The sequence below is a fragment of the Cherax quadricarinatus genome, chromosome 37 (genome assembly GCF_038502225.1).
Source record: "Cherax quadricarinatus isolate ZL_2023a chromosome 37, ASM3850222v1, whole genome shotgun sequence".
Taxonomy (NCBI): Eukaryota; Metazoa; Arthropoda; class Malacostraca; order Decapoda; family Parastacidae; genus Cherax; species Cherax quadricarinatus.
Window position 1 is genome coordinate 8,824,944 of NC_091328.1, and position 72,089 is coordinate 8,897,032.

The window sequence follows — 72,089 nt, forward strand, 5'->3', positions numbered from 1 at the left end:
GTTTCATCCCCCGTGGTGAAACATTGTATTAATAAAGGTTTCCTTGCCTTTAGCATCCTCTTACCATGTATTCAAGTTGATGCCGAGACAGATCACTGGATCCTGGAGTAACAGAACAATACCAAATATTCTCGTGCATGGAAAAGATAGACGATTACAGACTCTACCAAAGAAAACTCCAGAACAAGGTACAATAATATAATAGTACATACTTAACCTCCCATTCCCCAGGCGTTATAAGACCACATTAACATTTCCCCTTGCATAGACACAGGAAGAACAAGGAAGATAGGAGTTGGGAGCAACTCACCAGAGTCTTCATGATGGTGTCGAGCGGACCAGTGTTGTGAAGCCAACTTTGCCCGCCTCATTTATATACCCACACAGCCTCTCCCAATGCCTCAACAAGCACGCGAGACCAATCTCAAAAATGTAACAAAAAAATCTATATTTGCTTACTTCTGTGCCCGTCTCTCGTGCCCACAGTCTTCTTAACACAACCCGTACCGTATTCAGTAAATTTATTATTTTCCAAAGGATTGTATCATTAATTTACCGGTAGGAAAGAGGCAAGTAAAAATTTTTAAAACAGAAAAGAGACAACAAGAGGGGCTGTAACAAGTTCCCCCGTTGCTTGCCGGATGATCTGCAAGGTTTGCCAGCCACCACAACGAGAACCGCTGGCAACAGCAGCCAGTAAAGTCGATAATTACACTGTTGGAGGTCGTAACTCCGCCCTAGCGACCCATGGACCGTTGGGAGCGAGAGCCAGGTTATCATGGGTCCTGAAGTTCTTGCAACACCTGCACGAACACCCGCGTCCTTGTCTCCCTCAGGAAGAACAACTGCAACTCTCTAATTATCCCCAAAGTTAATTAGGTTTGTTGGTTAATTAGGTTTAAAGTCGATCTACTACACTAGGAGGTCATTAAGGCTGCACGCAACTGTTTCACCAAAAAACAAGAATACTTTAAACTCTAAAATTGGGATTAAAGTCTTAGCATATATACAGTGAGAGACATACACCTCGGTGTGTATATATTGTGTCTTAATTAATTATCTTTAATTCAGTTCATCTTGTCATCTAATTAATCGAGTTAATTATCTTAATTTTAATTATCTGTAATATTTTTTTCAATCTCAATTTCCTTTTTAATGATCGTTAAAGTTACTTAATCTTCTAAATTTTCTTTAAATAAACTAATAATATTAATTATCTTTAAGTCAATTATTTGTTTTCTAATCAAAGAAGAAAAAGGCACAATACCGTGACTGGAACAACACACAAATAATCCACACATAGGAGAGAGAAACTTACCACGACTTTTCTCTCTGACTTGTACCATTGACTAGTCACACTAACACACCTACTATTACCACTACTACTACCACTACTACTTCCACTACCAGCATTACCTCTACCACTGCCTCTCCACCTCTTTCTTCGTCTGTCCCGTCCCAGTCCTCGCGTCTATATACTAACTCCCTTAGCTTCGTGTGTTAGTGTGACTAGTCAATAGTCAATAAGAACATAAGAACATAAGAAAGAAGGAACACTGCAACAGGCCTACTGACCCATGCGGAGCAGGTCCATGTCCCCCCCCGGATTAGCCCAATGACCCACTCAGTCTGGTCACCTCCACTCAAGGAAGGAGCACGGCACCAGACCCAGCAGCACAAGCTAGTCAGGTCCAACTCACACCTATTTTTAAAGCTACACGACGTTTTAGCCTGAATAACTGTACTCGGGAGTTTGTTCCACTCATCCACAACTCTATTACCAAACCAGTGCTTTCCTATATCCTTTCTGGATCTGAATTTTTCCAACTTGAAGCCATTGCTGCGAGTCCTGTCTTGGCTGGAAATTTTCAGCACGCTATTTACATCCCCTTTATTTATTCCTGTTTTCCATTTATACACCTCGATCATATCCCCCTTTTGAGAGAGTGCAGATTCAAAAATAGTGTGTCAGTGGTCAATAGTGTCTTCGTGTGTTGGTGTGACTAGTCAATAATAATAATAATTATTATTATTATTATCATCATCATCATTATCATCATCATATGCTTCTAATTTGTCCTTGTGTTATTACTGAGTTATCGTATGTTATTATCAGTGTGTTATCGCCCGTGCGTAACGAACATGGGTTATCGTGAACTACGCTCACCTCCTCTTCCTCAGATCTGACCTTGGGAGGGTGGGGGAGGTCACCAAGGTGGCACCTTTGACTTGAGATACCCATACTCTACGCTGGTCTTGCCTTGACCTACGCTCACGCCCCGACGTCACAACCCACCCTCACGCTCACGCCCTGACGTCACAACCCACGCTCACGCTCACGCCCTGACGTCACAACCCACGCTCACGCCCTGACATCACAACCCACCCTCACGCTCACGCCCTGACGTCACAACCCACCCTCACGCTCACGCCCCGACGTCACAACCCACCCTCACGCTCACGCCCTGACGTCACAACCCACCCTAACGCCAGTGAAGGAGAGGCGTGACATCCGCATATTTACGGAGGGGCGGGTACGAGGACATTACAGGAGGGGTGGAAAAAAAGTGGTAATGATGAAGGAGGGGGTAAGGGAGGGGGTGATGGATGGGTTGATGAAGAAGGGGGTGAGGGAGGGGGAGGAGTAATGCGTGAGGGCAGCTCGTCCTGGTGAAAAGTAGAAATTGGCATAAGTGACAACTAGAAAAAATAAATAGCGCATTAATTTTTTTTTTGCATATGGTTATTTGCAAAACAAATGTATGGTGGTTAGGTAAGAAGTTAGGTTAGGTTAAGCCAGGTATATATGATGGTCAGGTTAGGCTATGTGGTGTTGGGTTATGTTAAATTAACACATACACACACACACACACACACATAGGAAGTATTCAGTCATAGAGTTGTCAGGAAGTGGAATAGCCTAGCAAGTGATGTAGTGGAGGCAGGAACCATACATAGCTTTAAGACGAGGTATGACAAAGCTCAGGGAGCAGAGAGAGAGAGAGAGGACCTAGTAGCGATCAGTGAAGAGGCGGGGCCAGGAGTTGAGTGTCGACCCCTGCAACCACAATTACGTGAGTACACACATACATATATACATATACATACATATATATATATATATATATATATATATATATATATATATATATATATATATATATATATATATATATATATATATATGCAAAATATCGCGAACAAGCGATGCAAGATGCCAAATAACCACGGGGGGAGTTGAAAGATAGCTCTTGGCCTTTCGTGTTGCAGTCAACACATCATCAGGAGCTTACAATGTTGCAGGAAAGAAGATAAAATCCGAGAAAACGCGCTCAGAGTGAGCGGTTTTGCCGAAAGAGAATTATTTTATGGCTGGCGTACAAAACCGTCAGACAGATGAACAACGCGCAGCACCTGGGTATCTTTACTAATTACTGAGAATCACTGATGGAAGACCAGATGGGATAATTTGGGTGATCAGGGGATTAGGTAATTTGAAGGACTGAAATCCTCATATCAAGACTGGGGGACTGACTGCCTCTAGTTGACTCATACGGATCTAGCCCTTGCTACGAATCTAATAATAATGATAATAATAATAATAATAATAATAATAATAATAATAATAATAATAATAATAATAATAATAATAATAATAATAGCAATAATACTAATACAAGAGCCGAATAATGAGAATATTGATGATCATAGTGAACTTCATGACGTTGGTGAATATTTGAGAAAAAGGAGTCTTTCTTGGCATTAGTAACCCAGAGAGTTAATAACTTAAGAAAGTCAAGCAGTGTGCGTGGCTTATCATCGGTGTTGTTTTCAGGTCCCCTCTTAAGACACGGCCCACAACGGTTGACTGACTTCCAGGTGTCTATTTACTGTCAGGTGAAGAGGGGCAATAGTTGTTTGGAGGCTTGCTCACATGTCTCTCCCCATCCGGGATTCGACCCGGGTTCTTTCGATTATGAGCCAAGCACTCCACCAGTGAGCTACCAGCTACCTCCTTCCCTTCCCAACACTTCCCGGAACTTTCTCACGGGGTTGGGTAAGGTCCTTGGACCTATGCATATCAGGTAGATCCCACGCAACCTGAGGACCTGTTTCTCGCCTGATCGTTTTTGTCACAGCGCGTTTAAAATAATTATGATGATGTTAAGTTTGAGGTCTGTTAAGGTAACCATTAACAAGCGCCCGTCACATAGACTAGGCGAGTATAAACTTGCTTTCAAGCGATGAAGATAGTCATGTGACTTCTTTTTGGTGAAGATCAATCCGTCTTGTTGCCTGGCTGACATGGGATCAACCCATCTTTGTGCATGACTGGATTAGAATCAAACCGTTTCTCTGCATGACTTGGGAGAATCCTGCAGTATCCGTCATGACTCGTTTCTTACATATATATATATATATCTATATCTATATATATATATATATATATATATATATATATATATATATATATATATATATATATATATATATATATATATATATATATATATATATACGTCGTGCCGAATAGGCAGAACTTGCGATCTTGGCTTAAACAGCAACGCTTATCTTGCCATATAGGACAAGTGAAAATTTGTGTATGCAATCATTTCGCCAAAATCATTCTGAACCTAACGAAAAAAATATATTTCACTGTGTTTGTTTAGTATTAAATTATTGTAAACAAATCTAAAATATATTTAGTTGGGTTAGGCTAAAATAAATTGTTCTTGTTATAATAAGGTTAGGTAAGTTTTCTAAGATTCTTTTGGAGCAAAACTGAATTTTTTTAAAATAACATTAATGAAAAAAATATATCTTTAAATGTATAAGAGAAAATTTTAGAAAGGACTTAATTTTAAATGAGTTCTTGGTAACTGACCAGTTTTACATATTCGGCACGACATATATATATATATATATATATATATATATATATATATATATATATATATATATATATATATATATATGCAGGACAAGCCACGGGATGGGGGGGGGGTGGAAATCTTTAGCTCAAGTACTTTCACACTCTTCAGTGCGTCGTCAGGAGCTAGCCCCTTACTCAGCAACCTATATATGGAATTCTATGAGACTAGACTTCTTAAAGACATTCTCCCAGATGAAGCTAGTTGGTTCAGATATGTAGATGATGTTCTCTGCCTGTGGCCTAATGATCACAACATTGATGAGTTTCTTCCCAGACTCAGTGACTTAGTACCTTCCATTAAGTTCACTACAGAACATGAAATAAATAACACTTTGCCGTTCCTAGATGTTTTAATCCATCGTGTTGATAGGAAATTAAAATTCACAGTTTACAGGAAGTCAACCAATGTGTCGTCATACATTCACTACTATTCCAATCACGAAACCAGGGTAAAAAGGAGTGTGTTCCTCACAATGTTTCTGAGAGTATTGCGCATCTGCAGTCCAGAGTACCTAGAGGACGAAATCAGCAAGATATTCAACATAGCCACAAAACTAAGATATCCTAAGGATTTTGTCGAGAAGGCACTAATGTCAGCAAAAAAGACTTTCTACAGGACTGAACCTAGAGAAGTGATGGCCAGGAAAAATGTACTTGTTTTACCATACAGTGAGAATCTGGCTTGCCTGCGTGAGGCATTAAAAAAGATAAATTTAAACCTTGCTTTCAAAAACACGGGGACAGTGAAACAAAGGCTGATTAAAAACACATCTTTCAACAAAGTTGATGGTGTTTACAAGGTCCCATGTACTCAGTGTCCTCTCTCATATATCGGTCAAACAGGTAAATCTCTGGAAACCAGAATTGCCCAGCATAAATACTCAGTCAGGACTGGGCAGGAGTCGAACGCTATCTTTAACCACGTTAGTGCATGTAATCACCCACTGGGGTAGGATGCTGCCTAGATTATAGTACCAAACAGTTCTGTCATGGAAAGAAACATAACTGAATCTTCCCTCTTGAAACATGAAAGGAATACAGTATACAACTCAAATTATGGGTTATACAAGCTAGATAATTATTTAGTAGAGTCACTGTACACAATCTTAAACAACAATGCTATGCAAAATCACAAGATTGTTCATTATGCCAGGTGGGTTGATGGATTGGTGACGCCCGTCCAGTGTCTACGTACCAAAACTTCACGCCACGTCAGTTTTGATGGTTATATAACACCTGTAGCTGTTCATGTACCATACAGTGACAAGCACACAAGATAACGTTAGGAAAGGTTAAAGGGTATTAGTAGAATTTACATTATAGAAATATTATCTGACAGGCATAGAAGTCCCCATGTATGGCATATTAACAGCCACTGAGAAAATAGTAGACAATATGTAGGAAGAGATACTTCTGAGTACATGGGTAGAACATTCCAGTACCTCAGAGCAGGACATTTAAGCGGACAAAGAACACATTGTATTTCTTTCTTTCATTGTTTGAAAAGGTCACACAGAATAATAGCTATCCATGTCTACAGTATCTAACGAGAAACTTATTTTCTCAAAATATGTGACCTGTTATAAACGATTAGGAAAAGCTTGGGGTTGGCTTTTTATATCTTATAATTTCCTACTTGACATCTCAGAAACCCTCCTACCCCATATGGGTAGTGGAGGATGATGGTAGGGTGGGGTTGGCACCGACCACTAACCCAGTCTAAGGGTAACTGTGGCCGGTGACACCTACGCTACTCTGAGACCTCTCTCCCTGCTTTGGTTGCTCCCTTGCAACATTGCACAGCTCCTGATGTCGCAATGAAGAGTGTGAAAGTACTTGAGCTAAAGATTTCCACCCCCCGTGGCTTGTCCTGCATAGTTAAGATCGCCCGTCTGCAATTGTTTGCATATATATATATATATATATATATATATATATATATATATATATATATCACACCGGCCGATTCCCACCAAGGCAGGGTGGCCCGAAAAAGAAAAAACTTTCACCATCATTCACTCCATCACTGTCTTGCCAGAAGGGTGCTTTACACTACAGTTTTTAAACTGCAACATTAACACCCCTCCTTCAGAGTGCAGGCACTGTACTTCCCATCTCCAGGACTCAAGTCCGGCCTGCCGGTTTCCCTGAATCCCTTCATAAATGTTACTTGTATCATATATATATATGGCAGTGAAGGCACCACACTCAGGAGATTTCCCGTTAGCTGTTCCCAATTCCTCCCTGGGCACCCGTCTCGACCCACAGGCCATTCGGATTGGTGTTGTTCTTCGCCTAGCCGCCCCCATCCTCACCGAACATAGGTGTATTTGCGGCAGGGCGACAGCTGATCAATTCGGACTTCATGGTCTTGTGTATCACACACAGCAGAAGGGAAGTATGCCAGACATGAGGAGGTCAATGACATCATAAAGAGAAGCCTCGCCACAGCCTGTTGCCCAGCTCAACGGGAACCCCAAGTACAGAGGTCTGATGGAAGTCAAAAGCGTCCTGATGGAGCCACTATGCTACCCTGGAAGGATGGAAAGCAGATTGCCTGGGACTACACCTGTGTTGCTACATTGGCAGACACCTACTTGCCATACTCCGTAGTGGAAGGGGGTGGAGCTGCCAGCCACAGGGAGACCCAGAAGATCCGAAAATATGAAGACCTTCCCCCTTGCTATAACTTCATTCCAATAGGGTCGGAGACCCTTGGAGCATGGGGCAAGTGTGCTCTAAAGTTCCTCAAAGAGCTGGGTGAAAAGCTTATCATAGAAACCAAGGACCACAGGGCGACCAGCTTTCTCTTTCAGAGACTCAGTGTTGCGATCCAGAGAGGAAATGCCTGCAGCATTCTGGGCACGCGGCCCACCGCAGGGGAGCTGGACGAAGTATTCGAGATGTAGCTCTGAGTTACCTATATTGTTTTACTTTCTGTTGTATTTTTGTGAATGTTTGGCCAGTGTATTTTTGTCTTTAAATAAAACATACTTGAAATATAGGGGGTGGTAGGAGAAAATTGTCAAACAGCTACAGGGAAAACCTTGAGTTTTCCCTGAAGCAAGTTTATTCACACACGGAGGGCCCGGGTTCGATTCCCGGCGGGTGGAGACATTTCGACACGTTTCCTTACACCTGTTGTCCTGTTCACCTAGCAGCAAATAGGTACCTGGGTGTTAGTCGACTGGTGTGGGTCGCATCCTGGGGGACAAGATTAAGGACCCCAATGGAAATAAGTTAGACAGTCCTCGATGACGCACTGACTTTCTTGGGTTATCCTGGGTGGCTAACCCTCCGGGGTTAAAAATCCGAACGAAATCTTATCTTATCTCTTATCTTATTCTTTTCTCTGAGGATGAGGGTCCCTATGACAGTTCTAGAGGTGGTACCTCCCTATATTATATATATATATATATATATATATATATATATATATATATATATATATATATATATATATATATATATATATATATATAAGAGAGGATAGCTCCGATTCCCTGGACCAAGAACCCTTTACAAGAGTACTTTCCACCCTCCCAATGTTGAAGTTGAGTGTGGATATACCGGCCACGGACGTTCACTGAAACTTTTCAAGATCAAGGCTCTGCAGTGGGAAAGAGGCAACAGGGATAGACAAGTTGTTGTCGTCCCTTAACCCAGGACAGATCCAAAGTAGGGCAGGCTGCATCCCTATGCACGTTCATCAGCAGATGCACATGAGTGTGTATGTGTATGTGTGTACTCACCTAGTTGAAGTTGCAGGGATCGATTCATAGCTCCTGGCCCCGCCTCTTCACGGGTCGCTACTGGGTCACTCTCCTCGCACCGTGAGCTTTATCATACCTCTGCTTAAAGCTATGAATGGATCCTGCCTCCACTACATCGCTTCCCAAACTATTCCACTTCCTGATCACTCTGTGACTGAGGAAATATTTCAGTCACAGTTTGTGTGTGTGTGTGTACTCACCTATTTGTGGTTGCAGGGGTCGATTCATAGCTCCTGGCCCCGCCTCTTCACTGGTTGCTACTGGGTCCTCTCTCTCCCTGCTCCATGAGCTTTATCAAACCTCGTCTTAAAACTATGTATTGTTCCCGCCTCCACTACGTCACTTTCTAGGCTATTCCACTGCCTGACAACTCTATGACTGAAGAAATACTTCCTAACATCCCTTTGACTCATCTGAGTCTTCAACCTCCAATTTTGACGACCCCTTGTTTCTATGTCCCATCTTTGGAACATCCTGTCTTTGTCCACCTTGTCTAATCCGCGCAGTATTTTATATGTCGTTATCGTGTCTCCCTTGACCCTCCTGTCCTCCAGTGTCGTGTGTGTAAAGTAAAATGACACAAGTGCAACTAATGTGACATTTTATTGTGGCAACGTTTCGCTCTCCAGGAGCTTTATCAAGCCATTACAAACAATACATGGACACAGAGGGTATATAAAGGCTCAGAGTGAGGTGAATACTAGTGAGGTACCATTTCGATGTTCACTAGTGGTAGTAGTAGTAGTAGTTGTATTAGTAGTAGTAGTAGTAGTAGTAGTAGTAGTAGTAGTAGTGACAAAAGTAATACAATATGGTAGAGCAATTAATTCGTACATGAGTAAAAGCTATTACTTGGGTAACATAAAAATAGGTTGGACAAATATAGACTGGAAAGAGGCAGCTTGCTTCAGTGTTCACTCTCTGCCTCTTTCAGTCTATATTTGTCCAACCTATTTTTATGTTACCCAAGTAATAGCTTTTACTCATGTACGAATTAATTGCTCTACCATATTGTATTACTTTTGTCACTACTACTACTACTACTACCACTAGTGAACATCGAAATGGTACCTCACTAGTATTGCACCTCACTCTGAACCTTTATATACCCTCTGTGTCCATGTATTGTTTGTAATGGCTTGATAAAGCTCCTGGAGAGCGAAACGTTGCCACAATAAAATATCACATTAGTTGCACTTGTGTCCTTTTACTTTACATGTTGTCGGTAATTCTACCAACTTTATTACAGTGTCGCGTGTGTGTGTGTGTGTGTGTACTCATGTAATATTTCTCTGTTTAAAACGGAGAACTGATTTGCAATTATATGTCAGGGGATGTTATTCTTGGCAGGGTGTTCATGGTTGCAGGGTATACACAAGGTATACACAAATATACATAGGGTATGCACAAGTATACACAGGGTATATACAGGAAAACATCCGTGTAGGAGTCGGCCGCAGGTTGCACAAGACGTTTTGAAAGACTCGAGAAATTATTTCGAGATCAAGGTCGTGATGGCTTGTTCGAGCCGCACCCATGACCAGTGATGGAGGTCACCTGACCACAGCATCACCAGCACCACCACAACATCACCGCTACAGCCACAGTCTGAGTATCACCACTACTACCACCATTCATTTTCATCATTATCCTATCCATTTTCCTTTCCTCTCACCTGTCTCTCTCATGCACTTACAATATCTTCTCTACCCTTTCTTATCCCAGTATCACCCCTGTCAATAATGCTGTCATTATGCCCTCCGGCCCAGACGAGCATAAACTGTGTTACCAGAGAAATAGATGCAACATCTTTTGGGCTTAATGTTCAGTCTGATGCTTGCTCTGCTTATGCCACTTGTATAATGGTGTCATTAATGCAGTTCCCCCAGTCTCATGCGTCTCCCTCCCTCAGACTAAAGGACGCCAAAGAGAAATCCCTCCACAAAACCTTACTCTTACTCTCTTCCTCAATTTCTCTAGGACCTTACAATGGTTCCCTGTTCCGTAACACACAGAACAGGGAACCCCTGCAGCACCCTCCGCCTCACTCAAAAGGGAACAGTCATCAACAAGCAGCAAGGATGGGAGAAAAACTAACTCAGGTTAACGCAACTCTAAGTCTGAAGAGGCTTTAGATTGCAAGTTATGTAAATTCATTATTGACATGGAAGTTGATGCCACAGTATTTTGCCTATTCAGCACATTTCTATGCATATTCAAGTATGTATGTGCAAACGCCAGTATAGACCCCGCATCTGTACAAACACAAAGCGTAACACGAGAAAATTCAGGATGTACAGAGGTAAACATACAGCCAGATGTAGGACCTGTGAGAGTTATTAAGCAAGATCACTGACAAGATCCCCAGGTTCAAGGGCAAAAAAAAAAAAAAGAACTGAGGACAATCTTGATATGGTATCATTCACTAAGGTAGGTAAGACACATGGGCAACAGTTGGGCAACTTTATTCCGCAACGTTTCGCCTACACAGTAGGCTTCTTCAGTCGAGTACAGAAAGTAGGCAGGAGCAGTAGAGATGTGAAGACGATGTAATCAGTCCATCACCCTTAAAGTCGTAGATTTGAACAGAACTCTTCTCCAGACTGAGGGACTGACAACCTCAAATCTACTACTTTAAGGGTGGTGGACTGATTACATCGTCTTCGTGTCTCTACTGCTCCTGCCTACTTTCTTTACTCGACTGAAGAAGCCTCCTGTGTAGGCGAAACGTTTCGGAATAAAGTTGCCTGACTGTTGCCCATGTGTCTTACCTACCATCCTGTCGGTATTGTATACCATTTTGATACTCACTCATCATTCACTAAGCTTAAACTCTCATGAGTAATGACAGATTGTGTCTTCCCTAATGGACATCAGACACTGAACATAAACAAAAGACGAGGTAAGATTTGAGGAGTGGTTCTGCTGGTCAGAAGACAATAAACATTTGAAATAATGGACATTTAGAATATAGAGAAATTCACAGAGTCTGTAACGTTCACATCAACACACAGGGAACTCAAAATCACAGTGATATATAACGCGCACCAAAGAACAGTAGACTCAGAAAAGATAATTATGGCAACAGCAGATCCACGATAAATATCATAGAGGACAAATATCTCTCAGCAGGATGCGAACCCGCACACTGTGCATACCGCGTACTTTGATACAGAGTGTAGAGGTTTGAATCCTGCTGTGTACTGAGAGATAATGTTTGTAAATAATTTCTTCCGTTTGCGAATTGTTAATTAAGGATCACAGAGGACATATTAAGGAGAGAAACTAGGGCAGTCTCATTATTACTGATTCTCTTTGACTTCGACCATCAAAAGACTACAAGAAAAAATCGACTGAAAACAACTGAGACTTCCCATGGAAAGACAGAAACAAGACAGAGACAGAAACTTATGGGTGGCAACTATTGATAAATTTCCTGAGCTCATAGAGAGAGAGAGAGAGAGAGAGAGAGAGAGAGAGAGAGAGAGAGAGACGAGCCGGCCAGATTAATTTTGTATTCTCCCCAAGTGACTCAGACCCTGAATGGATCTACGACAAAATACTTCTCAAGGCTAATGATCACTAAAAGCCGATCACTTTACAGAGACGAGACTCAAACAAGGAGGAAGAGACAGACCAGGAAGCTAAAATATAAAATGATTACGGCCGAGAGAAAGAGATACTTTTTATGTGGGACTTATTGCTAAATAGTCGGGCCACTGACACATTAGGAACTACTTGACACAAAATTCCCGAGAAGCAGCTGAGAGCTGTATTCCGGCTCAGACAGAAACAGATGAAAATAGACAAACAGGCTGTGATTTAATCATAGCTGAGCAGAAGCAAAATCTAGAAGCAAATGAGTATGGAAAAACAAAGTACATTGCTCACAGGACCACAACAAATATGTAACATGGTAGAAGAGTTAGGAACGAGTATGTCAACTTAGCAAGAGTTAGGAACGAGTATGTCAACTTAGCAAGAGTTAGGAACGAGTATGTCAACTTAGCAAGAGTTAGGAACGAGTATGTCAACTTAGCAAGAGTTAGGAACGAGTATGTCAACTTAGCAAGAGTTAGGAACGAGTATGTCAACTTAGCAAGAGTTAGGAACGAGTATGTCAACTTAGCAAGAGTTAGGAACGAGTATGTCAACTCAGCAAGAGTTAGGAACGAGTATGTCAACTTAGCAAGAGTTAGGAACGAGTATGTCAACTTAGCAAGAGTTAGGAACGAGTATGTCAACTTAGCAAGAGTTAGGAACGAGTATGTCAACTTAGCAAGAGTTAGGAACGAGTATGTCAACTTAGCAAGAGTTAGGAACGAGTATGTCAACTTAGCAAGAGTTAGGAACGAGTATGTCAACTTAGCAAGAGTTAGGAACGAGTATGTCAACTTAGCAAGAGTTAGGAACGAGTATGTCAACTTAGCAAGAGTTAGGAACGAGTATGTCAACTTAGCAAGAGTTAGGAACGAGTATGTCAACTTAGCAAGAGTTAGGAACGAGTATGTCAACTTAGCAAGAGTTAGGAACGAGTATGTCAACTCAGCAAGAGTTAGGAACGAGTATGTCAACTTAGCAAGAGTTAGGAACGAGTATGTCAACTTAGCAAGAGTTAGGAACGAGTATGTCAACTTAGCAAGAGTTAGGAACGAGTATGTCAACTTAGCAAGAGTTAGGAACGAGTATGTCAACTTAGCAAGAGTTAGGAACGAGTATGTCAACTTAGCAAGAGTTAGGAACGAGTATGTCAACTTAGCAAGAGTTAGGAACGAGTATGTCAACTTATCAAGAGTTAGGAACGAGTATGTCAACTTAGCAAGAGTTAGGAACGAGTATGTCAACTTAGCAAGAGTTAGGAACGAGTATGTCAACTTAGCAAGAGTTAGGAACGAGTATGTCAACTTAGCAAGAGTTAGGAACGAGTATGTCAACTTAGCAAGAGTTAGGAACGGTATGTCAACTTAGCAAGAGTTAGGAACGAGTATGTCAACTTAGCAAGAGTTAGGAACGGTATGTCAACTTAGCAAGAATTAGGAACGAGTATGTCAACTTAGCAAGAGTTAGGAACGAGTATGTCAACTTAGCAAGAGTTAGGAACGGTATGTCAACTTAGCAAGAGTTAGGAACGGTATGTCAACTCAGCAAGAGTTAGGAACGAGTATGTCAACTCAGCAAGAGTTAAGAACGGTATGTCAACTCAGCAAGAGTTAAGAACGGTATGTCAACTTAGCAAGATTTAGGAACGGTATGTCAACTCAGCAAGAGTTAGGAACGAGTATGTCAACTCAGCAAGAGTTAGGAACGAGTATGTCAACTTAGCAAGAGTTAAGAACGGTATGTCAACTCAGTAAGAGTTAGGAACGATTATGTCAACTCAGCAAGAGTTAGGAACGATTATGTCAACTTAGCAAGAGTTAGGAACGAGTATGTCAACTCAGTAAGACTTAAGAATGAGTATTTCAACTCAGTAAGAGTTAGGAACGATTATGTCAACTCAGCAGCCATAAATAAGACTAATGTTCAACTTCACCAGGAGAAAAACAGGAGTAAACGATCAGGTGGTAAGACTTAAGAGGGATGAGGTTATACTCATGAGAAAATAATGAAGAGGAAATGTGAAGAATTAAACAGAGCACAGATAACCGGCACATAAGAAAATGAAACTTATGACGGCGTTTCGGTCCAATTAGGACCATTAACTAGTAACACAGAAGTTCGAAGAGAAGGGAGCCAGTATATATACGAGAAAGAAGAGTCGGGGTCGGGAGAACGAGAGGAGGGAGTAGTAGAATGTTAGAAACAGTGGTAGATTTAGTGCTGGCTATATGTGTATTGTTCCAGTCACGGCACTGCGCCTGTGCTGAAGAACAGGAGATCAGTGTTAAAGTTGTGTTGGGAACATAGCAATAACATGGGGAGAATTACGGATGCATGAGAGAGCTTGACACATCAAATGGTGTCACTCAACAAGATAGATATCATCAGCATTATTATTTTTATTATTATTATTATTATTATTATTATTATTATTATTATTATTATTATTATTATTATTATTATTATTATTATTATTATTATTATTATAAATATATTCATAGCGAAGCAGTAAAAATGTAGTTGTTAGGTAAGACACATATGCAACTGTTGCATATGTGTCTTACCTAACAACCTGTCGGTATTTTATACCATTTTAATGTTCAAAAATGTAGTTGTCATTCTGTGCATGGGGAATGGGAAGTAACCAGTTTTGATTCAGATATGAAGAGGATCTCTCCAGTTCCTAAAATCAAGAACTATTTCCAGACCTTCCAATACCCTTTTCCAGTATAGTATCCCTGGCAAGAATGCGTTCTAAGGGATGGAGAATATCACAGGGAGGCGATTGGCTTAACATCTGTAGTGACGAGAGATTACCCGGTATACCAGCTTTGCATATTAAAGGACTTTCTGCATGCACACCTAAATGTCATTCACCCTTGTATAAACATTGTATCATGCTTAAATAAAGAATCTTTAACCTTAAAATTTAGAGTTGACAAATATACTGCCTCACTGACAACCAAGCAGAAATCAGGTAGTCTTCTGAGACGGCCAAAAGGTGCTCAACACTCTGCCTCAAGAAATTTATACATGAATTAAAGGCACAAAGAAAAGTAATGGTTCAAGTGCCTGAAAGGCAGAAAACAGTCATGGGGATATGTGAAGCACTGGGCTGCACAAAATTGAAAGGATGAGTTCCCAAGGATCAGTCCTGGGATCACTACTATTTCGTATAAATGTAAATGATCTGTTTAAGTGAATGATCTCTAACACACAAGTGATGCAAAGGTTATGAGGCTAGCAAAAGAAAGGGCAGGAAGCTTCGAACGGATTGTAAGAATGGTCCAACAAGTGCTTACTCAATGCAGCAATGTAGTAAAGATGGAAGAAGAGGAGAACCAGGTGAACAACTGCGTGTGGAAGAAATACAGAGTTCATAGAGCCACGTCAAACGAAGCAGGAAAGCCATGAACTAATATATGAGGATAAGAAAGGTAGCTGGAAAAACATTACAAAAATTATAAAATATTTAAAAAACAAATTACAGTTACTTCTCAGCCACGTAAGACTACGACTGTTGAAGGTGCAAATGAGAGTGAACAAGAAGGGAGGGGTGCTAACGGAGGATGACAGAGAAGCAATGAGGTTAACAGAATATTCAAGGTCTTCACAGAAGAAAACGAGAAGTCTCCTGAAGACAGGGAAGTCAGGAAAGACTAACAGGAGTTTAAACAAATCCTCGCAACAAAGGAAGAGGCCACGAACCAGCAAAGAAGAGTGTCATAACGAAAACACTGAAATCCGACCATTTATTTCCACAATTCCTGAGAAAACGACCAGAATCAAAGAGCGACATATTAGCACGAGGGACTGAGTCTTATGTGTCTGTGTTGCTGACAACATAACACTAATAGGAAGGCTAGAAACAAGAAGCGACAGAAATAGACTCCAGGAAAACATGGATAGGTTGCCGAGGACGTAAAAAAAAAAAGTGGCTGCTAGATTTAAATCCAAATAAATGGAAGATCATGCGAATTAAAAACAATGACTGTAGACTCGACACAAAGTATAATACAGCAGGTAAAAAGCTGCGAAAAGCAGTGAACGAAGAGTATCTGGGTTTAATATCATGACAAACATACCAACGAAGATACACATACACTGTGTAACTTCAACTTCAGCGACATATCAAAGGCAACCAGATCACAGAACACCATTCATCGACTTGATAAAAAAAACTTTATTAATTTTAACACCACATACGAGTATGTTGGTCATGATATATATATATATGGACTGACATGGCCTTGCTTCACAGAGAATTTTATTCCTACTGTTGCTAGCTCCTGACGACGCTCGAGAGGGCGAAACATCTTGAGCACACACAGATACACACACACACAAACACACACACACACACACACACACACACACACACACACACACACACACACACACACACACACACACACACACACACACACACACCTAGCTAAGAATCGACCCCTGCAACAACAAATAGGTGAGTACAAATAGGTGAGTACACACACACACATACACACACACACACACACACACACACACACACACACACACACATATATATATATATATATATATATATATATATATATATATATATATATATATATATATATATATATATATATATATATATATATATATATACAGGGCCAGGAGCTGAGTCTCGACCCCAGCAACCACAATTAGGTGAGTACAGAGGGCATGATAAGGCTCACGGAGCAGGGAAAGTGACCTAATAGCGACCAGTAAAGAGGCGGGGCCAGGAGCTATGAATCGACCCCTGCAACCATAACTACGTGAGTACACGAACAGTGTGTTTGTTTGGTTTACAAAAGATTGAAACAAAAAAAATATATTCTGGGATAAACCAGTGAAAATGCCTCCTTTGTTGTTAATAGAAAACCTTTATTCAAGTCACAAATTCTGAACTTTAAAACTTGGTTTAGTCCTGATCTTTGATTCTAAATCATAAGTGACGTCAGTGGCGGATAATAAACACATTTCAATAATCAATACAGCGCAGCACATGTATAGTTGACGCAGAACAAACTTCATTACAACTGTCACATCAGATGTCATCCTCAGCACTGTACTCTTTATATGTGGAGGAAATGTCGCGCTGTCAACAAGTATGAAAATATGACACGGTCTTTCATCCTGTCAACGTTTCGCTCTGTGTGAGTCATCATCAAGCTTTGACTTAATAAAGGTCTACGGAGAGTGAAACGTTGTTCGGATAAACCCTTGTTTTACAACCTGTCTTTTTGCTTTTATATCATGCAGATGAAGACAGCAATATCAAAACATATAAATAAAAAAAAAAAACCTTCGCTGTATGAATGGACTATGTAAGGCTAAATTCCTCTGTTGGATCGAGATGATTGAAACGCAACCACAAACATGAACCATTCGCAAACTAGAATCGTTTTCTTGTTTATTTTCGGTCGTCATCAACGTCCAAGTGGTCGCTCTCAATGGCCAAGTAAGGAGAGGCGACCACGTCGTCCTCGTCACTCAGTCTTGCATAGGCAGTGGCTACAAGTGAGTCGCTATCATCGCTGTCGTCGTCTTCGGCGTCCGTCTTGATGAATGTAGGTGTGAGTATGGAAGCTCTCTGGTACACAGAGCTGGAGGCCACTGGGGCGGAGTACTGGGTGGCAGGAATGACGTTACTGACAGCTGGTATGGCGTAATGGGCGGCAGGAACAGCATACTGGGTGGCAGGGACGGCGTACTGGGTGGCAGGGATGATGTTCGAAGAGGCAGGGACGGAATAATGCAAGGGAGTGGCTACACTTCTGACCACTGGAACAGCAGCATACTGATGCGTGTAGGTGAGACCAGTAGCCAGGGGCTGTACAATGGAAGAAGAGGTAAGCAGGGGAAGATGGTATGGGTACATGACCTTGGTGTCGGCAGCAGCCACACCCACCACCACGAGCAGTACAACCTGAAGACACGGAACAAACTGTTAGTTTCTTAGTAACGCCACATTTCATCTATATACAAAAACCAAGACCGCTTTTCCATCGAAGATATTTACACTAGCAACCATATGTTCTATAAAATATCTTAAATAAATTATATAATTGTAAATCAGAAAAAATAGCAATGAAACAGGTTATATACACCAAGAATTGTGTATATCTCTGTGTATATACACTGACAGTTTGTATTAATCCCTATCTTAAGTAAGTAAGTGCTATTGATTGTTAATGCGCAGGTAATATTAAGCCTTAATGACCCTCGTGCAGACGATACATTTTTAATCTCTAAGTTAATTATAAAAAAACTAACTATAAAACATACTGTAAAATAATTAAACTAAAAAAAAAAACGATATTTTGTAAAACATTTAATCGAGAAACATTTCTGGAGTAAAACATCAAAGTCTGAAAATATTTCAGAGATGTAGCAATACTGCAAGATAATGTATATCCAACATTAGGCAATGTCAATGATCAATCTTGACTATCATGCAAATCATACTGCAACATTTTCTTCAAAGATATTCGTATACATCCCAAGGTGATGCCTTAAACTACTCAGCTACAGATGCCTCACAACGTTAGGTAGCCTGGTTACAAGCCAAGTTCATTCCTAACTCCGGGCACACCAGTGACCCTCAGTCACAATGAAATAATTCGTATACATATTGTATAAATGTATATTTCCTTCTTCCCTTTATTTCTACCTGTATCTGCGCTCATTTCTCTCCACCTCAGTTATCATCTACTGTTTACCTTCCTTGACCACCACCTAGGTCTTCACTCTTCTGAGTCATCTGCCATTACTGATCACCTTATGCAAAGCTTTAAGAATAGGTATGACAGGGCTCACAATGCCAGTTACAATGTAGTTCAAGGAGCTGAGAATCGACCCCTCAACTAGATTAGTGTAAATAGGTAAGCACGAGCACACAAATTTAAGTATAAACAAGTGATTACATAAACACACACCTTAATTATATATATATATATATATATATATATATATATATATATATATATATATATATATATATATATATATATATATATATATATATATATATATATATGCAATAAGATCACAGTAAACAGGTGATTTCAGAATATGCAAAACAACCACTCTGAAAGAGTAGAGAAATTCCAAGCGCTTTCGTGACTACTCACATTATCATAGCTCCTTGATAATGTGAGTAGTCACGAAAGAGCTTGGAATTTCTCTACTCTTTCAGAGTGGTTGTTCTGCATATATTGTATATATATATATATATATATATATATATATATATATATATATATATATATATATATATATATATATATATATAATGATATTCAAACAGTTCAGGGAGAAATTTCAAACTTTTTTCCTCAAAGTTATATTATTTACTTGGTTGCTAGAGGAAAATCCAATCTATATATGATAGTTTAAATGCTGTAGACGGGACACTGCAACTTGCTCTTAGAGTTAAAAAAAATGTAATCAAATTGGCTATCTAATACATATGGACACACTCACCGCGACCTTCATCCTGGACTCTTCAAAGACAGACGAAGTATAAAATTCGACCAACGTCCCTTATATATATCGCCTTCCATCCCCCCATCCTTTTGCTAAACCTCTTCCCCCATCTCCCCCTCTTCCTAGACTACTTCCTCCCCTTGGCAGATACTCTCTTTCCTCCCCCTCCATCCCCATCCCTGCTACCTCATCTTCATCCCCTCTTCACCCCCACCCACTACAATCACCCCCTCATTCAGTAGACTCAATCCTCCTGGCCAACCCAGAATCATGCTTTCAACCGCTGGCTTGACCACCACGCTACCCAAAACTAGTTTTTATGCAGCCTTCATTCTAGAGCTCTACTTGAGTCGTGATGCATTGCTATCCTTAACTAGGGGGAATAGTGGGACTATACATTGTGGATTCAAATGACGTACTGCCGACACGACTGATGAGAAGATACACTCTACAGAAAAAAAAGAACTTTTAATGAAACAACAACGAAACTCTACACAGAGCGAAACGTCGTCCCAGCAAAATCTTCTGCAACCTGTGTCATTTTTTACCATGAAACTCCTCAGCTGGGAAAACAACCAACAGCAGGAGACTTATAATAGAAAACAAGACAAGAGTTATTATATAATGTTGTAGAAGAGGCACAGCCTAAGCTGAGAGACTTCAGCGGGACAACGAGGATATCAAGTATTTCAGTAAAGGTTCATCAGCTATGGAACCCTTAAAGACTTCGTTCCAGCAGAGCTGGAGCCATCGCTCCTGGTACCTCCACGGAGGGAAAGAGACAGGCTGATGAATCAGCAAGGACAGACCTAGTGGGTTTCATTCACTATTTTCTCCCTAGTGTGTTATCCCTAACTCACTCCTCTCACACTGCCTCCACCAGTGTGTTCCTCTGACTACCCTTACACTGCCTCCACCAGTGTGTTCTTCTGACTACCCTTCACACTGCCTCCACCAGTGTTCCTCTGACTACCCTTACACTGCCTCCACCAGTGTTGTTCTTTAGTACCCTTCACACTGCCTCCATCAGAGTGTTCCACTTACTTCTCTCACTACTCCATCACTGTGTTTAATCGTTACCTTAATCTTAAAAGGTTTCCTTTTTTTTTTTGTTTCTTTGGTTCATTCGTGTGTTCAATAACTATGTGTGATCCTTCAGTCTTGATCCACCTCGCCATTCCTAGAATTAATTTGTTTATTCCTCTAAGTAGCTTGTCCATTCTTTTAAGTAGCTTGTCCATTCTTTTAAGTAGCTTGTCCATTCTTTTAAGTAGCTTGTCCATTCTTTTAAGTAGCTTGTCCATTCTTTTAAGTAGCTTGTCCATTCTTTTAAGTAGCTTGTCCATTCTTTTAAGTAGCTTGTCCATTCTTTTAAGTAGCTTGTCCATTCTTTTAAGTAGCTTGTCCATTCTTTTAAGTAGCTTGTCCATTCTTCTAAGCAGCTTGTCCATTCTTTTAAGTAGCTTATCCATTCTTTTAAGTAGCCTGTCCATTCTTTTAAGTAGCTTATCCATTCTTTTAAGTAGCTTATCCATTCTTTTAAGTAGCTTATCCATTCTTTTAAGTAGCTTATCCATTCTTTTAAGTAGCTTATCCATTCTTTTAAGTAGCTTGTCCATTCTTTTAAGTAGCTTATCCATTCTTTTAAGTAGCTTATCCATTCTTTTAAGTAGCTTATCCATTCTTTTAAGTAGCTTGTCCATTCTTTTAAGTAGCTTGTCCATTCTTTTAAGTAGCTTGTCCATTCTTTTAAGTAGCTTGTCCATTCTTTTAAGTAGCTTATCCATTCTTTTAAGTAGCTTGTCCATTCTTTTAAGTAGCTTGTCCATTCTTTTAAGTAGCTTGTCCATTCTTTTAAGTAGCTTGTTCGTTCCTCTAAGTAGCTTGTTCATTCTTCTAAATTTATTTTCTCCATACCGCTGAGTGTTTCGTATGTAATTTATGCACACGCAATTGTGCATGTATATATCATGCATTTTAGTTTCAATGAAGGACAAAATGATATGAAGAATCACATGTGTAAAGGCACTATATATGTAAGTCATTGATTCTTCATTCTCTTGTCAGGTTTGTTGCTAAGCGGTACTGAAACCCAGTCAAGGAGAGACATTTGATCCGCGAAGAATTTAATCATATCCTGGCGAACCTAGGCTAATATTTCCACACACACACACACACAAACCTAAGAACAGCATTCCGACATCTTAATAAGGAATCTTTCAAGACCCTGTACACCGTGTACGTTAGGCCCATATTGGAGTATGCAGCGCCAGTTTGGAACCCTCCCCTAGCCAAGCACGTAAGGAAACTAGAGAAAGTGCAAAGGTTTGTAACGAGACTAGCCCCGGAGCTAAGGGGTATATCCTACGAGGAGAGGCTAAGGGAGATCGATCTGACGACACTGGAAGACAGAAGAGATAGGGGGGATATGATAACGACATATAAAATACTGAGGAATCGACAAGGTGGACAGAGACAGGATGTTTCAGAGATGGGACACAGCAACCAGGGGTCACAGTTGGAAGTTGAAGACTCAGATGAACCACAGGGATGTTAGGAAGTATTTCTTCAGTCACAGAGTTGTCAGGAAGTGGAATAGTTTGGGTAGCGATGTAGTGGAGGCAGGATCCATACATAGCTTTAAGACGAGGTATAATGAAGCTCACGGAACGGGAAGAGTGACCTAGTAGCGGCCAGTGAAGAGGCGGGGCCAGGAGCTGTGAATCGAACCCTGCAACCACAACTAGGTGAGTACACACACACACACACACACCACTCCTCTTCCCTGACCAGCAAAAAAAAAAAAAAAATGGAAGACGCTCCCTAAGTAGAGGGGAAATACCCTAGTCTGGTATCCTCGGTCCTCCTCTTGAGTTTCCAAGGTCGCGTCAGGCCGCAAGGGAAGACCTTGAGAAGTGCCACCAGTGATACTCAGATACCAGTAAAATATTCACAACAAATCGTATATTGCATATCTTTTCTGTCCTCTAAGTGATTCTGTTAATTGGGTTACAATTTATCCAGAGTGCATATATTCTTAGTCTCATATTTACGTTTGAAATCTCATGTCAAGACTTTCGAAATACTACACTAAACGCTGGTTCATATACTTTGTGTGTTCAAGAACAAAGGATCACTGTGTACTGATAGTACATTGCTCCTGCGTGTGGTGTTCCTGTAGTGTGCCTATGTTTGTACTTAGGTATATCATCATGTCTTGTAACGAAGAATTAAACATTTTGCAACATTTGGAGATCTTTATTTCGGAATTTCTCCACAAAGAAGATTCCCAAGTGTTGCAAAAGTCTAATTCTTCAACTTGCCGGTTCTCTACACCATATACATCACGTCATGTAGCGTCGTGATAACAAATGAAATGAACGAAGGTGGAGGAGACGAGTGTTGTGGAGACGAGTGTTGTGGAGATGGGTGTGGTCGGCCTCGCCCTACACCTGTTACCAACAGTCACATCCCTGCTTGACCAGCTCATGACTGCTCGCTAGGGAAGGTTCACGATTTGTCTTTGTCCCTCACAACAGCCATTTATATTCATTTATTCTTGCTTAACTCTTCCTTTGTTTCTTTCCAGTTTCCACAGTATCTTATTCGTCTGTCTTGTTATTTTTCCTTTATGCCTTGCTCTCGTTTGTATTTAAGACTAACATCATATTTAACTTACCTACCTGTATAAATCTATCTACATTTATCTTTAATTTGAAGTGGCTCGTACATATCATAGGTCATTTTGATGTCTCTTACGTGGTCGTCATCTCAAGAAAAACATTTTGATGTCCCTTACGTGGTCGTCATCTCAAGAAAAACATTTTGATGTCCCTTACGTGGTCGTCATCTCAAGAAAAACACAGTACATGAGTGAAGAGACACAGGCAAGTACTTTCATGATTTACAAAAGTAAAAATATCTGAACACAATAATTCTAAAAATTCTTGAAAAGAGGTTTATCGAACTATTTTTAAGATACTCAGGAAGACTGTGGGCAAAGAGATTACTCTCTCTCTCTCTCTCTCTCTCTCTCTCTCTCTCACACACACACACACACACACACACACAGTAGACCTAGTAGCAGCCAGTGAAGAGCTATAACTCGACTCCTGCAACCTCAGTTGAGTACAATTAGGTGAGCACACCCACACTGACTGGCCAGGAGCTATAACTCGACCCATACAACCACAATTAGGTGAGTACACCCACCCACACACAGTATTATGAAAGAAAAATAAATACAAATTCTGAAAAGTTGAAAGTGATAAAAATGTTTATTGCTGCCGTGAACAACTTTACAGAATGGAAAGGATTGGACAATAACTTTTTTATAGACTATATAAATACTAATGACACCCAGGATATATAAACTGGGAGGTGCATGTCTCTGTATATATACTGAGAGTTTAGTTACTCAAGAGTCCCACTAATATGTACTACAGTATAGTGGCCTGGTGGCTTAAGGTCTCACTTTACATGGCGAGAGTCTGGGTTCGATTCCCAGCCTGGGTAGAAACATTGGGCGTGTTTCTTTACACCTGTTGTCTATGTTCACCCATCACTAAATGGGTAGCTGGGTGTTAGTCGACTGGTGTGGGTCACACTCTGGGACAAGGACCCAATATGCCCGAAATGCTCAACATAACAAGCGGCTTTCTATATAGTAGTATGTCACTTATGTCAGCTAGACCTGTATACCTTGTACATGTACTTGTAGAAATAGATATTATTATAAGAGTTCCAATAGGATGTACCACACAATAATCGGTGAACGTTCTTTGCTTCAAGATTTAAGTAAGCTCCAGGAACTTCAGCCATAGTTATTATAGTATATGTAACTTTTTCTTTTTTAACGAAGTATATATTGTATACACCCTGAGAGTTATTTTATACCGTATATAACGGATTAAAAAATTTCTTGACCTGAAGTGTCCAGGAGATGAGGAACGTTAATGACCCTCGTGTAGTCTCAAGGATTTAACACGTAGGGTGCGAGGTTGTGCATACACAGAGATGTGTAAGTTTAATTAGGTACAGGTACACAAAAATACAGTTAATCTTTAAAGCCTGGGAGCTTGAAAGATAACCTGGAGGCTTGAAAAAGAACCTGGAGGCTTGAAAAAGAACCTGGAGGCTTGGAAAAGAACCTGGAGGCTTGAAAAAGAACCTGGAGGCTTGAAAAAGAACCTGGAGGCTTGAAAAAGAACCTGGAGGCTTGAAAAAGGACCTGCAGCTTGAAAAGAACTGGAGGCTAGAACCTGATTGGAAAAGAACCTGGAGGCTTGAAAAAGTCAGTGAGGCTTATGGAGGCTTTTGAAGGACTCATAACCCGATCAGTACTTATTATTATTATTATTATTATTATTATTATTATTATTATTATTATTGTTGTTGTTGTTGTTGCTGTTGTGTCTCAGTGTATACAGACCGACTCTTTACTTGGGATTAAAGTAGTTTTGACTGTTGATGAACAGGTGACGAGCAGCCTTCATGATCCTCGTGTAGTCCACAAGATTTTAAACCTAATAACCCAATCATCATACATTTTATTAGGCCAATTCAAACAGGAGCAGTTCCATTAGAATTGACTGAAACTTGTAAATGGTCGAAAATATATAATATTGAGATATAAATTTCTATGTAATTTAAAATTCTTTTACTGCATATTGGTTTATGACTTGTGGTGAGGGAAGGTGAGGTAGGGATGAGGTGAGTGAAGGTAAGGTAGGGGTGAGGTGAAGGAAGGTGAGGTAGGGCTGGCAGGGGTGAATTGAGGGAGAGAGAGGTGGGACTGGTAGGGGTGAAGTGAGGTAGGTGAGGGAAGGTGAGGCAGGGGTAAGGTGAGGGGGTAAAGTAGGGCTGGCATGGGCGAGGTGAGGGAGGATGAGGTAGAGGTGGCAGGGGCCAGGTCAGGCTGCTCTGCCTCAAGCAAGAATTCCTGTTTGTTTCAAGGTCACAATAAGCAAAACACACACATACACACACACACACACACACACACACATACACACACATACACACACATACACACACGCGCGCGCGCGCGCGCAAAGAAGACCGCAGACACAGTATAATCTAGGTGGCCAAAGACTGCGAACCTCACTCAAGGAAGATCTGGGGGTGAGTATAACACCGAGCACATCTCCTGAGGCGCACATCAATCAGATAACTGCTGCAGCGTACGGGCGTCTGGAAAATCTAAGGATAGCGTTCCGATACCTCAGTAACGAATCGTTCAAGACTCTGTACACCATTTACGTCAGGCCCATACTGGAGTATGCAGCACCAGTTTGGAATCCACACCTGGTCAAGCACGTCAAGAAATTGGAAAAAGTGCAAAGGTTTGCAACAAGACTAGTCCCAGAGCTAAGGGGATTGTCCTACGAAGAAAGGTTGAGGGAAATCGGCCTGACGACACTGGAGAACAGGAAGGTCAGGGGAGACATGATAACGACATATACTGCGCGGAATAGACAAGGTGGACAGAGACAGGATGTTCCAGAGATGGGACACAGACACAAGAGGTCACAATTGGAAGTTGAAGACTCAGATGAATCAAAGGGATGTTAGGAAGTATTTCTTCAGTCATAGAGTTGTCAGGCAGTGGAATAGCCTAGAAAGTGACGTAGTGGAGGCGGGAACCATACATAGTTTTAAGACGAGGTTTGATAAAGCTCATGGAACAGGGAGAGAGAGGACCTAGTAGCAATCAGTGAAGATGCGAGGCCAGGAGCTATGAATCGATCCCTGCAACCACAAATAGATGAGTACAAATAGGTGAGTATGCACACATACTTGATAAAGCTCATGGAGCAGAAAGAATGACCTAGTAGCGACCAGCGAAGAGGCGGGGCCAGGAGCTGTGAATCGACCCCTGCAACAACAACTAGGTGGCTACACACACTAGTAATTACCATTTGGCTGCTGATAACGAAAAAGTGTTCAGACTTGTAGTGAGTAATGCATACAATGCAAAATATTCACTATTACCATAGTATAAAGTATATATATATATATATATATATATATATATATATATATATATATATATATATATATATATATATATATATATATATAATAAATACCGACAAGTTGGTTTAGAAAGACACGTAAGCAAACACTATGACATATATATATATATATATATATATATATATTGTATACACATAGAAAGTACATTCATGTCCCTATTTTAGGTATTAAAGGAAGAATAGTGGTTTACAAGTGAAGCGTATTCTTAACATAATTTCAGTCGACAAAATTTTAACCTAACGAGCCAACCATCCAATGTTCTCACTATTTCTGACGTTCACCATCTTACACTCACGTACACAGTTATATCAGACAAACACATGCACACACACACAAAAAAAAAAAACAGGAAAAGACAGTCAGAAACATCGACACAAAGACACGATAAAAACACAAATACGGTTCTCTGCTGACAATTGAAAGTTAAAAATTGAATCTGTCTATCTGGATTTTCTTAATATTTAATGATCACTTCTGCCTTTTGGGTGACTTCTCTCACAATACACCGTTTTCCTTTTTTTGTATTCGTTTTTAATAGAAATTAAAATAATATATATACATTAGAGAAAATCTCTGTAATTACGTCTAGATGGATGTGGCCAGAAGTTGACCTGTTGCACACAAGACTGGTGTTTCAGCTCATATCTCGTTGAATTTTGTGTCTGAAAATTCTTTCTTAAAACAGTAAAACAGTCATCTTCCTAACGTTCAAAAAACATTAATAATAATAATAATAATAATAATAATAATAATAATAATAATAATAATAATAATAATATTAGGGCAGATGATCCTGCTTATCGTTAACACAATACAATTACAGGTATTTATTGGTGGTGTTGAAAGAAGCAGTTCACCTTGGCTGTTGACGTGAGCCCTCAGGGTATGTATGGTAGTGGGTGTGACGCTGCTGGGTATCACGACTTCAAGGTAATTACCTAGTTGGGTAAGACAAGCATAGAGCTAGTCCTACGCTACAGTACCACATACATATGTGTTCAACATATTTTAGGAAATGTATTGATAGCCTGGGGGTGTGCAGCACCAGTACTATGTCCGTCAGAAACATCAAAGGCCTGAAAATTTTTTTTCCCAAAGATATTTAAAGGTATTTAGGGTATTTTGGGGTTGCTGAATTCGAATATGCCAGCAGGCTTTTCAAATTGGTTCTAGTTTGTGAGATATTGCATACCTATCCTCAATTAACAGGGAACTTAGCCATAAAGCGTGTATATGTATACCTGGAGGGGGTTTCGGAGGTCAACGCCCCGGCTGCCCAGTCCGTGACCAGTCCTCGCGGTGGCTCAGGGCCTGATCAACCAGGCTGTTTCTGCTGGCCGCACGTAAACCGACGTACGAACCACAGCTCAGCTGGTCAGGTACTGACTTTAGGTGCCTGTCCAGCTCCTTTTTGAAGACAGCCAGGGGTCTCTTGGTAATCCTCCTTATGTATGCTGGAAGGCAGTTGAATAGTCTTGGCCCCCTGAAACTTATTGTGTTGTCTCTTAGCGTACTCGTGGCGCCGCTGCTTTTCATTGGGGGGAATGTTGCATCTCCTGCCGAGTTTTCTGCTTTCGTAGGGAGTGATTTTCGTGTGCAGATTTGGAACTAGTCCATCTAGCATTTTCCAAGTGAATATTATCATGTATCTTTCTTGCCTGCATTACAGGAAGTACAAATCAAGGGACTTCAACCATTCCAAGTAATTTAGGTGTTTTTATCGTACTTATGCGTGCCGTGAAAATTCTCTATTTATTCTCAAGGTTTGTAATTTCGTTTGCCTTGAAAGAGGTCGTTAGTGTACAGCAGTATGCCAGCCTAGAGAGAACAAACGATTTGAAGAGAATCGTAATGGGCTTGGCATTTCTAGTTTTGAAGGTTCTCTTTGGAAAAACAAAGAAAAACATCACAGATTTTGTAAAGCAAGATTATCTTCCTTATTTTGGAGTGACGCTTGGAGAACAATTCTTGGGCTACCCTTATGGTTTGCAAAACCTATGTAGAATGCTTATGCCAATGGAAAAATAGGTAAAGGAAAAGTTTAAACTTCATTGTGCCTATGGTGTGGAGAGAACCGAGAACCCACCACGACGAATGTTACTTCTGTTTGTGAATGTTTCCCTTGATACAAGAAAGTCAAGTGGGAATATCCTGATGTGGAGTCAGCAAAGAGACATGTGCCACATATTGAAGATGTTCCCATACCAGTGTTTACAACACTACCTGACCTTCCGTTGTCAGATGTTGAAGAAACTCAGAGTTTAGGATGTAACACAGGTGATAACAGTGGAAATGAATATAAACCAAACATTTCATCACCCCAACAGTTCTCCCAAGAAGAACTCAAATGATCTGACTCGTGACATCAGTCTGTCAAAGCAAGCATCCAGACTTTTATCATCCAGACTAAAGAAAATAACTGTCTACAACAAGAAGTTAAAATAACAACTTATTGGACAAAAGAGGCCGAACTCCTTCCTTACTTCAGCCAAGATGAAGAACTTGTATACTGAAATAACATCCCTCGACTTCTCCTTCGAATGGGACTTGAATATCGACCAGGAGATTGGCGGCTGTTTATAGAAAGCTCCATCAGAAGCTTGAAAGGTGTCTTACTGCACAATGGTAACCAATATGCATCTCTTCTAACTGCTCATTCAACAAAACTGTTGAGTGAGAAACTGCAGTAATTAGTGGTATCTGAATTATCTTACTATGTTAATCTGTTATTATATAGAATGAAGTGCTGGTACGTATTACACGATTTGCCTTTTGCATGATCTAAAAAATAATTTTAATGCGATTTGTAAGTTAACCCCACCTGATAAATATATTTTTCACATCTTCTGTGTTTTTCAATGAGATATCAAATTTATAAAAAAAAACTAGAGCCAATCAAGCAAAACCGATGATGTATTTGGAATCAGCGCCACAAACTTACTCTAAAATCGGTGTAATATCATTGGCTAGAAAATGAGTATCGACCAGTGAAAAAGCAATAGATCTAACTTCTCTGAAGATTAAATAATATAATGTGACTGAGTATACTTAGTGAACAAGGCAGCAAGGTGGAGAACCACAGCAATGTAAAGGACCTGTGGATCAAAGTGTGAGTCAGCCGCATAGATTGGAACGGTTAGGAGAAAATCACTTCCGTGATGAGGACTCACAGCTAAAAGGTGAGCTCTATCTCTTTCAGAGCTTACATCTCTAACACAGCAGCAGAAGGCTTTTCTACGATAGGGGCTGTCCCAGCTACAAATATTTGCAAGCCAGTGTTTCAGTTGGTCTTGCTGCCTGTGCTGAAAGAATGTCCTAAATACTGTTGCCATGACTGTAGCTGGGAAACTTTCCTGTAGCTCTGTAAGTTCTGGATTTATTGCAGGAAGATAAGAAGGTTAGCAAGGTTATTTGAGAGGCTTTATGTATGCTGAGTCTAACTCAGCCTGATGATACTGGATGACAGGAGGGATAAGAGAGATATGATAAAGACATATAAAATACCGAGAGGAATTGACAAGTTGTACAGGGACAGAATGTTTCAGAGATGGGACACAGGAATAAGAGGACACAACTGGAAGTTAAAAACTCAGATGAACCATAAGGATCTTAGGAAGTATTTCTTCAGCTTTAAAGTTTTTTGTTTTTTAGATTTTATTTAAAAACATACAATACATTAACTAAACAAAAGTATACCGAGTCAGATTATCGACAGACAATATAAAATCATCATTATAGAAACACTGCGCCGTGCAGTAAGTAAAAAAATATACACTTCATGCAGCTGATTGGTGAACACTGCCATGATACACATTTCATTGCAGCAAAATATAAATGTGCGAGTAAGACGAAATACAGAATCCCCTTACCCCTCCCCATCTATAGAATCCAATATACACACAGTAAAATTACATGCCGCAAAAATGCAGCAGTATAACGACCCCCCCCCCCCATTACTCCAGTCCACCAAAATGTACAACATTACACCGTTGTTTATTTAACTTATAAAGTAACCAAACCAATTTAAACCTAAGAACATATTATATTAATGACAATAACAACTCTACAGTAGTGACAAAATGCCAACTGCCATCCTAACATTTTAAATTTTGTAACAAACACATTTTACAATGTATACATTGTGCTAAACATAGCTCACTGGCGCATAGACACCAACAGTTCTAATAGGTAAAATACAATACCAGATACATAACAGTACCACAATAAATACTCATGCCACCGACTGTAGCCATGTCCCATCCCCTAACCCTATCCACCTTTCACATATATGTTTTCCTCCATATACACTAAGCACACGCGTACATTACACCTAACTTGTACAACTAACAATATGTAGCGCACACTATGACTTAAAATGTTCGTCATGATTCAAACACCCTAACATAAAATGACCAATACAGCTCTGTTTTAGGTCTCATATATATGAAGGAATAACTCCATCCAATTACAGTGCATCTAAATCAGTGTTTTGTTATAACATAAAACAGTGACAACCGCCAGATATCCGTACAACATAATGCAAAGGTTGATTAATACGTGATAACAGAGTCCTCTACAAAACCCAGGTATCCCCGGGTGCACAGGACAAGCATAAGCAAGGTACATTAAATGGAACAATACATGTAAAGCATACGGTTCAATAGAGACTCCATAACACTACAATGGAAAACTAATCATACAAAAGCAGACATGTGGATTATTGCAATTTAGATTAACCAAACAACCGACGTTGCAACTATATCAACTGGCGAAGCCATTGCTCATTCACACCAATAACATACCAGAACCAACCCACTCCCCCTCCCCCCTTCAACCCTTATCATACTGCTGCTCAGTCCACTTTCATGCCAGATCATCGCTGTCCACCAGCCCCTTACCGTCCTGTTCCAATTAATCCGCGAAGTTTCACCACCGTCATATCGCGATACCCTTCAGGAAAAAACGCAATCCACCTGCTACCATAGACGCTTCTGTTTGTGCACATTGTTCTGTAAAAACGTGCAGCCAACGCCCCGATCCTACCAGTGCCCCGGACCTCACGCATTTCCCAGGACATGTACAAATAGTCCATGATGATATATCTTAACGTTCGTGCCACATCCTGTGTCACCCCATCCACGTCAAGGAGTAACGCCCTTAACATAGCCACCCTTGCCCTTCTCAACATCCTGAAAACACCTCGCATCCAAAAATACACTGCATGAAAAGCAGTTTCTTCATCACCACAATGTACGCAGGTTGCATCCTCAACAAAACCCATTTTCCATAACATTACCTTAGACGCCAGGATCCCCATCATAAATCTATACACCACCTCCCGCGCCTTGGCTGGTATACGAAGCAGCCGGAATTCCTCCCAAATTACCTTCCAATTATACGTGGGATAAATCTCCACCCCTGACAATGCCTCCTGCCGAAATCCTACATTCACCAGCCTTCCTACACGCATACCACAGACATCCCTCACTTTTAACATGAATCGCAGCAAGTCTTCACATGCCTCTAGTTCCTTTCCACGCCACCAGCATCGGACTTCTCTTCCAACCTCCCCCACCCTACATCCTCTAGTCCCCCCTAGTCTCAAATAACACCCCCGTACATATATTGCTCTCACTCTAGGTCCCAAAGCTAGCAAACCTAAACCCCCTGCTCGTACTCCAGACATTACCACCTTATGTCCCAACCATGCCCGTCCATATCCCCACACATACCTCAACCCCCTCCTCTATCTCCGTTACGTCACAGGTCCTCAAAGAGTAAACAGCTACCACTCCCCAGACTTTACTATACACAGGCGAATTCACGATCATCGCCCGTTGGTGCAATGAGGAATCTCCAGCTCGTAGTCCACGTAATCTACCCAGCACCTTGTCCCATACCACCACTGAATTAACCTCCCTGCTTGCCTGTTTGTCTGCTAAATATGTAATCCCACAAATCCTAATCCTATCCACACATGTCCATCCAAACCCCTCGCCCATTCTCCCGCCCACCCAGCTCCCCACCTCTAGCAACATCGACTTACACCTGTTAACCCTCATACCTGTTGCGACCCCAAACTTTTCGATGACCTCGCCCACATAGATGAAATCCTCCCGTGCACTAATCAAAACCAAACCATACCCCGGCCGGGATTGAACCCGCGGTCAGAGAGTCTCAAAACCGTTGTATCATTCACATACCCCACTATACGCCCCCGCTGACTGATTATCACACCCCCTCCTCTACCCATGATCCACTAGCTCATAAAACGGATTTTGGACACATGCGAACAAGATTTGGGAAAGCGGGCATCCCTGCCTCAAACCTCGTTCCATGCATATATTGCTCCCCAGTCGTCCATTCACCTGAACCCTCATTATTGCCCCATCATACAATGTTTCTACCCAACCCACCACTTTTGCACCAAAACCCAAGCCAAACAAACACTCGTGCGTAAAACCCCTATCCACACAATCATACACATTTTCCCAGTCCAAACCTAGAACACCTCCTCCCCCACCCCCCTCCAAGAAATCTTTGATACGTCCATGCCCCTCTCTCATACTTCTCCCAGGGATTCCATACTGTCCCACATGTAATACCGACCCCAGGGCCCCCTTCAAACGATTGCCCAATATCCTTGCAAAAACCTTATAATCTACACACATTAAAGAAATTGCCCTGTAAGAACTCAGGCCAAACCTACCACCCTTCTTAGGAACCAACACTACAACACCCGTCCGTTGGGACTGACCCATCCTCCCACCTGCCAACATCTTATTTAGAACCCCGACAAATAAATGTCTAATGCAAGCCCAATGCGTCCTATAAAATTCTATTGGTAAACCATCAATGCCTGGCGTCTTGCCAGTCCGCATCCCAAAAATCGCCTCCACTACCTCCTCCTCACGTATATCCTCCTCCAACCTCTCACGAAGTTTCGTCTCCAGTACATTACGACCCTCCCCCGCCAAATCATGTGATCCTATACCCACCCGTCCCCTCCATTTTTCCCGAAACCAAGCATCAGCATAAGAGCTCATGCTTTCTGTTGTGGCGAAAACTGTACCATCCTGGTATCCCCCCACCCCGGAGCTTGCCACTAATCACAACACGGTAGTCACAGCATGACGCTCTCGGAACTTCTGTGACACAAAACCAGACGGCTTGTCGCCCCATAGCACGTCCTCCAATCCTGAACGATAACGTATTCCATTAAACCTTTTGTTGCGGATGTCTGCAAGTCTATCCCTTATAGATTCCGCCTCACCTCCCCCACATCCCCTGTCATAGCAATCATTCAGCTGTGCTTCCAAATAATTTCGTAAGCCATAACGCCACCTCGCTTCCTCTCTCCCCCTGCCTCGGAAATAGGACACAATACAAGGCTTTGCTTTCGACTCCCACTAGTCAATGAGCTGCAGTACCCTATCCCTACCCTCAGTGACCCTACCCCACCATTCTTCCCCTGCCTCTGAAATAGGACACAATACAAGGCTTTGCTTTCGACTCCCACCAGTCAATGAGCTGCAGTACCCTATCCCTACCCTCAGTGACCCTACCCCACCATTCTTCGAACCCTGCACCTCCTTCCTCACTCCTAAGCAATTCTACATTCAACTTCCAATAACAAGCATGAACTCTGACCACTCCTTCCCACTGCAAGTCAGCTATTACCCCTCTGTGATCTGAGAAACCTACATCAACTGTTTGCACGTCCCTGACCTCTATGCCCCGCATTACGTAAATCCTATCTAGTTGCGCTGCATATTCTCACCTGACAAAAGTATGCTCAGGCGCTAAACAACCCCCTCCCCACTACGTCCACGACACCAACATCATGCAATGAGTCTTGCAGAACTTTCAATACACACCCTGCCCCCCTTGGTTCCACGTCCCTTTCACGAATCACACAGTTCCAGTCCCCACCGATGATCGTGACTGCCGGCAAAGCCCGTAAAAAATGCAACAAGTCCTCCCTAACAAAATCTGCTTTAACCCTTACGTTACCCGATACTGGCATATACACACCTATAAGACAAACGCGCCTCTCACCCCAGACCCCATCTACTCTCACTACCCCCCTCCTCCCAACCCGTAACGGTCAAGGGGCTGGTGTCCCTGATGACTATTGCAACTCCCCCTTTTAACTGCCTGGCAGAACTAACATACATCTTGTAACCGTCCAACCTCAAATCACATCCATACCGAAAATTATGTTCCTGTATAAAACACGCATCAACCCGGTACCTGTGCAAAAACCAAACCAGCCACACTCGCTTGATCTCCGACCGGAGACCATTCACGTTAAGAGTTATACTCGTGAAAGCTATATAAGTGGCGGCTTTCCTTTATGCCGCTGTGGTTTACTCATGGCGACTTTCCCCGTTCGGCGCCCAGGCACCTCACAGGTCTTTACCTGATTACCATCACTCTCCCGTGCCTGTCTACTACGTAGCTCTTGGGTCACTGGGCCAGCCCGTACTTCCGTCAACTCCTCTGCCACCCACGCCTTTTTTCCTGGGCACTGGCCTGGCGTGAGAACCTCTTCTACCTCTGCCGTTCCAGCCGGTCTCTTTCTGGAGCCGCCACTGACACTCATAACCACGTTCTGGCCTTGCTCCTGATGAACTTCCACTTGCACCACCTGCTGCAAGGTACCTGCACTGGGGATCCCTTCCCCAGGCGATGGGACCATCGTGAGTTCTTCACCTGCACTGAAGACACCAGTCACAGCCGTTCCCAAAAACTCCTGGAGTACCTCGTCCATGAAGCGCTCCTGGGGTGTGCTATCCTGACATCCCTGCTCATCCACATCCTCCGAATGCTCAGGGAGCGTTACACACCTGACAGCCGACTGTTCCTCACGGTCTACCTCCTCGCTCCAGCGACCACTCTGCAAGTCAGCTCCGCCGTCCCGCTCGGGCCCCAGATCACACAATCGTTGCTCCACTGCCGACGCTTCCGGCCCTCTGGACGATTGTCGCCTGGGACACTGTGCCGCCATATGATCATAAGAGCAACAGAGGCGACACGTCCGCCGCTGACCTGGAGTTTACCTGGAGAGAGTTTCGGGGGTCAACGCCCCCGCGGCCCGGTCTGTGACCAGGCCTCCTGGTGGATCAGCGCCTGATCAACCAGGCTGTTGCTGCTGGCTGCACGCAAACCAACGTACGAGCCACAGCCCGGCTGATCAGGAACTGACTTTAGGTGCTTGTCCAGTGCCTGCTTGAAGACTGCCAGGGGTCTGTTGGTAATCCCCCTTATGTGTGCTGGGAGGCAGTTGAACAGTCTCGGGCCCCTGACACTTATTGTATGGTCTCTTAACGTGCTAGTGACACCCCTGCTTTTCATTGGGGGGATGGTGCATCGTCTGCCAAGTCTTTTGCTTTCGTAGTGAGTGATTTTCGTGTGCAAGTTCGGTACTAGTCCCTCTAGGATTTTCCAGGTGTATATAATCATGTATCTCTCCCTCCTGCGTTCCAGGGAATACAGGTTTAGAAACCTCAAGCGCTCCCAGTAATTGAGGTGTTTTATCTCCGTTATGCGCGCCGTGAAAGTTCTCTGTACATTTTCTAGGTCGGCAATTTCACCTGCCTTGAAAGGTGCTGTTAGAGTGCAGCAATATTCCAGCCTAGAATGCACATCATGGGCTTGGCCTCCCTAGTTTTGAAGGTTCTCATTATCCATCCTGTCATTTTTCTAGCAGATGCGATTGATACAATCCTTGAAGGTGAGATCCTCCGACATAATCACTCCCAGGTCTTTGACGTTGGTGTTTCGCTCTATTTCGTGGCCAGAATTTGTTTTGTACTCTGATGAAGATTTAATTTCCTCATGTTTACCATATCTGAGTAATTGAAATTTCTCATCGTTGAACTTCATATTGTTTTCTGCAGCCCACTGAAAGATTTGGTTGATGTCCGCCTGGAGCCTTGCAGTGTCTGCAATGGAAGACCATCTGCAAAGGAAGACACGGTGCTGTGGCTGACATCCTTGTCTATGTCGGATGAGGATGAGGAACAAGGGGAGCTAGTACCCTTGTGGAACAGAGCTTTTCACCGTAGCGCCTCGGACTTTACTCTGTTGACGACTACTCTCTGTGTTCTGTTAGTGAGGAAATTATAGATCCATCGACCGACTTTTCCTGTTATTCCTTTAGCGCGCAATTACGCCATGGTCACACTTGTCGAAGGCTTTTGCAAAGTCTGTATATATTACATCTGCCTTTTTGTCTTCTAGTGCATTTAGGACCTTGTCGTAGTGATCCAGTAGCTGAGACAGACAGGAGCGACCTGTTCTAAACCCATGTTGCCCTGGGTTGTGTAACTGATGGGTTTCTAGATGGGTGGTGATCTTGCTTCTTAGGACCCTTTCAAAGATTTTTATGATATGCACAAAAACTCGCGTTCTGTGTCCCACCAACGTTATGTATGACGGGATCGGCCGTGCCAACGACATTTTGAGAGTATAGGACCCCTCAGGAAGCCCCTCATACGGCCTATACACAGTTGCCTCGAAAGGCACGTTACGCACCTTAACGCATGTGTAGTATTTGGATACATCGTGCATGATGACGTCCACTGCCAAGTTGACAGTTATCCTCTTCTCCTGGAATTCTTCAACGAGCCTGTCATACAAACTGGCACGATTCAGTTTTGCGAAGATTCTTGACATTCCATTCAGCTCCACACCGTATAATTCCTCTGTTGGTACACCGTAGACGTCTCTGATGATGTTTGGCAATAGGACGTTCATCGTTGCAGTGCTAAGCGTGCCTCTGACCAGTTCACTCGGCGTACCCCTCCCTCCACCATTTTGTCGATGCACTGCCGAAGAAAACCACCAGAGGACAGGTGTAGCAGTCAAGACGAGCGTCCTCTCACACCAGTGGTTGAGAGGCGAATCACTTTAAAGTTGTCAGGAAGTGGAACAATCTGGAGAATGAAGTAGTGGAGGCAGGATCCATATATAGTTTTAAGAAGATTTACGATAAGTGTCTTGGAGCAAGGAGAGAGAGTGGACTTAGTAGCGTCTAGCGAAGAGGTGGGACCAGCAACTACAAAAAGGTGAACACAAACAGATGTCCCCTACCTCGATTGCTAGCTCAGACACTGAGGTCCGGGGGGGATGGATGCGATCCCCGATACGGGTGGACTCATTATGACTTGTTGTCTTAAGACACCTGCTGTCCATGTTCACCTAACAGTACAATAGGCACCTGGGTGTTAGTCGACTGCTGTGTGTTATATCCTGGGGACAAAATTTACCTAATTTGCCTGAAATGCTCTGCTTGTATACCTTGTACATGTACTTGTAGAAATAGATTATTATTATTATTATTATTACCTGGAGTTTACCTGGAGAGAGTTCCGGGGGTCAACGCCCCCGCGGCCCGGTCTGAGACCAGGCCTCCTGGTGGATCACAGCCTGATCAACCAGGCTGTTGCTGCTGGCTGCACGCAAACCAACATACGAGCTACAGCCCGGCTGATCCGGAACTGACTTTAGGTGCTTGTCCAGTGCCAGCTTGAAGACTGCCAGGGGTCTGTTGGTAATCCCCCTTATGTGTGCTGGGAGGCAGTTGAACAGTCTCGGGCCCCTGACACTTATTGTATGGTCTCTTAACGTGCTAGTGACACCCCTGCTTTTCATTGGGGGGATGGTGCATCGTCTGCCAAGTCTTTTGCTTTCGTAATGAGTGATTTTCGTGTGCAAGTTCGGTACTAGTCCCTCTAGGATTTTCCAGGTGTATATAATCATGTATCTCTCCCTCCTGCGTTCCAGGGAATACAGGTTTAGGAACCTCAAGCGCTCCCAATAATTGAGGTGTTTTATCTCCGTTATGCGCGCCGTGAAAGTTCTCTGTACATTTTCTAGGTCGGCAATTTCACCTGCCTTGAAAGGTGCTGTTAGTGTGCAGCAATATTCCAGCCTAGATAGAACAAGTGACCTGAAGAGTGTCATCATGGGCTTGGCCTCCCTAGTTTTGAAGGTTCTCATTATCCATCCTGTCATTTTTCTAGCAGATGCGATTGATACAATGATACAATGTTATTATTATTATTATTATTATTATTATTATTATTATTATTATCATTATTATCATTATTATCATTATTATTACATGTATGCATACACGTGAAACTGGTCGCGAAACAAACCCGAGGCTGTGTGTGTGCGAAGCCTATGTTCTGCCACTACACTGTAGTTAATTACAACTGAAAGGAACACTCGACATTAGATAATATTAGCAGTCGCCGCTGTTTTAGATTTTGCCACCGAAGTGGCTAGTTTATTGTGCACCCCATATCCATTCTGTCCAGCTTTTTACAGCTCCTTTGGATTAAACTCGGAGAAGGCGAAACATATGACAAGTCTATAAACACTTGCTCCTCTTCTCTTAGCAGTAAACAGAGACATAAGAATTAGTAAGCTGTTAAAGGATGCATCCTGTGAAAAGTCTCAGTTAAAAAAAACCCAACGGAAATAAGAAAAAATTGCTAAGGTTACCCTGAAAATATTAATCTTAGCCTGTCTGGAAGGATTAGAAAAGTTACCCATCATATTATTTTCTTTATCTGAAATTTACCTTAATTACAGAAAACGTAAAGGTATCCAAATAAGGGTAACATAGTTTATTTTTTTTTCTAGATATTATTGATAACAATTAGACAGTGATGGACAAAAAATCACAGAGCTCCGGCTGGGTTACAAGTATCTATGGCAGGTTAAATCACCACCACCAGATGTAGACCAAACGAAATGTAAACTTTGTCAGATGGACTATTGTCACACCCTGCGTCATTATGTACTGGAGTGTGATCAAATTAATGAATTTAGAAACAACTCACTCAGAAATGTTCAAGAAATGGCAAAGTATTTTATCCACAGTGGTATATTACAGACCATTCTGGAGAAATATCCTGACTTTGCTAGCTGTAAATAATGCATTACCATGTGTGTGTGTGTGTGTGTGTGTACTCACCTATTTGTACTCACCTATTTGTGGTTGCAGGGGTCGAGTCACAGCTCCTGGCCCCGCCTCTTCGCTGATTGCTACTAGGTCCTCTCTCTCCCTGCCCCATGAGCTCTATCATACCTCGCCTTAAAACTATGTATGGTTCCTGCCTCCACCACATCACTTTCTAGGCTATTCCATGGCCTGACTACTCTATGACTGAAGAAATACTTCCTAACATCCCTTTGATTCATCTGAGTCTTCAACTTCCAATTGTGACCTCTTGTGTCTGTGTCCCATCTCTGGAACATCCCGTCTTTGTCCACCTCGTCTATTCCGCGCAGTATTTTATATGTCGTTATCATGTCTCCCCTGACCCTCCTGGCCTCCAGTGTCGTCAGGCCGATTTCCCTCAACCTTTCTTCATAGGACAATCCCCGTAGCTCTGGGACTAGTCTTGTTGCAAACCTTTGCACTTTCTCTAATTTCTTGACGTGCTTGACTAGGTGTGGATTCCAAACTGGTGCTGCATACTCCAGTATGGGCCTGACGTAGATGGTGTACAGAGTCTTAAACGAATCCTTACTGAGGTATCGGAACGCTATCCGTAGGTTTGCCAGGCGCCCGTATGCTGCAGCAGTTATCTGATTGATGTGCGCCTCAGGAGATATGCTCGGTGTTATACTCACCCCCAGATCTTTTTCCTTTAGTGAGGTTTGCAGTCTTTGGCCATCTAAACTATATTGTGTCTGCGGTCTTCTTTGCCCTTCCCCAATCTTCATGACTTTGCATTTGGCAGGGTTAAATTCAAGGAGCCAGTTGCTGGACCAGGCTTGTAGCCTGTCCAGATCTCTTTGTAGTCCTGCCTGATCCTCGTCCGATTCGATTCTTCTCATTAACTTCACATCGTCTGCAAACAAGGACACTTCTGAGTCTATCCCTTCCGTTATGTCGTTCACGTATACCAAGAACAGCACAGGTCCTAGGACTGACCCCTGTGGAACCCCGCTTGTCACAGGCGCCCACTCTGACACCTCGTCGCGTACCATGACTCGTTGTTTCCTCCCTGTCAGATATTCTCTGATCCATTGCAGTGCCTTTCCTGTTATGTGTGCCTGGTCCTCTAGCTTTTGCAGTAACCTCTTGTGAGGAACTGTGTCGAAAGCCTTCTTGCAGTCCAAAAATACGCAGTCGATCCACCCCTCTCTCTCTTGTCTTACTTCTGTCACCTTGTCATAAAACTCTAGTAGGTTTGTGACACAGGATTTTCCTTCCCTGAAACCGTGCTGGTTGTCAATTATACACTTGTTTCTTTCCAGGTGCCCCACCACTCTCCTCCTGATGATCTTCTCCATGACCTTGCATACTATACACGTTAGAGATACAGGTCTGTAGTTTAGTGCCTCATGTCTGTCTCCCTTTTTAAAAATTGGGACTACATTTGCCATTTTCCATACCTCAGGGAGTTGCCCAGTTTCAAATGATGTGTTGAAGATCTTTGTTAATGGCTCACACAATATCTCTGCTCCCTCTTTAAGGACCCATGGAGAGATGTTGTCTGGTCCCACCGCCTTTGAGGTGTCAAGTTCGCATAGCAGCTTCTTCACCTCCTCCTTGGTTATATGTACCTCATCCAGCACTTGCTGGTGTGCCCCCCTGTTCTGATTTCTTGGAGTCCTACTGGTTTCCACTGTAAATACCTCTTTAAATCTTGTGTTGAGCTCCTGACATACCTCTCGGTCGTTTCTTGTGAATTCCCCATCACCCTTCCTCAGTCTGATTACCTGGTCCTTGACTGTTGTTTTCCTCCTGATGTGGCTGTACAACAGCTTCGGGTCAGTCTTTACTTTTGATGCTATGTCATTTTCATATTGTCTCTGAGCCTCCCTTCTTATCTGTGCATATTCGTTTCTGGCTCTTCGGCTGATTTCTTTATTTTCCTGAGTTCTCTGTCTTCTGTACCTTTTCCATTCTCTAGTACACCTAGTTTTTGCCTCCCTACACCTTTGGGTGAACCAAGGACTCGTTCTGTTCTTCCCATTATTTCTGTTTCCCTTGGGAACAAACCTCTCCTCTGCCTCCTTGCATTTTGTTGCTACATAGTCCATCATTTCTTGTACTGGTTTTCCTGTCAGTTCCCTCTCCCACTGAATGTCTTGCAGGAAGTTCCTCATGCCTGAGTAGTTCCCCCTTTTGTAGTTTGTTTTTTCCCACCCTATTCCTGCTACTCTCTCCACTTGGAGCTCAACTATGTAGTCCAAGCACAGAACCACATGATCACTAGCTCCCAGGGGCCTTTCATACATGATACCCTCGATGTCCGAACTACTCATGGTGAATACAAGGTCCAACCTTGCTGGTTCATCCTCTCCTCTCTCTCTGGTAGTGTCTCTAACATGTTGATACATGAGGTTCTCCAGTACCACATCCATCATCTTGGCTCTCCATGTTTCGGGACCCCCATGGGGCTCCAGGTTTTCCCAGTCAATCTCCTTGTGATTGAAATCACCCATAACTAGTAACTTTGCTCCCCCCATGTGTGCTCTCCTGGCCACCTCGGCTAGTGTGTTGATCATTGCTCTGTTGCTCTCATCGTATTCTTCTCTTGGCCTCCTGCAGTTCTGTGGTGGGTTGTACATTACTGCAATTATCACCTTATGTCCCTCAGACTGGATTGTTCCTACTAAGTAGTCCCTTTCGCCCATGCCATCCATTCCTTCCATTTTCTCAAAACCCCACTGGTTTTTAATGAGCAGTGCAACTCCTCCTCCCCCTCTCCTCCCTCTGTCTTTCCTGAAGATTTGATATCCGGATGGAAAGATTGAATCTGTTATTATTCTGGTGAGTTTTGTTTCTGTGAGTGCTATTATGTCTGGGGATGTCTCTTTGATTCTTTCGTGCCACTCCTCATACTTGTTTGTTATTCCATCTGCATTTGTATACCACACCTTCAACTTCTTTTCTAAGACTGTGGTCTGGGAAGTATATTGGGGTTGGGGAAGTGGGAGACCTGGTAAGGAACTATGGGTTGTTGCTGTGGGGGTGAAGTTTGTAATGTAGTGGGTGGGGGCATTGGATGTGGCATGGGTGTTTTGATTTAGAGTGTTTGGTTGCACTGGGGTTGACCTGGTTGGGAGGCTTCTATAGAAAGTTGTGAGGGAGGCTGTATTAGATCTTCTTCCTGGGTCTGGGATCTCCTGTCTGTCTTCTCCATCCCCTCTCTTTCCTCCTTTCGCCTTTGTACCATCTCTCTCAGTTTCTTCCTTTCTTCTTGTGTTCTGTCGCGGTCGAGATACACCCTCCTGTATGCCGTCATGTCCCTTAATCGTGCTTTCTCCTGCAGTATCCTGGTCCGAGTCGCTTCTGCCTTGAAGGTCACTCTCACTGGCCGGGTTCTTTTTTTTACAAACCCCCCTATTCTCCGAAAATTTTCCAGCTGGGTCATATCGTCTTCTCCTATTGTGTGTGTGTGTGTGTGTGTGTGTGTGTGTGAGTGTAGTCACCTATTTGTACTCACCTATTTGTGGTTGCAGGGGTCGAGTCCTAGCTCCTGGCCCCGCCTCTTCACCGGTTGCTACTAGGCCCTCTCTCTCCCCGCTCCATGAGCTTTATCAAACCTCGTCTTAAAACTGTGTATGGTTCCTGCCTCCACTACGTCATTTTCTAGGCTATTCCACTGCCTTACAACTCTATGACTGAAGAAATACTTCCTACTATCTCTCTGACTCATTTGTGTCTTCAACTTCCAATTGTGGCCTCTTGTTTCTGTGTCCCCTCCCTGGAACATCCTGTCCTTGTCCACCTTGTCTATTCCACGCAGTATTTTATATGTCGTTATCATGTCTCCCCTGACCCTCCTGTCCTCCAGTGTCGTCAGGCCGATTTCCCTTAATCTTTCTTCATAGGACATTCCCCTTAGCTCTGGAACTAACCTTGTTGCAAACCTTTGTACTTTCTCTAGTTTCTTGACGTGCTTTATCAAGTGCGGGTTCCAAACAGGTGCTGCATACTCCAGTATGGGCCTGACATACACGGTGTACAGTGTCTTGAATGATTCCTTACTAAGGTATCGGAGTGCTGTTCTCAGGTTTGCCAGGCGCCCATATGCTGCAGCAGTTATCTGATTGATGTGTGCTTCCGGAGACATGCTCGGTGTTATACTCACCCCAAGATCTTTCTCCTTGAGTGAGGTTTGCAGTCTTTGGCCACCTAGCCTATACTCTGTCTGTGGTCTTCTGTGCCCTTCCCCTATCTTCATGACTTTGCATTTGGCAGGATTAAATTCGAGAAGCCATTTGCTGGACCAGGTGTCCAGTCTGTCCAGGTCTCTTTGAAGTCCTGACTTACTGACTACTCTGTGGCTGAAGAAATACTTCCTAACATCCATGTGATTCATCTCTGTCTTCAGCTTCCAACTGTGTCCCCTTGTTACTGTGTCCAATCTCTGGAACATCCTGTCTTTGTCCACCTTGTCAATTCCTCTCAGTATTTTGTATGTCGTTATCATGTCCCCCCTAACTCTCCTGTCTTCCAGTGTCGTCAGGTTGATTTCCCTTAACCTCTCCTCGTAGGACATACCTCTTAGCTCTTGGACTAGTCTTGCTGCAAACCTTTGCACTTTCTCTAGTTTCTGTACGTGCTTGGCTAGGTGTGGGTTCCAAACTGGTGCCGCATACTCCAATATGGGCCTAACGTACACGATGTACAGGGTCCTGAACGATTCCTTATTAAGATGTCGGAATGCTGTTCTGAGGTTTGCTAGGCGCCCATATGCTGCAGCAGTTATTTGGTTGATGTGCGCTTCAGGAGATGTGCCTGGGTGGGTGTGTGTGTGGGTGTGTGTGTGGGTGTGTGTGTGGGTGTGTGTGTGGGTGTGTGAGGGTGTATGTGTGGGTGTGGGTGTGTGGGTGTGGGGGTGTGTGTGTGTGTGTGTGTGGGTGTGCGTCCTTGTGTGTATGCATATATTTGTACGCTCGTGTGCACATGTCCGTGCGTGCGCCCTCGTGTGTGTATGTGTGTGCGCGCGCGCTAGTGTGTGTATGACCCACTTAATATTTTGTATTTATAACTCATTACAATTGTGACCAGGTGTGGACGTATCAGTGGTTCATTACTTTGTAATTTGTTCATGACTGTAACCATGTATAGGAGTGAGGCTGATTCATTACCTCTGTAACTTGCCATGACTGTGACCAGATCTACCTGGAGTTCATTACCTTTGTAACTAGTTCAGCTATCATAACTTTGGGGTCCAGTCACTGGACCCATTATGTACCTTTGTAATATTTTGACTACCGCCCACAGGATGGGTATTGGGTGCATAATGAAGATATTAAACTAGACTGTGTGTGTGTGTGTGTGTGTGTGTGTGTGTGTGTGTGTGTGTGTGTGTGTGTGTGTGTGTGTGTGTGTGTGTGTGTGTGTGTGTGAGTGTGTGTGCGTGTTAGTTACCATTTTGTCCTAGGCACATGTCGATTAGACACTAGGCCTGTTGTATATGAGTACGTGTGTGTGTGTGTGTGTGTGTTAGTGTGTGTGTCTGTGTGTTAGTGTATGTGTGTGCTAGTGTTTGTGTGTGTGCTAGTGTGTGTGTGTGTGTCTGTGTCTGTACTCACCTATTTGTGGTTGCATGTGTGTGTGTGTGTGTGTGTGTGTGTGTGTGTGTGTGTGTGTGTGTGTGTGTGTGTGTGTGTGTGAGTGTGTACTCACCTATTTGTACTCACCTATTTGTGGTTGCAGGGGTCGAGTCATAGCTCCTGGCCCCGCCTCTTCACTGATTGCTACTAGGTCCTCTCTCTCCCTGCTACATGAGCTATATCATACCTCGCCTTAAAACTATGTATGGTTCCCGCCTCCACTACTTCACTTTCTTGACTATTCCACGACTTGACTACTCTATGACTGAAGAAATACTTCCTAACATCCCTTCGATTCATCTGAGTCTTCAACTTCCAATTGTGACCTCTTGTGTCTGTGTCCCATCTCTGGAACATCCTGTCTTTGTCCACCTTGTCTATTCCGCGCAGTATTTTATATGTCGTTATCATGTCTCCCCTGACCCTCCTGTCCTCCAGTGTCGTCAGGCCGATTTCCCTCAACCTTTCTTCGTAGGTCAATCCCCGTAGCTCTGGGACTAGTCTTGTTGCAAACCTTTGCACTTTCTCTAATTTCTTGACGTGCTTGACTAGGTGTGGATTCCAAACTGGTGCTGCATACTCCAGTATGGGCCTGACGTAAATGGTATACAGGGTCTTGAACGACTCCTTACTGAGGTATCGGAACGCTATCCGTAGGTTTGCCAGGCGCCCGTATGCTGCAGCAGTTATCTGATTTATGTGCGCCTCAGGAGATATGCTCGGTGTTATACTCACCCCCAGATCTTTTTCCTTGAGTGAGGTTTGCAGTCTTTGGCCATCTAAACTATATTGTGTCTGCGGTCTTCTTTGCCCTTCCCCAATCTTCATGACTTTGCATTTGGCAGGGTTAAACTCAAGGAGCCAGTTGCTGGACCAGGCTTGCAGCCTGTCCAGGTCTCTTTGTAGTCCTGCCTGATCCTCATCCGATTTGATTCTTCTCATTAACTTCACATCATCTGCAAACAAGGACACTTCTGAGTCTATCCCTTCCGTTATGTCGTTCACATATACCAAGAACAGCACAGGTCCTAGGACTGACCCCTGTGGAACCCCGCTTGTCACAAGCGCCCACTCTGACACCTCGTCACGTACCATGACTCGTTGTTGCCTCCCTGTCAGGTATTCTCTGATCCATTGCAGTGCCTTTCCTGTTATGTGTGCCTGATCTTCTAGCTTTATCAGTAACCTCTTGTGAGGAACTGTGTCGAAGGCCTTTTTGCAGTCCAAAAAAATGCAGTCAATCCACCCCTCTCTCTCTTGTCTTACTTCTGTCACCTTGTCATAAAACTCTAGTAGGTTTGTGACACAGGATTTTCCTTCCCTGAAACCATGCTGGTTGTCAATTATACACTTGTTTCTTTCCAGGTGCTCCACCACTCTCCTCCTGATGATCTTCTCCATGACCTTGCATACTATACACGTTAGTGATACAGGTCTGTAGTTTAGTGCCTCATGTCTGTCTCCCTTTTTAAAAATTGGGACTACATTTGCCATCTTCCATACCTCAGGGAGTTGCCCAGTTTCAAATGATGTGTTGAAGATCTTTGTTAATGGCACACACAATATCTCTGCTCCCTCTTTAAGGACCCACGGAGAGATGTTGTCTGGTCCCACCGCCTTTGAGGTGTCAAGTTCGCATAGCAGCTTCTTCACTTCCTCCTTGGTTATATGTACCTCATCCAGCACTTGCTGGTGTACCCCCCTGTTCTGATTTCCTGGAGTCCTACTGGTTTCCACTGTAAATACTTCTTTAAATCTCGTGTTGAGCTCCTGACATACCTCTCGGTCGTTGCTTGTGAATTCCCCATCACCCTTCCTCAGTCTGATTACCTGGTCCTTGACTGTTGTTTTCCTCCTGATGTGGCTGTACAACAGCTTCGGGTCAGTCTTGACTTTGGATGCTATGTCATTTTCATATTGTCGCTGAGCCTCCCTTCTTATCTGTGCATATTCATTTCTGGCTCTTCGGCTAATCTCTTTATTTTCCTGAGTTCTCTGTCTTCTGTACCTTTTCCATTCTCTAGTACACCTAGTTTTTGCCTCCCTACACCTTTGGGTGAACCAAGGACTCGCTCTGTTCTTCCCATTATTTCTGTTTCCCTTGGGAACAAACCTCTCCTCTGCCTCCTTGCATTTTGTTGCCACATAGTCCATCATTTCTTGTACTGGTTTTCCTGTCAGTTCCCTCTCCCACTGAATGTTTTGAAGGAAGTTCCTCATGCCTGAGTAGTTCCCCCTTTTGTAGTTTGGTTTTTCCCATCCTATTCCTGCTACTCTCTCCACTTGGAGCTCAACTATGTAGTCAAAGCACAGAACCACATGATCACTAGCTCCCAGGGGCCTTTCATACAAGATATCCTCGATGTCTGAACTACTCAAGGTGAATACAAGGTCCAGTCTTGCTGGTTCATCTTCTCCTCTCTCTCTGGTAGTGTCTCTAACATGTTGATGCATGAGGTTTTCCAGTACTACATCCATCATCTTGGCTCTCCATGTTTCGGAACACCCATGGGGCTCCAGGTTTTCCCAGTCAATCTCCTTGTGATTGAAATCACCCATAACTAGTAACTTTGCTCCCCCCACGTGTGCTCTCCTGGCCACCTCGGCTAGTGTGTCGACCATGGCTCTGTTGCTCTCATCGTATTCTTCTCTTGGTCTCCTGCAGTTCTGTGGTGGGTTGTACATTACTGCAATTATCACCTTATGTCCCTCAGACTGGATTGTTCCTACTAAGTAGTCCCTTTCACCCTTGCCATCCATTCCTTCCATTTTCTCAAAACCCCACTGGCTTTTAATGAGCAGTGCAACTCCTCCTCCCCCTCTCCTCCCTCTGTCTTTCCTGAAGATTTGATATCCGGGTGGAAAGATTGAATCTGTTATTATTCTGGTGAGTTTTGTTTCTGTGAGTGCTATTATGTCTGGGGATGTCTCCTTGATTCTTTCGTGCCACTCCTCATACTTATTTGTTATTCCATCTGCATTTGTATACCATACCTTCAACTTCTTTTCTAAGACTGTGGTCTGGGAGGTGTATTGGGGTTGGGGAAGTGGGAGACCTGATAAGGAACTATGGGTGGTTGCTGTGGGGGTGGAGTTTGTAATGTAGTGGGTGGGGGCATTGGATATGGCATGGGTGTTTTGGTTTAGAGTGTTTGGCTGCACTGGGGTTGACCTGGTTGGGAGGCTTCTATAGGAAGCTGTGAGGGAGGTTGTATTTGATCTTCCTGTGTCTGGGATCTCCTGTCTGTCTTCTCCATCCCCTCTCTTTCCTCCTTTCGCCTTTGTACCATCTCTCTCAGTTTCCGCCTTTCGTCTTGTGTTCTGTCGCGGTCGAGATACACCTTCCTGTATGCCGGCATGTCCCTTAATCGTGCTTTTTCCTGCAGTATCCTGTTCCGAGTCGATTCTGCCTTGAAGGTCACTTTCACTGGCCGGGTTCTTTTTTTTACAAACCCCCCTATTCTCCGAAAATTTTCCAGCTGGGTCATGTCGTCTTCTCCAATTACTTTCATGATGCTTTCAATTGCTTTTTTTTCCCCTTGTTTTCTTGCTTCATATGTTTCCCCTTCAACTTCCTGTAGCCCATACACAAAGACTGACCGGACCCTTTCATTCTCCCACTGCATATCCCTGTGTATCCCCTCATTCAATTTGATTTCCTCCATTGCAGCTTTCCTTTCTTCAGTTTCACTAGCTACTGTACATGGGCTCAGTGGCCTGTCATTTTCCCTTCTCGACTTTCCCTGGGCTCTGTTGTGGTCTTTTAGGGCCTCCACATATAGCTTAGCTCTTTCATTTACTACAGTCTCCACTGATAGAGCTTCTACATGCAGTTTTGCTCCTCCTTTCCCTACAGTCCCCTTATTTGTGGCTGAGGTAGCGGTCTCTGTTGTCAATCCCATAATGTTCTTTAGTTCTTTAGGCTGTTTCAGATTTTCCAGTTCCTCTTCTAAACTCTGTATCCTGGCCTCTGCTGCTTTGACTTTCACCTCCCACTTCCTGCTTTCCATGTCTATCCTCTCTTCCATTCTCATGCTAAGTTCTTCTAGTTTCTTTTCCCATTCTTGTTCCCTTTTTGTGAGCTCTGCTGCCCAATCTTCCTTTGCAGTTTCCTCCTCCTGTCCCTTGGGTTTTCTTGTTGCTCTCTGGCAACCCATTTTTGTTTTATCCTGATTGCCTCAGAGTGGGAAACCTATGTAATTCTGTATGTTAGGTTAGTATTGTATATGTCAGAGTGTGGGGGGGGGAGGTAGAGGAGGAACTGTGGCTATATGGGAGTAGTGGGGAGGGGGAGTGGGAAGGAGAGTGAAGCAAGTGGGTAAGTAGGTGAGGGAGAGGTGGGGAGGGGGAGGGTGAAAAGAGGGAGGGGAGGGATCAGGTGAAGGAGTGAGATGTCGGTGGGGGAGGGGGGGAGTGTATGTGTGAGTCTGGCAATATGTGTGTGTGTGTGTGTTGTGTGTGTGTTGCGTGTGTGTGTGGTGTGTGTGTTGTGTGTGTGTTGCGTGTGTGTGTGGGGAGGGGTGGGGGGGGGTGTGGGGGGTGTGGGTGGGTGTGTGGGTGGGTGTGTGGGTGGGTGTGTGGGTGGGTGTGTGTGGGTGTGTGGTTGTGTGTGGGTGTGTGTGGGTGTGTGGGGGTGTGTGTGGGTGGGTGTGTGGGTGGGTGTGGGTGGTGTGTGTGGGTGTGTGTGGGTGTGTGTGGGTGTGTGTGGGTGTGTGGGTGGGTGTGGGTGTGTGTGGGGATGTGTGGGTGGGTGTGTGGGTGGGTGTGGGTGGGTGTGTGGGTGGGTGTGTGGGTGGGTGTGGGTGGGTGTGGGGTGTGTGGGTGGGTGTGTAGGTGTGTGGGTGGGTGTGTGGGTGGGTGTGTGGGTGGGTGTGTGGGTGGGTGTGTGGTGGGGTGTGTGGGTGGTGTGTGTGTGGGAGTGTGGGTGTGTGTGGGTGTGTGTGGGTGTGTGTGTGTGGGTGTGTGTGGGTGTGTGTGGGTGTGTGTGTGTGTGGGTGTGGGTGTGTGGGTGTGGGTGTGCGTGCGCACACTAGGCTACGCTACTCTTTTGAAGATTATAAAAAAAAAAAAAAAAAAAAAAAAAAAAAAAAAAAAAAAAAAAAACCGGTACTCACAATCAATTCCTTATTATATGCACTAATATATACTATATAATATTAATTGCGTACACTTGTGTTTGTGTGTTTGTGTTTACTAGCTTGTCGTTCTTTGAAAAAAAGGGGGGGGGTTACGTTAACACTATTTGTTATTGTTGTTGTTTCACCGGTACTCTCCCGGCCCAGATCTCCGCACACTACGCTACTTTACTTTTTGAAGATTATAGGATTATTTTTTCTCACTCAATTCCTTATTATTATATACTAATGTTTATTATAACAATAATTACGGGTGCACACGTGTGTTTGTATGTGCGTACTTATTTACTAGCTTGTCCCTCAGAAAAACGAGGGGGGGGTTCACTAGGCTACACAACTCTTCTGAGTTTACCTGGCGATATTTAGATAATTTACTAACCACTATCTATCTCCTGGTACTGAAATAGGGAGAGAGAGATGGTATAGCATACAACCAGCAGGGCGAGACACTTGAGACTTTAGACACTAACCAAAATTAACCACAAATAGGCAAGTGATGTCGTCTGCACAACAATGGAGGTTCCTGCTGGTCGTCTATCAACTCCTTCAATTTTGTAACTCCTTCAGGAACTTTATCATGCATTCAAGTTTTTATTTTATTTTTCTTTTAAGACTTGGTATTCCCTCTTTTTTCTTTAGTACAGTATTATGGTCATAACAAGTCTGATGATGTTAGCTACATTCACAACACCAACAGCTGGGGATTGACTAATTTTTCTTACTTTCAGTATTTACTTAATCACTCTTTTATGACCTTATCACTACACTGCTGCTATAATCAACCAACATATGTATTTGTTAATATTTCAGATCACACCGTTAACCCAATTAACTGTTTGGATATTTTGTGTCAACACTGCGGCCAGTAGCCTGATCAGCTGACTGCTACCCTCCCTCACTCAAATTTCATTCAAATTTAAATTGTAAAATTCTTGATCCTATCACATTATTCGCACTCTTGAAAGCTATTACACTCTTGTAGGTATGTTCACTGATTCACTCACGTACGATGACCGCTAATAATATCTTAGGACAGCCACTAGAACGCTAAATCCTGGGAGCACTATTTAGCGATACTGCTTCACGTGTGTGTGTGTGTGTGTGTGTGTGTGTGTGTGTGTGTGTGTGTGTGTGTGTGTGTGTGTGTGTGTGTGTGTGTGTGTGTGTGTGTGTGTGTGTGTGTGTGTGTGTGTGTGTGTGTGTGTGTGTGTGTGTGTGTGTGTGTGTGTGTGTGTGTGTGTGTGTGTGTGTGTGTGTGTGTGTGTGTGTGTGTGTGTGTGTGTGTGTGAGTGTGTGTGAGTGTGTGTGTGTGTGTGTGTGTGTGTGTGAGTGTGTGTGTGTGTGTGTGTGTGTGTGTGTGTGTGTGTGTGTGTGTGTGTGTGTGTGTGTGTGTGTGTGTGTGTGTGTGTGTGTGTGTGTGTGTGTGTGTGTGTGTGTGTGTGTGTGTGTGTGTGACTCAACAATCAATATTTGCACCAATAATTCATTACAGTTGTGACCGGGTGTGGAAGTGTGAATTGCTCATTACGCTATAATTTGTTCATGATTGTAGCCATGTATAAACGTAACCATTCTTACATAATTCATTACCTTTGTAACTTGTGAGCTCATTACCTTTGTACCTAGTTCAGCTATCAAAACTTTGGGGGCCCAGTCCCTGGACCCATTACGTACCTCTGTAATCTGTAAATACCTTTGTAACTTGTCATGATTGTGACCAGACCTACCTGGAGTTCATTACCTTTGTAAATTGTGAGTTCATTACCTTTGTAAATTGTGAGTTCATTACCTCTGTAACTTGCTCAGCTATCAAAACTTTGGAGTCCAGTCCCTGGACCAATTATGTACCTCTGTAATCTTTTGACTACCGCCCGCAGGATGGGTATGGGGTGCATAATAATCATATTATACTACTACTGTCTAAATTGTTAATGTACTGGCTGTCAGAATTTTTTTCATTAAAGTGCTCCACCTATTCGCACAAAATTGAATACCAGTGAAAAGGATGTGTGTGAAATTCTAAATACCTACTTCCTCTCAGATTTCACCCAGGAAAATACTAGCGATATTCCTGAAATAATAGATTATGTAGAACAGGATGATAATAAACTATGTACGATTGCGGTAACTAGTAACATGGTCCTCAGGCAAACAGAGAAACTAAAACCTAACAAATCCCCAGGTCCTGATGAACTGTTTGCAAGGGTGTTAAAGGAATGTAAAGAGGAACTTAGCATACCTTTGGCTAATCTTTTTAACATATCACTACAAAGTGGCATAGTGCCTGATAAGTGGAAAATGACAAATGTAATACCTATTTACAAGGCAGATGACAGATCCTTGGCTTCGAACTATAGACGAATAAGCCTTACCTTCATAGTGGGAAAATTTATGGAATCAATAATTGCCGAAGCAATTCGTAGCCATCTTGACAGGCACACCCCTCAAGGAAGGTTCCTTGATGTTGGTGAAGGGCTCTTGATTTAGGGAATTAGATCTGTGCTCCAGTTCCCCGAATTAAGCCTGAATGCCTTCCACATCCCCCCCCCAGGCGTTGTATAATCCTCCGGGTTTAGCGCTTCCCCCTTGATTTTAATAATAATGATAATAATAATTGACAGGCACAGATTGATTAATGAATCTCAACACGGTTTTACAAAGGGACGTTCCTGTCTTACTAATTTACTAACTTTTCTCACTAAAGTGTTTGAGGAGGTAGATCATGGTAATGAATATGATATTGTGTATATGGACTTCAGTAAGGCTTTCGATAGAGTTCCACATCAGAGGCTGTTGAGGAAACTTAAGGCACACGGAATAGGAGGAGAATTTTTTTCCTGGGTAGAGGCATGGCTGACAAATAAACAGCAGAGAGTTTGCATAAATGGGGAGAAATCAGAATGGGGGCACGTCACAAGCGGTGTTCCTCAGGGGTCAGTGTTGTGCTCGTTGTTGTTCACAGTTTACATAAACGACATAGATGAGGGAATAAATAGCGACATAAGCAAATTTGCTGATGACACCAAAATAGGCCGTCCAATTCATTCTAATGAGGACACTAGAGCACTCCAGGATGATTTGAATAGACTGATGCAATGGTCGGAGAAGTGGCAGATGCAGTTTAATATTGGGGCACGTCACAAGCGGTGTTCCTCAGGGGTCAGTGTTGGGCTCGTTGTTGTTCACAGTTTACATAAACGACATAGATGAGGGAATAAATAGCGACATAAGCAAATTTGCTGATGACACCAAAATAGGCCGTCCAATTCATTCTAATGAGGACACTAGAGCACTCCAGGATGATTTGAATAGACTGATGCAATGGTCGGAGAAGTGGCAGATGCAGTTTAATATTGACAAATGCAAAGTTCTAAATGTTGGACAGGTAAATAGCCATGCCACATATAAACTAAATAATGTAGATTTTAATACTACTGATTGCGAAAAGGATTTAGGAGTTCTGGTTAGCAGTAATCTAAAACCAAGACAACAGTGCATTAGTGTTCGCAATAAAGCTAACAGAATTCTTGGCTTCATATCTAGAAGTATAAATAATAGAAGTCCTCAGGTTGTTCTTCAACTCTATATATCCTTGGTTAGACCTCATTTAGACTATGCTGCTCAGTTCTGGTCACCGTATTACAGAATGGATATAAATGCTCTGGAAAACGTACAGAGGAGGATGACAAAGATGATCCCATGTATCAGAAATCTTCCCAATGAGGATAGACTGAGAGCCCTGAATATGCACTCTCTCGAAAGGCGTAGAATTAGGGGGGATATGATCGAGGTGTATAAATGGAAAACAGGAGTAAATAAAGGGGATGTAAATAGCGTGCTGAAAATTTCTAGCCAAGACAGGGCTCGCAGCAATGGTTTCAAGTTGGAAAAAATCAGATTCAGGAAGGATATAGGAAAGCACTGGTTTGGTAATAGAGTTGTGGATGAGTGGAACAAACTCCCGAGTACAGTTATTCAGGCTAAAACGTTGTGTAGTTTTAAAAATAGGTTAGATAAAAACATGAGTGGGTGTGGGTGGGTGTGGGTGGGTGTGAGTTGGACCTGACTAGCTTGTGCTGCTGGGTCTGGTGCAGTGCTCCATCCTTGAGTGGAGATGATCAGACTGGGTGGGTCATTGGGCTAATCCGGGGGCGGGTTCATAGGTCTAATCCGGGGGGGGGACATGGACCTGCTCAGCATGGATCAGTAGGCCTGTTGCAGTGTACCTTCTTTGTTATGCTCTTATGTTCTTATATTTCATCTAAGAAGCACACAGATATGTCGTTAAAAATTTTTATAGAATATAAATTCTACATACTGCTTCTCAAGTTTAGAATATCTGCTGACTGGTACAGTTCCACACACTTAAAAAGACTTTCCTGACTGGTTTTAGCTCGTATGCTTGTAAACCTTAACCATTAATTCGTCAGATAGGTTAGTTAGTTTAATATGTTTATTATGCACCCCATACCCATCCTGTGGGTGGTAGTCAAAAGATTACAGAGGTACATAATTGGTCCAGGGACTGGACTCCAAAGTTTTGATAGCTGAGCAAGTTACAAAGGTAATGAACTAGATCTGGTCATAATCATGACCAAGTTACAAAGGTAATGAGCTCCAGGTTGAGCTGGTCACATTCATGAATAATTGCAAAGGTAATGAATCATAAACACATTAATCATGAGAATTTACAAAGGTAATGAGCTCCAGGTAGAGCTGGTCACAATCATGACAAGTTTCAAAGGTAATGAATGATAAACACGTTATGACATGATTACAATCATAGACAAATTACAGAGTAATGAGCAGTTAACAAACATAGTAGGGAATTCATCCAATGCCCCAACAACAGATGTTGCTAGGTGCCTGTCTCTCCTCGGTAGACAGCCATTGCAAACAGCAGCAAGTTGCCCAGGAATCTGCTGCTTGCACGAGCACCATCGACCCTCCCCAAGAGGTCCAAGAAGCCAGTGACTCCGTTAGCAGCCCGATGGAGAGCTGTCCTAGGGACATGTCAGCGTCCTGGTGGACGCCAAGTTGATTGAAGATCCCAGGCCCTCGTGTGCACGGATGTTGAAGCTTGAGGAACTGAGTACACACTGCCTGTGGCACACCTGGCAGCTGCCTCGCGGTCGAACTCCACGATGCTGTCCCTGTAGTGGAAGTTCCTGTGAGCCCGGCACTCCCTGCAGTGCCATCGCTGACATCGTGGGTTAGGGGAGAAGTACCCTCTACAGATGGGGTGGCGCTGGGAGTTGGGTGAGTGAGGCGGGGGAGACGGGCAGGCGAGGCGTTATGAGAGGGTCACTGTTTACTACACACGCTCTCCTCCTCCCCCCCAGCGGAGAGGGGGGAGGCGCTGACTGGTCCTGACTCGACAACACCAAACCCTCTTAAAACTGCACAACACTTCAACTATTTACGCTGAAACGATGCACTGGGATGTCCGTTCGCTGCTCTGGTATCTTCTCAAAGCATTCACACTGAGTTCTGTTAAGTAGGGACCTGGTCAGCCTCTTTGACCAGGAGCTATCCTTGAAAATCCCGCAGCTAGCCCACTACACAACCTGCCGCGTCGGCCATGCCAACGGATCTGCGTCAGATAGGTGAAATAGCCTTGTAGATATCGAAAACTACGTATAACAAAATATTTATTCACAAAATATATTTAAAAATCATGGTTAAACGTTCTTCTTTGAGAATTATAATAACTTTTTTTTATATTTATTTAAAAAAAACATATACATAACACAGAAATAAGTCAACAAAATAACAAAACAATAAAGACAATGGTATACAATGACAGTACACCCCTCAAAAACAAAAGAAGACACTTTTACACATAATATATTACAAAATATACCATGACCAGTAACACCATGACCACTCATATTGAAAACGTCCTGACCCCCAAAATAATACGAGAGGAAACATTCATTAAAACCCCACAAATACTTAGCTCATTGGAAAAAACAAAAATTTACATAAAAATAATAATAACTAGGTGAGTTATGGTGATGATCAAGGTCTCTTTCGCCCTTAGCTACCCGAAGATCTCAAGCATCTAAGGTTGGGGTGAAGACAGTGTTATGTCCTGTCCAGGCTGATGGTAAGAGCCGTGAAGATTGTACGAAGGACGGAAAATTGACCTGTGTGCCGTGAAAATATAGTAATGTACACTTTGTAAGAAAATAAGACTTCACAATAACATCTTTCATATATGGCACAAGTTGTAGTGACTATAGATTTAAGAAACATTATCTCATAGTTCTTATAATATTTACACATGCTCATGGGATTCATACCCATGTCCGTATCCGCCAACATGTTCGTATCTGCCACCATGTCCATGTTTATGGCTGGATAGTGCCACGGCAACGTACAAGGGTTTTGGTAAACACATGGGACCTTTCATGTCATCGAACAGCGGCGTTTTTTTCAATTATAATTTGTTATTCTTGGAAAAGTTAAACAAATATTTTGCATTACAAGTATTATTGTTATTAAAGATTTGCCGGTATTCTCCCGGCAATGGCCTTTTCCAAGTGGTGGCCACATTCCCCGCCCTCACGGGGCCCATAGGGAGAAGTTAGGCCTCGCTCGTCTGCCATCCACACCCTCAGGGGGCTAACGGGAATGGCAGTCTTGTGAGCTACAAGCTTTGGCTCAGGCACCTACCCTACCCTAGAAGGACTGGGCATGGTGTCGATCCATTACATTACAAGTAGACTAGTACATAAATAAATATCACTGAGAATGCATTTTAGCGGCGATTCTGTCCTAAAAGTATAAAAAATTTTATATGCTAAAAGAAAAAAAACACATGAATACGTTTGTCAGCAATGTTTTAAAAATAGAATAAATTTGGTGAAACTCAAACTAAACAGAAATGATGTATATTAGTTTACTAACATGAAAGAGGAGACATTATGCTGACCTTTAAAGGGAGCACAAGTGTGCTGCCTTAATATGGAGAGTAACATCAGTTGAACGTAGAGGACCCCAATGGAAATAAGTCACTTTGTCTGACTTTTTTGGATTATCTTAGGTTCTCTACACATATACAGTTATGTATGGTAATCTATGTAACTGTATTTGTGTATACCTGAATAAACATACTTACTCGGACAGCTTATTTGTAGCCACCGAACATTCATCACAGATATCTGAGAGTTACCCCTTTCCGTTTTCTTCTGGTTTTCTCTGCCCGTAATCAATAAATAGGACAAATTTTGCACATTATTGTGGAATGTTGGCAAATTTTTACCTACACTCCAACAATCATAGCTTTAGATTTTACTTATTGTACAGTTATTCTAATAGTTAATGAAAAACATTGACAAGAACTTAAGATGAAAGTTAACTGTACGAGAGAGACAAAATTTTCCTTTTATAAATATAGAATTCATAGAAAAACTTGAATATAGTATGAGTCATTCAGCGCTGATACAGTTTTCCCAGATGATGAGAGAATCTTGGTAAGTCAAACTGATCCTTTATCATACAGGAAATTCATAGAAATAAAACTCGTGTATGTGTGTGTGTACTCACTTAATTGTGGTTGCAGGGGTCGAGACTCAGCTCCTGGCCCTGCCTCTTCACTGATCGCTACTAGGTCCTCTCCCTCTCTGCTTCCAGAGCTTTGTCATACCTCTTCTTAAAACTATGTATGGTTCCTGCCTCCACTACTTCACTTGCTAGGCTATTCCATTTCCTGACGACTCTATGACTGAAGAAATACTTCCTAACGTCCCTGTGACTCGTCTGAGTCTTCAGCTTCCAGTTGTGACCCCTTGTTTCTGTGTCCCCTCTCTGGAACATCCTATCTCTGTCCACTTGTCTATTCCCCTCAGTATCTTGTATGTCGTTATCATGTCTCCCCTGACCTTTCTGTCCTCCAGTGTCGTCAGTCCGATTTCCCTCAACCTTTCCTCGTACGACATTCCCCTGAACTCTGGGACTAGCCTTGTTGCAAACCTTTGTACTTTCTCTAACTTCTTGACGTGCTTGACCAGGTGTGGGTTCCAGACTGGTGCTGCATACTCCAGTATGGGCCTAACATACACAGTGTACAGTGTCTTGAACGATTCCTTATTAAGGTATCGGAACGCTATTCTCAGGTTTGCCAGGCGCCCGTATGCTGCAGCAGTTATTTGGTTGATGTGTGCCTCCGGTGACGTGCTCGGTGTTATGGTCACCCCAAGGTCTTTCTCCCTGAGTGAGGTCTGTAGTCTTTGTCCACCTAGCCTATGCTCTGTCTGCGGTTTTCTTTGCCCCTCCCCAATCTTCATTACTTTGCATTTGGCAGGGTTGAATTCGAGAAGCCAGTTTCTGGACCACATGTCCAGCCTGTCCAGGTCTCTTTGCAGTCCTGCCTCATCCTCATCCGATTTAATTCTTTTCATCAGCTTCACATCATCTGCGAATAGGGACACTTCAGAGTCTATTCCTTCCATCATGTAGTTCGCATATATCAAAAATAGCACTGGTCCTAGAACTGACCCCTGTGGGAACCCGCTCGTCACAGGCGCCCACTGTGCCCACTGTGTGTGTGTGTGTGTGTGTGTGTGTGTGTGTGTGTGTGTGTGTGTGTGTGTGTGTATGTGTGTGTGTATTGTTCCTTGATAATGTGAGTAGTCACGAAAGCGCTTGGAATTTCTGTATTTTTTCACAGTGGTTGTTTTGCATATTCTAATATCACCTGTTTACTGTGATCTTATTGCATGTATGTATATATATATATATATATATATATATATATATATATATATATATATATATATATATATATATATATATATATATATATATATATATATATATATATATATATATAATGCAAAAAATCATGAACAAGCGATACAAGATGCAAAACAACCACGAGGGAGATGAATGACACCTCTAGGCCTTTCGTGTTGGAATCACCAAAACAGAAACTTGTAATGTTTGCAGAAAGAGGAGAAGGCCCAAACAAATGTGATCACAGGATGCGCCTTTGCTTTTTTTGTGAAGGTAAATATAGCGGATTACTGTGAATGATTAAAGGCAGCATGTAATTAATCTGAATTATGCAAGGTTGGATCAGTATCTAACCTAAGAGCGCGTTGAAGTCACCCAGAGTGAAGACGTCGATGTTTGTTTATATTTGTTGACATCAACCAAACACAATAGGAATTTAATAATAATAATAATAATACTAATAATAATAATAATAATAATAATAATAATAATAATAATAATGATTTTCGGTGAAAGTAGAGAAGAGTACATGTATATTTTATACTATACAGAACACAATATGTGAGGAGACATGATGGTGTCACATTGTACGACTCGGTGTACATTACAAGGGCCAGTGTACATTACTAAGACTAATGTACAATACCAGGACTAGTTACATTACTAGGTCTAATGTACATTAAGACTAGTGTACATTAATAGAGCAAGTGTACATTACTAGGGCTAGTGTACACTACCAGGACCAGTGTACATTACTAGGGCTAGTGTACACTACCAGTACCAGTGTACATTACTAGGGCTAGTGTACACTACCAGTACCAGTGTACATTACTAGGGCTAGTGTACACTACCAGTACCAGTGTACATTACTAGGGCTAGTGTACACTACCAGGACCAGTGTACATTACTAGGGTCAGTGTACATTACCAGGACCAGTATACATTACCAGGACCAGTATACATTACCAGGACCAGTGTTCATTACAAGAACCAGTGTACATTACTAGTACCAGTGTACAATACCAGAGCCGACATACAGTACATATAAAATATTTTGTAACCCATTTTCCAGCATACATTACTCATACTAAATAATTAAATCTTATATATTTATTACTGACTCAGTAAAGGGTTCGCCTTGATAAATACTGTAATTCATCTAGTGTTATCTTAGTAAACTGATTTGTTGATCTCATTAATGTTCTTCTGGTTGGGTTGTTAATGGGGTTTAAAGCTCATTTGCTACAGTCATGTCATTAAGGCTGCATGTAAACTTTTCACCCCTAGACACGGATACTTTAATATCTGAAGCAGATATTAAAGTATTCGTGTATACCCTGAGAGAAATACAAGTCTCCTTGTATATACTGTGTTCTGAAATGAGACTTCACTGCACACCCAGGCTAGATACTGAGCTATACTGTTTTAGCATGCTAGAGTAATTACACCGTTGCGTTAATTCTTCATATTGGTTTTTAACAAACCTAAAACCCTTCTTAGAAAAATTAAAGTGACACAATGTTCAAAACGTATTTGCGTTGTTTCTGGGTATTCCCGGATAAGTAATAACACCAGTGGTCCTGAAAATACTCTCACCATCTCGGAAAATTGTTGTCCGTTTCTCTATTTATTTCGCTTTCACCTTAAATTCATGTCAGTGTCTTTCATTATTTGTTAAAGTAAACATGGGAAAAGTAAAAATTAGGATTTAATAGTTGGATCTTGTGTACAGCTGGTCAACATACTGTATCGGAGTACAAAATTAACTCGAGGGCTTGATATTAAATAACAGAAAACGAAAAGAAAATTGACAAGGGGCGACTCGTTGGTATTTGGGGTGAATGTTCACCCGCGACATATAACCTGACCGAGTGAGCAGCTGGTGTCAGTCAACGTTGAGGACTTCTGAGTTTCCTTGAAGTTCCAGTATAATGTTTCCTCTACGCTCTCTTGTGAGTATAATTACACTGGTTTCATTGGTTCTTAGTTTGAGCTTCATTACATTTGTCAGACTTTTAAAGAATGATATAAATGTATTCATATTACGTTTTCAAGCCATTCAGCTAATAATTTTAGGAGATGATCATCGCTGCAATGTGGTCACTCTCAGCATCATTCATGCAGGAATTACAAGTCATCTTGCAATACAGAACATTTATAATTCGCCTTGATTTACATATGAAAGTATTATTTCTCCTCTGGTAAGTTGTGTACAGCGGCGTCCAAAACAATATTATGTGTAAAGATGGAAATACATTCAACAACAATGCAGATGTTGGTGACATAATAAACGAGGCATGAGAGGACAGATGTCGCGAAGATCATTCTCTATTTCTTCCTCAGTTGATGATGTTTACACTCCTAGCTGCGGTGTACGTAGCCGTGGCACTGCCCAGTCGTGGTTTCGGACATAGCGGTAGATACGGAAATGGTGGATTCGGACACGGGCATGGATCCCATGGTCACGTGTAAGTACTAAAACAAGTATAAGACAACGACTTTTATTAAACTTTATAGTCACTAAAACTTGTGCCATATATAATATATATTATTGAGGTCTTATTTTCTTACAAAGTGTGCATTACAAAGTGTGCATTTGCAGGATACACAGGCCAATTTTCCGTCCTTCGTACAATCCTCACGGTTCCTTCCATCATCGTGGATAAAAAAATTACCTTGTCTTCATCCCAACCTTGGACACTGGACCGCCTCTGGTAGCTAAGGGCAAGTGAGGACTTCACCATCTTTACTAACTCTCTTATCAGTTATCTCAAAGTTGAGAAATTAATCTTGAATTTGTTAATATATTTTACGAATAAATATGTTGTTATATTTCGTTTTTTGATATCCACAAGGTGGTGTCACCTGTCTACCTAATGATGGTCAACACAGAGATAATAAACTGACAGAGGTCTGCTTCTAAACTCAGAGGAATGATGATATTCTGCACAGCAGTTACTGAGAGTGTAATATCACTATGATGAAGAATTAGACACATGTGCAACATCTGGGTATATTTATTTGTAAACGTTTCGCCGTTCAGTGGCTTTATCAACACAAATTCAAGGTGTGCAAGAAAGGTATAAAATACCGACAATATGAAAGTTAAGACATGTGCAACATTTGGATATCTTTATTGTAGACGTTTCGCCATCCAGTGGCTTTATCAATACAGATTCTAGGACATAATAGGAAGACAGTAGAACTATATACAAAAGATGAGGTAATCAGTCCCTCGGCCTTGGAGTTAGTGTTCACAGCATCGTGGTGGAGGAGAATCTGGAGCAAAGGCAAGAAAACTGGCGTTTATATAGGCGTCAGTGGAAGGGACGGGCAGCAGACGAGGGCAGTCACTGGTAGGCGGGATTCCCCAGTGGAAGTAGGTCCTTCCCAAAGAGATGGGTTAGTTGCAGCAGCCGTGAAGAAGGTCTTGTAGATGTCCTCTGAACCAAGATTCCATGATGTTGCAGTGTCTTGCACAACTTGTCAGACACTGCAACATCACGAAATATTCGATCTCTATTTCTCGTCTCATTTATGTCTCCAAGTTGTTTCTCTCTTTTCGTTGGCCAGTTATTTACAGTACCATTAGTGTATATAGTGAAATGAATACCAGTGTGAAAAATAAGATTAGCAATATAATGTCCATCGTTCTTAACAGCATATTAATCTGGCTACACTGATTCAGACACAGATATGTTAGTTAAAAGTCTGGGTGTGATTGACTCAGTTATCTGGACTAGTTTATATTAAAGCAGGGATTTTTTCTGCTGAAGTGAATTCCTGAGATTATATCGCGCTTTCTTCTCAAGAACAAATAAGGTGTACGTCCTATGAAGTGCAAAGATTACTGTTATTATTATTATTATTATTATTATTATTATTTACAAATGCAAGACACTCGTAGGGGTCATATCAAGTGCTGGTATAAAATTTTTGTTCAGCTGGTTGGCATTTTTGATGGGACTTTTTTTAGGCCTGGCCTGTTCTATGTGAAGCAAAATTTGAAAGAATGTGTATAACCTGTGCTTTCACATTTTTTGGTTACTAAATATAATGCATTTGGAGGAAAATGTTGCGCAGTGCGGCTCTATATTGATAATGTAAAGCGCTAAGCCCGTGTGGGTGTCTCAACGCTGTTCAGTGTAATATAATTATTTCCACGTTTCTGGCTAATGAGTAGAAGGTAGCCAGGGAACACACAGGTGCAGCTTGTATACACTATACCTGTATATTATATTCAGGGAATGAGCGGTAATCAAATCTAATCCTAGGAAGAGGAGGGTTGACTCAGCTCCTTGCAACAAGAACTCAATACGTTCATTAAGAGAGACAGGTTTAGTCTGCAACAGATGTGAAAAAAAAAATTACCCAAAAAAGCATAATTCTGACACCATTTTGGGGCATTTTCTAACTGCTTTTATCACTATTTTTGTATTTATTTGACGTCATCTGTAAATTCTGCTTTATATACTCCCAGTGTCGGTTCTGTTGAGCTCACTTTGTTATAGTATCGATACAAACTCGTTTCTCACCTTTATATTAAGAATTTTTTCAAATTTATCTTTTCGTGAGTGGGTGACATCACGTTAACAGAAGAAAATCAAATGCCACTTCATATAAAAATATTTATTAATAAATTATAATTTTTTTGAAGTGTTCAATGTTTTTTTTCTTGGAAAAAAGAATAAATAAATATCTTATAATTGTTGATGGTTACAGGTGACTGATGATGATGGTGGTGAGTGAGAAGGTTCAGTATCCCGGGTGAAGGGAAGACTACCTCCGTCAGCGGAAGTATTCATTACGACCGTATATTGGCTCTTGCAAATGACGGTGAACTATCCTGTGGGATCTGCAAATGTGACACTGTAGTTAGTACACAACACTTCACTCTAGTATTGTATGTATGTATGACTGAGATTATATCAGTTATGAATATTAGTGTGGTTTGCATTGAGTTTTAATACATACACGTGACCGAACGATCCTCGCCGGTCTCCGAACCCGCTACCAGGTCCGAATCTGTTATGTCCATAGATACGACTGGGCAGTGCCACGGCCACCAGAGCTAGGAGTGCCACCAGCATCAGCTGCGGGAGGAGGACGTGGTTATTGACAAAGGTACTTATTTGCCTCATTTTATCAGCCTCATGGTTGCTAATGATGTCTTGTCAAGAAACAAATAAAAATATTCACCGACTGTTTCTGACCAAAATATAAGATAAATGAAGTATAACTTTTGGAATAAACCAATTAGCAAAATGTTACTGTACTCACCACGGAACGCAGAGGTAGCAGCCTGTAATGTGTAGAAAACGCAGTCATTATTCGTCCGTTGTAACTAGCCAGATTAACACCAGTTTGCCTCTGGACCGGGTATATATGTGCCGGCTGGATGCTGTTTCTATTAACTTGGGTTGCCAGTTGGTGCTTTCTTCCTCTTCCAAGAACTTACCTTACACAAGATTACTGGGTGAGGTTGGCTGTCTCTCTGTATGTTGGACATTTTCATTACGCTCTCACAACTGTAGATCGATTAATGCAGACGCATTGTACTAATAAAAGATATCGACTGAAAACGCGAAACTGCAAATTTCCAAGAAGGAAAATTCTGTACGGTAAAATAAATGTTAAAAGTGTGGACTGGGAGGACTGGTGTCACCGCCTGACTGGTAATGTAGGTCACTACACACTACCGGGAAATATTCAGTGAATGTGATTAAATTATTTTAACTTCTCCTTGTTATACACAACTTCTAAGCGTAACTGATATAAATATAAGTCATATAATGTGAATTATTCATGTTGCGCTGCAGTTATTGGAATCTATCAGAGGAGTTAGCATCTGGTGGGCGTTGGTGTTTCCGGCAGTGAAGCAAGCAGAGCCACAATACTGACTCAGTGGTCATCTCTTGTCTACGTGGTGCTGCACACGGGAATCATCCTCTTCCTTTCCCCGGTCTAGTCCCAGATTAGGCCTACTGGTCAGTCAGACTGCTATTCCCCAATTATTTGAAAAGAGGGTATTTAAAATCCTACTGACTACTCTCTCCCATTCAGACGTCTCATCACTTACTGTTACTCTGCTTTCTGTCATTCAAATACTCTTTGAACCATTGGAACTCTCTGCCTTTTAACCCAGAGTCTGTTCCTCTCATTTCTAGATTAATCGCTTGTGTGGCTTTTATACACAAATAACCCACACATAGAAGAGAGGAGCCTACGACGACGTTTCGGTGCGACTTGGGCCCTTTACAAAGTCACTTCGACTTTGTATATGGTCCAAGTCGGACCGAAACGTCGTCGTAAGCTCCTCTCTTCTATATGCGGGCTATTTGTGTATCGTTCCAGTCACGGTATTGTGCCTTTTTTTTTGTTATTTGTGGCTTTTATACTTGACGTGCAGGCGAAAGGTTTAAACATAGTATAGATACCTGGATAAGAATAAGCTCAAACTGTATATAAGTTGGATAATTAAAGATTTAGAAAAACACAGTTAGTGCTGTGTCCATCAAAATGTGCTCCTGTACAGCCTAAAGTAAAAAAAAAAATATGTATATATATATATATATATATATATATATATATATATATATATATATATATATATATATATATTTCTTAAGACTAATCACCTGTTAAAGATTGATGTGGGTCACAATTGTTCTATTGTAATCAAGGGAAAGCACTAAACTAATAGGGGTTATTCAGCACCTGTGGAATGTGACGCATTCAGATTCAATTCAAGAAAGATGAAGATAAGTCCTGTTCCTTGGATCAAGAGCCCCTCACCAGCATCGAGGCAAAATAATACGTAATAAGTGACAAAATAGCATCAACACACTACATTCAATATATCAACCTCCTGCTGAGTAGGATACATTATTTTTTATATTTTATTTAAAACAATGCATTACAATGTATAAATAAATAAAATAACAAGAACTAGCCGTTGACAGATATAATGACCTTCCATCACCCAAACCGCACCACACGCACACCCTCGTGTGGGCACTCTCCACCTCACCCATTACCCTACTCGTCCCTTGAGCTATAGCTCTTAAGTTGACACCTGAGGACGCTGCAAACTAGCCGAGATATGTACATATTTATATACAAATAACAATGTCTTACACCTTCAAGACGAGTAAACTGCAATCCCAGGACGCATGCACAACCTGTATCACTATTCTATGGCAGGTGTGACCATAACAATAAAAAATTGCACAATATATATACATAGCACACATGAATAATTTATAATGGGTGACATCACCCACTATGCCTATCTCCCCAACAAAAAAGGGGTGGTGGGAACCTTCCCTCCATCCCTATTGCTGCACTCCAACCCCACCTAACAAGAATACAAGAATACAATATTAAAAGGTGGTACAATAGTATATGACAAAATCCTCACTTTTACAAACAAGAGCCATATAACAACCACCACAGATTGGTCTTCAGGTCTCTTCGCACACTAACATCAGCCATGATCCTGTGTCTTAACCTGACAATCAAGGCTTAGCCACCAACACCATGTGCATTGACAAAATAGTATGCATCAGTTAAGGTAATCTACCAGTCCCGACTATTACTTCCACACTATCGGGTGGTCTCCTCCCCCCCAGTGCAATTCGGCCCTGTCCATCTACTCCCTAACGAACATTAGAAACAATAATACAAAAAAGAAATTAGGTGTCTTATGACAGTGTTATATTACTTGTGTACACAATATACAATTGACAGTTGTACTAAGGGAATATTCAGTTCACTGTCCTTACACTCCAAATGGTACCATCTACACACGTTCTCTTCCACACACACCCACACACACATCACCCACTCACTCCCATTAGGGAGCGGGTGATGTGTGTATGCTGTGACTAAACTCACCCACGCTTGTTCCCTCCCCCGTTCACATAGCCAATAAAATCCCTAATGTTAGTTCTCTGTAACCCTCCGAAAAAGCCACCTGCCACCTATTCCCGTAAATTTGCCTATTGCGGCACCATGTATGGTAGAATGCTGCAGCTAAAACTCGCCTCCTCACCTCGCAAACCCCCCGCACCCTCATAATCCATGAGATATATACAATATATATAGTCAACCATGATGGATGCCAAAGCCCTAGTGACACTCTCCTCCAACCCTCCCACATCTAGACTGAGCACCCGCAGCACCGACACCCCATATCCTCCCACCCTCCTAACCACTCTACACATCCAGTCCCGGATGTTCCCCAAACCCTCACAAAAATACACTACATGATATGCCTTCTCTTCCCAACCACTGATGCCCTCTACGGCCCTTCGATTCCGAAGTACCGCCCCGTCAGCAGAATGCCATGTAGAAACCCATACATCACCTCACGCGCCCTGGGCTGTAACCTCAACTTACTAAAACGGTGCCATATATCCCCCCATGCATACATTGGGGAAATCCCCTCCACCTACGCAAAAACTCTGCCCACAAGCAGCCTACACAAGGCACCTATTCTGACCTTCTCCGGTTTCCCTGCTAACACCAAACCCTGGAGTGTTAGCAGTTCCATGCCACCATACAAAAGTCTCAATCTGGCATACACCCTATCCAACTGTCCCCCACACAATCCCTCATGCAACACCTCCCTCTTAATAAAAACGCATTTAACTCGCCTTTTCAGATCTAACAACCTCAATCCACCCTGACTGATGCACAGGTAACATCACCACCTCTCTCCATAACCAATCACAACCTGATCCCCACAAGAATCAGAACACCCTCCGAAGTATGCCGAAGTATGTTCGTAATCGCCATCCCTGTTAAGGGGAACATGGATACCACATACCATACCTTGCTATACAATAACGTGTTAATCACGATTACCCTTTGTAGGAGAGTGAGGTGGTATGGTTGCAGTGCCCCTAGGCAACCCTGGATGCCTTCCACCAACCTAGTTGAGTTTGCTTCTCTCGTGGCCCTCAAGTCATCCACATATATAATACCACATATTTTTAGGGTCCCAGCATGCCTTCATACTATGTTACATTCCCACTCTACCCTCCCTGCCCAAACTCCCAACCCCATGATCATTAACTTCTCAAAGTTTACCTTCATACCTGTCGCACCCCCCCAACAAGTGCACTGCTTCCTCTAGTTCCCCCAGCCTGGTCTCCATTCAGTAAAAGGGGTCCTGTACACACGCAAACAAGAGCTGTGACATTGGACACCCCTACCTAAGACCCCTCCCCATGACAATTGCCTCCCCCAAGCAGCCGTTGATCTGCACCCTCACCCATGCGCCCCTGTACAGTGCTTCAACCCATTTTATGATTTCTTCTCCAAAACCCTGACACCAAAGTATTGCACTCAATGCTCCTCTTTCCACTCTATCATATGCCCCTGCCAATCCAAGACTAACAGTCCCCCTCCCCTCCCCTCCCCTCCCCCAAATCTTCCACAAAAACTTTGAGGATCCCATGCCCCATAATCAGTGACCTATCTGGCAATCCATATTGGTTCCCAGAAACAACTCTCCCTACTACACACTTAAACCAATTACCCAAGACCTTCACAAATAACTTGTAATCCGTGCATAGCAATGCAATGGCGAGGTAATCCCAAAGGGTATGCTGTTGCTTCCCCTCCAAAACCAACACCACCACCGCCATTGCCTGCTTCTTCCCCAATTCGCCCCCTCCATCAAATTCATCAGTCAAACCAAAAAGCTACTCAGCAGCTCCCATTGCAGCAGATAAAACTCACACAGAGCCCATTGATACCTGGCGCCTTCCCCTTATGCATCTCACTTAATGCCCTCCATGTTTAATCCTCCGTGATGACCCCACCCAATGCGTCCCAATCTCCCCTCCCCAGTTTGCACGGCACATAATCACTAACTCTAAAGCCTTCCCCTCCACCCCACAACTGTTCCAATACACCTCATACCACCTATCGGCAAATGCACTCATACCTGTCATAGTCCATAACAGCTGTCCCTCCTGATAACTGCCCATCGACGACTGGACTGCCAAACACGGGATAGCAGTGACCTGCTGCTGCTGTCTCTGTTTGCACAATACGCATGCCGATGGCCGATCACCCCATAACACCTCTTCCACTCCCCCCTGCACCCTTACCACTGCAAACCTCTTCTCCCGCACCACTCGTATATGCTCCTTCACAACATCAATTTCATCTACAGGATAAGCTCCCACCACCGCACCCTGCACATAACAATCCCATAACAATCCCATAACCTGTCCTCCAAATAATTGATTAAACCATATTTCAATTGAAATATGCGTTTTCCTTCCCTCACATAAAATTCCCTGACCCTTTCTTTTGCTACACCATCCCACCATGTCACCACATCTACCACCCCCCTCCCTTACACACTAAGCTGTTCCCATAGTGCTGTAAATCCCTCTGACCCCTCCTCGTCTGTGAGCACGCTCGTGTTCAATTCCAATAACTCTTATGCCTTTCTGCCAAAGACTCCCACCCCACGTCCACCAATACCACCCTATGATCTGAATAAGTGACTGCCACAGTGTGAAAAGACCCGTGTGTACTGCACCATGCAGTACATACCTTCCCGACCCTCACATTCTTTCGCAAGTCCTTTACCTCATACACTCTCCCTCTGAAAAACTAATGGCAACCCGCTTATAAAGGAAACCAGTCTTTTACGTATAATTAGCTCGCCAACTGAATGAGGCCATTGACCGTAAGTTTGCAGTAGGTCTCCGGAAAACGTGCCCTCCACTGTCCCCCATAAATAAGTTTGTTTCTGCAAACCGTTCTATATATGCCTGCCGCAATTGCTCTAATCCTAATTCTTCCCCCTCCCATGTCCCTCATTCCCCAGGACATATACAGAAAATCCACCACTACATACATAATCGCCCTTTTCACTTCTCTGGAGACCCCGCGTACTTCTAATGTTAAGGCTCGCAGGGTCTCTACATTACCCCCACCCATCAACCTAAAAACCTTCGCTAACCACACTCTTACCTCCCTCAACTCTTCACAGAAATAAACTGCATGGAAAGCTGTTTCCTGTTCTCCACAGTGATCACAGGTCTGTTCCCTCACCAATCCCATTGAACACAAAACAGCTTTCGATGCTAATATCCCCATTATAAATCTATATACAAACTCCCGTACTCTCGGCATTAACTTAAGCTTTCGAAAGTCATTCCATATCATACCCCAATCATACAAGGGATAAACCGATACCCCCTGTATGATTTCCGGCCTTCTGCTCATCGTCACCAAACGTCCCACCCTAAGTTTTTCCACCTCCCTAATCAATAACAATAACCTCAGCATATCCTCGCATTCAATTCTTTTCTGCTCCACCATCTCCGCACATCCTCTATCACTTTCCCCACTCTAACCCCTCTTTCCCCCCCCCTCCCTAACGAACCTCTGTTTCACATATAAGGCCTTTACTCTCGGCCCCAACGCTAAAAGGCCTACTCCTCCACTGTGTATATTCGACATCACCACCTCCTTGCTTAGCCATGCCCTCCTGAAACCCCAAACATAACGTAATGCCCTCCTCTGAATCTCATGTATGTCTGGAGTCCGCAGTGGATACACCACAGCCATACTCCACACTTTACTATAAACTAATGAATTTATGATTATCGCCCGCTGTTGTAAGGTGACGTCCCCCGCCCGTAAACTCCTTAACCTTTTTACTGCCTTCTCCACCACCACCTCCAAATTCACCTGCCTAGCCTCCCGCACATCTGTCATGTACGTAACTCCACAAATTTTTAGCCTAGCCACTACTTCCCACCCAAACTCCAACCCCAAGCCCCCCCACCCAGGCACCCACCTCCAGCAAACTTGATTTTGCTCTGTTCACCCGCATGCCAGATGCCCTCCCGAAAAGCTCCAACACACTTTCCACCGTACACAATCCCTCCACTCCGACTATCAGAACAGTGGTATCATCCACATACCCCACCACATCTATACACCCATCCTTCTCCCCATTTAAAATCCCCCTCCCCTCAACGAGCCCATAAAATGGATGCTGCATACACGCAAACAATATTCGAGACAGGGGACACCCCTGTCTCAAACCCTTCTTACATCCTTACAGGCCTTCCCAACCTGCCATTAATTTGTACTCGCACCATTGCAGATGAATACATTGTATCAACCCACCTCACCACTCCCATGCCAAAACCGAGATGCAACAAACTAGCCCTCAGAAAGTTTCTATCCACACAGTTGTATGCATTTTCCCAATCAATGCCCAAAAACCCTCCCCCGTTGCAACCCTCCCAAAAAATCCCTAATGCGGCCATGCCCATCTCTCATGCTTCTGCCCAGAATACCCATCTGCCCCTTATGAATAACCCCACCTAACACCTTCTTCATCCTATTGCCCAGTATCTTCGCGAAAATCTTGTAGTCGGCACACATTAGCGAAATAGCTCTGTACTCACTCAATACTCTTCCCTCTTGCTTTTTGTGTACTAATATGACTACACCCGTTCGCTGAGTCTGTCCTAACTGTCCCTCCAGTCGCATACAATTCATGACCTTCACCAGACAGTACTTAATGTCCTCCCATTGAGTTCTATAAAAATCATTTGATATCTCATCTGTACCCGGTGCCTTGCCAGTACTCATATTGAACACAGCCTCCTCAACTTCCCCCATGCTAATCTCACCTCCCATCCCCATGCCCTCCTTTCCACATGACCCTAAACCTCTCCCCCCCACACCTCCTCAATAGCATCGCCCTCCTCCCCCTTCCCCCACTTCTTTT

At 42.7% G+C, this 72,089-nt stretch overlaps 3 protein-coding genes and 1 long non-coding RNA gene across 5 annotated transcripts in view; 1 reads left to right on the top strand and 3 right to left on the bottom strand.

The window, feature by feature from the left end:
* Positions 1-383, bottom strand: part of LOC128703470 (uncharacterized) — a 2,241-nt gene extending 1,858 nt beyond the window's left edge. Inside the window, exon 1 of the mRNA XM_053798156.2 lies at positions 311-383. Within this exon, the coding sequence (XP_053654131.1) occupies positions 311-322 (12 nt within the window). The 5' untranslated portion in view covers positions 323-383. The remainder of the gene's footprint in view (positions 1-310) is intronic.
* A 16,795-nt stretch (positions 384-17,178) lies between these two features.
* LOC128703467 (uncharacterized) lies at positions 17,179-19,920 on the bottom strand. The gene is made up of 2 exons (XM_053798141.2): positions 19,801-19,920; positions 17,179-18,244 (listed from the first exon to the last, which is right to left on the bottom strand). The coding sequence occupies exons 1-2, from the start codon at positions 19,810-19,812 to the stop codon at positions 17,729-17,731; spliced, it is 528 nt and encodes a 175-aa protein (XP_053654116.1). The 5' UTR covers positions 19,813-19,920; the 3' UTR covers positions 17,179-17,728.
* A 41,238-nt stretch (positions 19,921-61,158) lies between these two features.
* LOC138853669 (uncharacterized) lies at positions 61,159-62,075 on the top strand. Its single transcript, XR_011392839.1, has 3 exons — positions 61,159-61,266; positions 61,658-61,782; positions 61,917-62,075. It is a non-coding gene; the product is annotated as an uncharacterized lncRNA (long non-coding RNA).
* A 1,853-nt stretch (positions 62,076-63,928) lies between these two features.
* LOC138853670 (uncharacterized) overlaps positions 63,929-72,089 on the bottom strand; it is a 43,199-nt gene continuing 35,038 nt past the window's right edge. Inside the window, exons 1-3 of one of the 2 annotated variants that reach the window (XM_070091720.1) lie at positions 64,595-64,819; positions 64,289-64,407; positions 63,929-64,169 (exon numbers count right to left, since the gene is read on the bottom strand). In XM_070091720.1, coding sequence (XP_069947821.1) covers positions 64,103-64,169; positions 64,289-64,407; positions 64,595-64,642 — 234 coding nt within the window. In that variant the 5' untranslated portion in view covers positions 64,643-64,819 and the 3' untranslated portion in view covers positions 63,929-64,102. Of the gene's footprint in view, positions 64,170-64,288; positions 64,408-64,594; positions 64,820-72,089 lie in introns of those variants that run through there. The other variant, XM_070091718.1, reaches the window with a different exon arrangement.